A 72,089-nucleotide genomic window follows, 5' to 3' on the forward strand; every position below is an offset into this window, starting at 1 on the left:
CATGTTTGCATTGCATGTTTTAAAACTTTTGGGTTTGGTGAGTGCCGTTAGACCTGATCACGTTTCTTTTATAGGATGTTTGAAGAAGGCTACACCGATAAGGATGGGTGGACCCGCGGTCGTTACTTGGATAAGCCGGGATTCGTGCAGTTACTTTGGAAGACGCTACAAGAGTTGGGTTTTCATAATCCCCCGGAGTATTATTGGAGAAAAGAAGATACTGGCCACAAGCAATATTGCACGGTGTATGTGCATATCCCGGATGATGACACCCGACCTAATTGGCGTTTGGAGGAAGTGATGGAGTCGGGTTTTGAATTCAATGATACCATAGAAAGGGCAGCTATGACAGCTCTTACTGAGCTATGTGAGAACCACAAGGTGGAGGTAGGGTCGAGCTCCGCTCGATTCTATCCAATCAAGCATCAAGATGACAGGGTATGGAAGAGGAGGATTAAAGCTTTGAAGAACACATCCCGAGTGGAGCACGATGTGTTGGTGGCTGCTGCTTCTGATTATATGACAGCTATGTACAACTTGCATCAAGCTTGTATCCGAGAATATTATAATCAGAGGCAGAAGAACGAAGATGCTAGGATGGAAGTGATGGGTGCCCGGTATGACAAGGAGATGTACAAGAAGGCGGCAATGGCAAGGGAGCATGAGATGGAAAAAGCAATGCGAGAGCAGTCTAGAAGGATTGAAGATTATGAAGAAAAGCTTAGGGTGATGCAAGGGTTCATCGAAGCCAGTCGGAGCATGGCGGATAGAGCAAGGGAAGAAGCTGAATCCAATGTCCACAGGCTGGAGGCGGAAAGGTTCCAACAGCTAGACGAGATTCTGTCACTTCGTCTAGCCCTGGAAGAAATGCAGGCCCAGGCACCTGCACAGAATATTGTCAATGTCCCACCACCTCCCCCACCAGAAGAGCCTCAACCACCGAACCCGGAGGAAGCGGATCAACTAGTACCTGTGATAGAAATGGAAGAAGATCCGGTGCCACCAGCAGATCCTGAGATAGATCTTTATGCTCACGAGAATCTGGAAGGATTTGATGTGGACATGGAGGATGACCAGGGCGAAGTCCCTGCGGGAAATCAACAGTTTGCTTGGGCCAATGCCAATGCCGATGGACTAGATCCTCAGGGCTATGGTCCCATGTAGTAGTGGGGAGAAGAAGAACCCGAAGGCGGAGAAGAAGAAGAGGATCCTGAAGAAATGGAAGGAAACTCTGGAATTAGCACCTCTGATACTTCCCGCACTTGGAGTGACTACGGACCGGAGTCCGGAAGTGAAAATTCTGTCAATCAAGCCCCACCTGTTGCTCCCCCAGGACAAACCTTGATGACCGTGGACCAAGATGTCCTGCAGGAAGCCATGGCTCGACTAGGATTAAATGCCGAAGAACTGGGCATTTTCCCTTATGACGGTTGAAGTGAACTTGGTTTGAAAGTGCTGTAATATATTGTTGTAAAATATGTGTGTGGGACAAGTGGTACGAAGGGGTTTTTGTAAAAATTAACTCCTGGGCATGTAATATAAATAAGTATGTACATAAGTATGGTTTGTGTGTGAGCATGCTGTGATGTGTGACATGTTAGTGTGAAGAAAATTGTTGAGAAAATGCACCTTAGATATTAATATCTTGTTACTCTTGGCAGCATGACAGATCCCAGAGAACCCCGAGCTTCAGGTTCCGGAGGACAGGAAGAGGATTTACCCAGAGCACCCACGCTGGTTGACGCCATAGCCAGTCTGATGAATTCTGGGGCAGAACAAGCCCGATTACTCCAAATGATAGTACAGAACACTGGCAACGGTGGACGTAGGAGAGATCCGGAGCAGGGTGTGTCCTACACCCAATTTCTGGAAACCCGTCCCCCAGTATTCTTGAAGGCCAAGCATCCATTGGAGGCTAACGAGTGGCTTCAAGCCATGGAACAAAAATTTCGAGTAATCCCCCAATGTACTACCGCTCAGAAGGCCGAATTTGCAGGGCTCCAGCTTCAAGGTCCCGCAGCAACTTGGTGGACCAGTCATCTGGCCAGGCAGCCAGTGGGGAGGGAAGTTACATGGGAAGATTTTAAGGAAGCCTTTCGGACGCAGTTTATACCGGAAGGTGTCATGAGAATGAAACTGGAACAGTTCTTGGGACTACAACAAGGAACTCGCAGTATTCTGGCATATACCAGTGAGTTCGATCACCTAGCCCAATATGCACTAGAGCATGTCAACACTGAAACCAGAAAGAGGGATTGTTATCTTAGAGGACTTAACGCAAGAATGCAGGAGAAGCTATCCACCTGCATTTTCACCGATTATAGCTCCGCGGTGAGTACGGCTATTACCGCGGAAGAAAAGATGAAAATATTGGATGAAACCTTAAGAAAAGAAGAAGCATTGAAGAGGAAGAATGTCCCTTCTGGGAACTTTGGGAATGCTCCCCAAAGAATGAGGATGGTATATAGAGGTCCTCCCCGACCCATGTATCGTCCTTCATTCCAGCAACGGCCTTTCCAGTCTTGGAATGCTAGAGCTCCCAGTGCTGCCCCTCGTCCTGGAACTACACCACCTTTCGGGTTTCGTAACCCTACTCCTTCGGGAACCCCACAGGTTTGTTTCAACTGTGGGAAGCCAGGACATTTCGCCCGAGACTGTCGTTTTCCCAAAGTTGGGGGAAACGCAAATTTAAAGGCTCAGACCTCGGGCCAAGGCACTGGACAAAAGTTTGTCCGTCGCAAGTTCGTCAACACCAAGACGGGACAAGCTCACTATATGACTGTAGAAGAAATTCCAGAAGGAGAGCCAATCCTAGCAGGTATGTATCTTGTTAACAATTATCCTGCTATGGTTTTATTTGATTCCGGCGCATCACATACCTTTATAAGTAGAAGGTTTGTTACACAACATCAACAAGAAGTTCATACCTTAAATGTCAAATATGCTATTCAAGCTACTAGTGCCACACAGAATACAAATCAAGTAGCTCGCAATGTGATTTTAAACCTAGAAGGAAATAAGGTGGGAGCTTATCCTTTAATTCTGGAAGATCAAGGAATAGATCTTATTTTGGGAGTAAGTTGGATGAAAGAACATGAAGTTCAAATTAATATGGTTACTCGGGTCGTTAGCATGAAAGATGACCAAGGCCACCTTTTTGAGCTCCAGTTACCTGCTCATCCTTATTTGGACCAGATGGTCAAAAAGACTAGAGCAGTGACTCTAGAATCTATTCCTGTGATTAATGAGTTTCTAGATGTATTTCCAGAAGATTTGCCTGGGCTACCGCCTGATAGAGCGGTAGAATTCACTATTGAGTTAGAACCAGGCACCGCTCCTATCTCTAGAAGACCATATCGAATGCCACCTAAAGAGCTAGCAGAATTAAAAACACAACTCCAAGAATTGTTGGATAAGGGTTTCGTCCGACCTAGCACTTCACCATGGGGCTGCCCAGCTCTATTTGTTAAAAAGAAGGATGGCACATTAAGGCTATGTGTAGATTACCGCCCTTTGAATGCGGTAACCATCAAAAACAAGTATCCGCTGCCACGGATTGACTTATTATTCGACCAGTTGTCCGGAGCTAAGGTCTTTTCAAAAATCAACCTTTGGTCAGGATACCACCAGATTAAGATAAAACCCGAGGACATACCAAAAACAGCCTTTTCGACCCGATATGGACTATATGAGTATTTGGTTATGTCTTTCAGACTGACAAATGCCCCAGCGCATTTTATGTACCTCATGAATTCAGTATTCATGCCGGAGTTAGATAAATTTGTGGTCGTCTTTATAGACGATATCCTTGTCTTTTCTAAAAATGAGGAGGAACATGCGCAACACTTGCGCATTGTTCTAAATAGACTCCGGGAACACCAGTTGTATGCCAAGTTTAGTAAGTGTGAATTCTGGTTAAAGAAAGTTCCATTCCTTGGGCACATACTGTCCGAAAAAGGAATTGAAGTGGATCCCGGAAAAGTCAAGGATATACTGGATTGGAAATCACCAACTTCTGTTCATGAAGTAAGAAGTTTCTTGGGAATGGCTGGCTATTACCGTAGATTCATTCCCAATTTCTCAAAGGTTTCTAAGCCAATCACAGAGTTATTAAAGAAGGACACGAAATTTGAATGGAAACCTGAGTGCGAAGAAGCATTCCAAATCTTAAAGAAATTGCTGACTACAGCCCCAGTGCTAGCTCAACCTGACATAGAGAAACCTTTTGATGTATATTGCGATGCCTCAGGAACAGGCATTTGGTGTGTTCTGATGCAAGAAGACAGGGTTATTGCTTATGCTTCTCGTCAGTTGAAGCGTCATGAAGAGCATTACCCCACTCATGATTTAGAGCTTGCTGCCGTAGTGCATGCACTAAAGATATGGTGACACTATCTTTTAGGTAGTGAATGTCGTATCTTTACTGACCACAAAAGCTTGAAATACTTCTTTACTCAGATGGACTTGAACATGAGGCAAAGACGGTGGCTAGAACTGATTAAAGACTATAAACTAGAAATTCATTACCATCCTAGTAAGGCTAATGTGGTGGCCGACGCCTTGAGCAGAAAGGCCCAATGCCACTGCACTACCGTCCAGTCTAACTTGAAGACCTTGTGTGAAGAAATGGGAGAATTGAGTTTGGAAATAGTAAAACAAGGCACCCTCCAGAATATTATGGTTCAAGATACCCTAAAAGAAAGAATCATAACAGCCCAAAAAGAAGATCCATGGATTAAGACACTTTATCAGCAAAAAGCCGAGGGGAAGATTCCCGAATTTAATCAAGAAGAAGATGGAGGACTGTACTTCAAGAGCAGGATAGTGGTTCCTAAAGACGAAGATCTAAGGAAATTAATCTTAGAAGAAGCACATCTGTCCAAATTCTCCATTCATCCCGGAACAAATAAAATGTACCAAGATTTAAAGCAAAGATTTTGGTGGGCCAAAATGAAACCTGAAATTGCAAGATATGTATCAGAATGTGATACTTGCCAAAGAGTTAAACCCATACTACAAAAGTCGGCAGGTTTGTTACAACCTTCAGAAATCCCTGTCTGGAAATGGGAAGATATTTCTATGGATTTTATAGTAGGACTGCCTACCACTTCAAAAGGATATGATTCCATCTGGGTTATTGTCGACCGCCTTACTAAGTCAGCTCACTTTATTCCAGTCAAGACTACTTACCCGGTGTCGACATGTGCCAAACTCTATATAGCCCGGATTGTATCCTTGCACGGAGTGCCGAACACCATAATCTCCGATCGAGGTTCCCAGTTTGTTTCCAGGTTCTGGGAACGATTACAAAAGGACATGGGTACTACTCTCATTAGAAGTTCTGCTTATCATCCTCAAACTGGAGGACAGACAGAAAGGGTCAATCAAATTTTAGAAGACATGTTAAGAGCATGTGTCCTTACCTTCTCTAAGCTATGGGATGAATGTTTGCCCCTAGCTGAATTCTCCTATAATAATAGCTATCAAGCTAGCATTAAGATGGCACCTTTCGAAGCCTTGTATGGTCGAAGATGCCGAACTCCTCTAAATTGGTCAGGAGTAGGAGAAAGGACACACCTGGGGTCGGACTTGGTTATGGAAACCAAGGAGAAGGTCCAGAAAATTCGCAAGCATTTAGAAGTAGCCCAGTCCCGGCAAAAGAGTTATTCAGACAAAAGAAGACGGTCCTTGGAATTTTATGCCGGAGATTTTGTATACTTAAAGGTATCCCCAATGAAAGGCGTACAGCGCTTTGGAGTAAAGGGTAAGTTAGCCCCGAGATATATTGGTCCCTATGAAATTCTGGAACGAAAGGGTCCAGTGGCATATAAACTGTCATTGCCAGACCAACTTGCTTCTATACATGACGTATTTCATGTATCCCAGCTTAAGAAGTGCCTAAGAGTTCCAGAAGAAATTTTAGAAGATCCAGAAATTGAGCTCGAGCCAGATCTAACCTATGAAGAAAGACCTATTAAAATTCTGGATCAAAAGACACGAGATACCCGAACTCGGAGTATCACGTTTTATAAAGTACAATGGAAAAACCATACTCCGGATGAAGCTACTTGGGAGAAAGCTGAAGACCTAGAGTCTAAATATCCGGAATTATTTGAAACCGTCAGGGACTGAGGAACAAAAGCCACCACCCCACTATCCTTGTACAGAAAAAGAAAGAATAATTGACCTGACGCAGTTTCCTTTCCATTCCAAAAACCAAGGATTTAACCCAAGGAATCTCGGGACGAGATTCTGTTAAGGGGGAGAGGCTGTAATAATTGCCATTTGAGGTATTAAAGTAACTATGAGAAATCAGAAAGAAATCCAAAAGAAAAAGAAAAGAAATTGGCAAAAAGATCAAATTCGGTCAAATTTGACCGAAATTTGAATTTCAAATTTGAAATTCAGAAAAATTTGCCAAAAATGTGGAATACAAGTGTAAGAGTGTTTAGGACTGAAAGATCAAAAATTTGGGACCAAATTAGTGCCAATTATCTCAAAGGAATCAAAGAAAGAAAAAGAAAAGGGACGTGTACTGTTCATCGTCCGAAAATAGGATTCAGAGAAAACAGCTTCAAAGTTCATTTTGGAAATTGATTTCTGGAGAATTTTTCAAATAAGTGCACTAGAACATCTACACTATATTGAAGTATCAATCTTGGACTACAATATTCATGTGTTGTTGGCCAGGAACAGTAAAGGGAAGGAATTCAAACTCAAGCTCAAAGTCAGCACAAAATCACAGTTAACTGAAACTCTGAATTTGACTAAGTCTGAACAGCAGCAAGGCGTCAACTTGGAGCTCGAATTCAGAGCAATGTAGCTAAAAGGGGGTACTTGTTCATGAGAAAAATGGAACATTGGGACATTGTAGAACATATTTAAGAAGAAATTGGACTATGGGGAGAAGGATTGGACCACTAAATCAAGTCACCAAGTGAGATCAGTGACACTGTCGGTGACTGACGAAACTGAATGACAGTTTCAGTGCATTTCAGAAGAAACCGAGAAACAAATCCAAATTCAATCCTATTTGATGATTATCTCGGGATGAAGCCAAAATAAAAGATGGAGAGTTTGAGATTATCTCCAACTTTGGTTCAGACGCTAGAGGCCGTCAGATGGAAGATCGACCACCAGTCGGCTCTGAAGGTCACGGGCGTCAGAGGAACGGTGACAGAGCTCCAGACGTGTCGCCGCCGCCGTCGTCGGTCGACCGCCAGAGCGACTAGCTAGGCCACCTCCTCACCACGCAAGCCTACGGGTAGGCCACGGTGTCGTCCATGCGCGAGGTTAAACGCTTGAATGTTTACTGCTCCCGCGCCGCCGTTTCACCGTCTCCCCTTTTTACCGCCGCCCACTCTTCTCTGTCAAAGCACCGCCGCCGAGCAAAATTCCACCACCTCCCCGCAGCTCCCGTCGATTCCTCTCGCCCACTTCCCCACAGACACCCTAGCTACACCCCGAGCCAGTCGTAGTCCCACATCCATGCCGGAGTAGCCGTGCTCGCCGCCGCTTCTGTCCGCCGCCGTCGCGCCGCCCGCTCACGGTGAGAACCACCTTGCGCTGCTTCTCTTCTGTCTTGAGTAGTCGTAGTCGAGTCTCTAGTGTCCTAGGATGGAGTAGAGGTAGTTGTTTGAGTCGGTTAAGCTGTTATCGTGAGTAGCCACGGCCGGCCGAGGGAGTCGCCGCCCGTCGCCGTGGAGGGGAGGGCTCCAGCCATCTCCCGGGGAGCTGTTGCCGCGCACGGGGTCGTGTAGGTGTAGGAGTGGTGTTGCGACCTAGTCCCGCCGCTGGGAGGGCGCCGGCCGGCGAGCCGCGCCGCCCCCTGTCACGGGTGTGTTTTGGCGGGAGGTAGGAGAAGGCGCTGGGCGCTCGGGCCCGCGCGTCAGAGGAGAAAGAGGAGGGAGGAGGCAGGCCGGGGCGACGCGAGCGGTTGCTGGGCCGCGGCGCGTCGTAGAGGCCCAGTAGCGCGCGGGTCAGCTGAGCTCGGAAGGAGGCCGGAACGGCGCAGTCGCTGGTTGGACCGGCGCGTTGGAGGCCCAGTAGCAGCGCGCGCGCGGTCGGCGAGAATCGGAAAAAGAGGCCGGAGGCCCAGAGCAGTAGCGGGCCGGCATCGCGAAAAGAAAGGAAAAAGGAAGAGGGCCGTGGGCCGGTGTTGGACCGCAGAAAAAGTAAGAAAAAGAAAAATCGGCCCGCGGAGCCCGTCGGGAGGAAAGGATAAGGCCGGCGGGTAGAAGGAATAGGAAGAGTGGGGTCCGCGCCGTGGGGCCCAGTGGTTCGTGAGAGAGGGTAGAGAGTGGGTGAGTAAGAAAAGTATTCCGGGTGATTTTCTGGAAAAATTAGATTTCCTTTAGCGAAATAATTTGTTTAAATTCGTTTTACACCTTTTTAATCACAGAAATTTGTAGGAGTGTCCAAAATTAGTGAAACCAATTTTGTTAGGCTTATTTTATTTTCCTTTATGCAATAAAATTTTTACACCCTAGGAAAATAATAAAAATTCGGGTATTTATTTAATGCCTTCCTTTTTAAGGTAATTAAATAAATACTTAATATTTATAAAATGTATAAAATGTGAATAATTCTTTATCAATCACAAATAATTCTTAACCCATAGGAAATCAGATTTTCAAGTTAGGAAATAATTACCACTTTTTCTAAAAATAAAAGAAAAAGCTATAAGAGGGTTAAATAAGAAAAATAAAAGTGTAGATTAATCTTTTTAGATTTTTGTGTGTTGGCTTGCAACTTTATCATGAAGGAAAGTTGTATAGTCTATATTCAAAAAGTTTGCATTCTAACCCCTGCATGTATTTATGCCGTAGATCCCGAAGCACCGGAAGAAGATTTTTGGGAATTCTCAGAGGGACCTTCGGAATCTGAAGAAGTGTTTGAGTTTGTTCCCTATGAAGCAAATCCGTCAGCTTCTACTAATCTTTTTAACGAACAAGGCAAGCCCCGGTGCATTTATACCTATCTATTTTGGAGTCGTTATTTCATGTGACTAGTTGTAGGTTAATTGCTATATGTATGCACTAAGTCTAGGAGTTGATTGAAACCTATTCTTGTGTATGATCATGCCTTGATTTAAGGACATCTTTGCCACTTGTTCAAATCTTAGAAACTACCCAAGTCTAGAATTGCTTACTTGCTTACATGCTTGGTTTACCAACCTTAAGGAAACTCACATGGAGATCGGGCCAGACGTGGGGTCCCATGTGGGGTGCATCCCTGGGTCCGGGTAGTCGTATTCCAATCATTGACTTTGCTAATCGAGAGGTTGTTAATACGACCTGGACAGTCGTATAATGTTGGTGATCAGGATACTCTCCTGTAGGATGTAATTAGATCCGGATCGCCGCAATTCTCGGTTATGAATGCACTTGATCGCTGTTGAGCATCGTAGTATTAATTCAGAGTGTTTTTGGCATCACTGTGTGAAACATACTTACAACGGACAATACTACCAAACAACTCCACGAGGAGCGGTTTTTGGATTGGATGATTTTGGACAGTAGCATCCCACGAACCAAACACGCTATCTATACCCAACTATTGTCTTTGACCAGTATTACAAATAAAGTTTTGCTCCCGTAGTCCTCTCCATGAAAACTGTAAGAATCTGAAAGCGAACATTTAATAATTTTAATTAATTTCGTGACAATCCACCCAATTACCTCTGGTCCATATCCTTCCCCGTTCTGATGAGCATTTCACATTTTTGTTCTCCATCTTGTTGCGTTAGATTCATATCAACTTAAATTATGCATTAGAACAGATGTTGATCGTATTCTCTATTTTGTAATTTGTTGAAAATATTAATATGATTAAGTACTTATATACTTGCTTTTCTAATTAAAATCTAATTAGAGTTCAACTCCGCGTTTTCATAACTCATGTAAATTTGGTAAATGTTTATTTAAATAACTCTTCCAAATAAAAGTTAATTATAGATATACCTCGGCTTTTATAAATTAATCTTAGCTCAATTAATGCTTATTCAATTTGTTTTATAAAAAAAAGCTACACAAGTTATATCTTGAGTTTTCATAATTAAATGTTAATTTCACAAATGTAAACACAAATGTGTTTTTGAATTATATTTGGTTTGTTAAACCAGAATCATAAACCTATGCGCTTAAATGTTTACATATACTTAATTTTTAAATTAAATGTTTAATTTGCATAAATTGTACTTCACTGTTTATAAATAAAATTTGAGTAAGTTCTACACCGTATTTTCATATATATATATAACTTAATAAGGATGTTTCTCTAAAATATCTTTACATTATTTTCTTTATTAAAATATATCAAGCATGTAGGCCTTTCCCTTTCTTTTATAATTCAAATCTCTCGATAGCTTTACCTTTTCAATCTTAGTTCCGTGCGTTCGCATCGAGTCTTATCCTTTAGTACGTTCTTTTAAAGCTTTCTTTTGATTTGGTGTATTGCTCTTAGTTGTACTTGATTGTTTGCTTGTATGTTTGTGCTGGTGATTGTTTTGAGTAGAAGGATCGCTGTTTGAAAGATTTGAAGATGAAGAGCTGTAAGAAAGCAAGAGCTGAAGAGCGGTAAGATTAACTTTTCTTTGGAGAAAGGCAAGTGTTCCTAACCATCCTTGTATATCTATGCTTATTTTACAAGAATACCATGTATTAATTGGAACATGTAGCCACCATCCTTGAAAATCGTGCAACCACAAGGACTATATGGATCTGGTCTTGGCTAATTAATTAGAGACTCTAGAGACTCTAGTTTGGGGTAATCTTATCAAAAGGGCAAGAGGGGAGGCGTTGATGCGGTATAACCCGACTCTCAGTCTGATTACTTTGTAGAGAATCTATATTTATTTCTGCATAAATTGAGGGTTTGTTTTAATAAATTTTGTTCGAAACAATTTATCTATCGTCGATAGCATCCCGTTATATCCGATATTTCCGTTTATCACTAACCACCGATATTTTTTATTTATCGATAATGTACGTAAACCGTCCCAATTACTCTTATTCCTATTTGGCAACAATGTATTTTTCACGATTAACACTACTAATAATCATCTGTTGGGAACGATATGTAGAAGATGAAAGGTAGAGCTAGGGCAGCGAGTATTTTTCAAGAAGTACTGTAGAGAGCATGGAGGACTTGAGCAAGTGTAATAATCAGTGGACAACAAAAAATATGTTAATCCATCATTAAATCATTAAGCCACAATGTAGCACAAAATCGAAGTATTATTCACTCAAAATATATTCACCAGCACGTATGAGCCACGAATCAAAAGGCTGTGCATATACACAACACCAATCTTGGGCTCTTCCTGCTGCCGATCCATCATCCGAGCCTCTCAGCTGCAGCGTGGGCTCTGCGCAAAGGCGCTAACCGGGAACGACTGCGTGGACTTCTCAAGCTGGATGTTGAGCTGATCCCCGGCGCGTTGGACCTGGTTGAACCCCAGCCACGCGAATCCGGCCTGCACCCTCACGCCGGACACACGGCTGATGGATCCGGACTGGATGACCCCGGCTACACTACTGCCGTACCGAAAATGGAACCGCTTGCCGGCGACGGAGACGAAGAAGTTGCACTCGCGGGGGAGGGTAACCTCTAGGGCGCCGCCGTCGTGGAGCACGTACGACTGGACGCCTTGTGGGAGGAGGCCCCGTGGCAAGTTGTTCTGCTCCAGGACGTCGTACACTGTCGAGGCCGCCGCCGCAACTGTCCAGTTACTGGCTGAAGAAGTGGTTTCTAGGGAGGAAGCAGTAGCGTGGAGGATGGAAGCCAAGAGGACGACGAGGAGGAGATGCTGCTTGGCCATGGTGCTTCCTCTTGGATAGTAGTAAACAGTTACCACTTGTGTGTTTGGGCGCTGGGGTAATGACGGGAGAGGCACTGGAGTCGAGTATATATAGGAGTGCATACCCCTGAAGAATCTGATTTTAGTGACATTTATTTGTACGTAATTAATATTGCTCTAAAGACGTTCGCCTTCATGGTCAGGCGCCAGAGCGTTTTGCAGGAACCATTTTAGTATACAGTGATTATGAATCATAAAGCGAAATGCGTTGATGAAATGTTTCACACGTTCCAAGTTTTGCGAAATGCATTGATGAAATGTTGATTCGGAAAAATTAAGTCCAAATTAAATACCACATATTTGGATTTATTCTGGTGCATTGATTCTCTTATTCGCATGAAAGGATGGCTTTTGCGCATCCGGAGTGGAATATTAATACGGCCGAAACAAATGCAATTAAAATTTGATTCTCTCTGGAATGGCTAGCTGCTTGGTGACTAGTCGGCTGTATATACAATACAAGCGAGGCCATGCATCTTCGCATTACTAGATAACTCGGTATTAGTACCGGTTCGTAGAATGCATATCTCCCGAAAATGCATTCGGGATTAATCCGTCAAGATAAAAGGGGGGTCTTTTATCACGGGTCCTTCAACCGGGATATAAGACCATCCTTTAATCTCGGTTTGTAAAACCAACCGGGACTAACGAGGCTACCACGCTAGGTGGTGGACAGATCCCTACTGGGACTAAAGGTCGCCTCTTTAAGCACGGTTTGTAAAAGAAATCGGGACTAAAGTGCGTGCGTACAGCACCATGCAGGTATCTGCATGGCGCCTATAATTTCGTGCATATCTCATAGCACCATGCATACCTTTTTTATAATGAAATCAATTAACTGTTATTTAAAAGAATCAAATAATTATTTAAATGAATCAAACAAGTATTTATCCAAATACTATACAATTCTTAGCGTACTATATATATACAAATCTAATTAGTTAACATATTACATATATATATACAAACTAAATCAAACTATATATATCTGTAATGATCTTCCCATCAAGGTGCTGGGAGCGTCTAATTTTCGTCCATCATAATAAAAGTCTCCTTCTGAATTTACCACCTCGTTCACCAGGAATCCAATGAGACCTTCACATATTGCTGCTACTCTTTCCTTCTTCAAGAGTCCCAATTGAATATTCCACATCTGTAATTTGGATACATATATGTGAATTTTACACGAACAATTGTAGAAAATAAATAACTATTAATAGATTTATTTTACATACTTTAAATTTGTGCTCCGTGACCTTGCTGGTCTTGGGTCCCAATAAATTGTGCATGTGCTCACAGACATAGTAGCCACATAGATTATCATTCTCAGGTTCCTATCTTAAGCACTGTTGTGGGGAAAAATCATTAAGTTATTAAATATTCATGCTATAGAATGTACAAAATGTGCAGACTTCATACGTACCGGGAAGTCTGTTCTCCATGTAAGTTTTTCTATGAATTGACCTGATTTGACTGCCCTGATGAATTCTCTCCATGCTTTGCGGATTAAAATAATGAATGATATAGTGTTAGGTGAAAATTTAGGAAACAAAATTTTGTATAAAGATAGAGGTCCAGAATTATTACATGTCTAGCGTGTGTTGCACGTCTTGGTACACCTTCAGATCTCTCCTCAACGAATCGAAGACAGTGACATGACTTCGATCAATGTTAATAATAATGAGGATCCTGTGGGAGCTGCGTACGTAAATGTTCATATATATTAGAGGTAACTAACATTAATCAGGTAAGGAAAAAGAAAATAAATATACACAGTATACACACACTTACTTGAAGTTGTATGGAAGTAGTATGTGATCCTTTAATTTTTGTCTGTCTAAAGAATTGTATACTGCCAGCAACATTTTATCTGGAAAATCTCGTATCTGGGCTTGGTTCACTATGGATGGATCCATGAACCCAATATGGAGGTACGCTTCATGTCGGCACATCCGAATTCGCATCCTACATAAAATGGAAGACGAAGTTAATTAGTACGACAACGCATACACAAAAAAATGATATGAGCCAATATTTACATGTATATATAAACGGACACTTACAGAGTCCAGACGCTCATCAGAGAGATGTCTAGGGCACCATGATGGTACACTTCGTATATATCCTTGAATCGTAGCCACAGGACTGCCTCGCCTTCTCCGTGAAAATCTATTGGTTTTATCTTCAGGCCCAACATCTCCCTCTCATCGGCAGACAACTTCATGGACCATTGATGGAATTCGTACATCTTCGTTGATAGCTTCTTTAGCGAATCAGGGCTAACCATAGGCTTGCCTAGCTCAAAGGTCCATTTCGATTCACTTGGTGGTGCAGCTGGCAGCTCGACTTTTTTTCCTTTTTTTCTTCTCATCAACCTTTACTAATGCCCGTTCATAGTTCGATGGTAGTGGTTGACTCTTCTTGGCTTGTTCTTGCATCTTGATAAATTTATATAATTCTCTTCGATCTACTGGCGGTGGCTCCATCTCCCTTGCTTTTCTTAATTCCCTCTATTTCCTCAACCACTCACTAGCTTGCACGTGGATTTCGGTCCAGCGTTCCTCATGAGTCATTGCCTCCCAGCATTCCTCAGGAGTCACCTCAAGCTCATTTGTTTTCTTCTTACGCTTTCTTGGCTTGGGAGGCGGTAGTCGCCACTTCTTAAATGGTGCTCTTAGTCCCGGCGAAGGTGATCGTGGAGGGGTGTTGTTGTTGTCGTCGTCGCTCCAACCACCAGGATGTGGTGGAGATGGAGACCTTGATCATGGAGCAGGCTGCGGTGGAGATGATGGTCTGGATGTTTGAGGAGATGGTCGCTGTTGTGGATTTGTGAAGAGTGGTCTTGAGCTCTGAGGAGGTGCCTCCATGCTGGGGATGATGATGTAGTGTTTGCGCCATAGAATGACCCCGTGAACCACTTCTCCTAGTGTTGTTGACCCGTCGCCTGCTGGGAAGTCGAGCTCTAGGCCTTCCAATTGGCTATCAAAATGTACTATTCAAAATGTAATATAAAAAATGTAACATGCAAAATACAGTATACAACTATATTCCACAAACAACTAGAAGTAATTTACCAAATTTCTAAAATTAATTCGGGCCGGGGGACGGCCGGAGGTGGAGGTGGGCGCGTCGGCAATGAGGACGCGTGGCAATGACGTGGGAGGCGGCCAGCCGGCTTGCGACGAGGACGGCGGTCACGATGACAGGGACGGCTACGACGACGGGGAGGAGGTGGCACCGGTGTGCGATGAGGGGCACGCGCGGAGGTCACAGCGACGGGGATGGACGCGCCGCCGGTGGCGACGGGGACGGAGGAGGAGGCCGGCGATGATTGCGGGCGAAGATGATGGCGGCGGCAACGGAGACGGAGGAGGCCGGCGAATAGGATGGGCCGGTGGCAGCGATGGGGAGCGGTGATGGTAGAGGTAGGTGACGTGCGGGACGAGGATGACGAGTGAAAATTTCGCTAAGTGTTTGGCGGGAGGATTGTAGAAGACGCTATAACTTTTATACAGGACCCCCTTTTTATCGCGGTTTCTAACTTAAATCGGGATTAAAGCACATTTAATCTTAGTTTCTAATACAAACCGAGATAAAAGGTGAGGCCTTTTATCTCGGTTTATGATCAGCCGCGATAAAAGCCCCCCCCCTTTATTTCGGTTTATGATCAACCGGGATAAATAGGTACTTCCAAGCGGGAATCAAAAAGTCCCTTTTATCCCGGTTTTACTTTATAACTGGGATAAATGGGGGTCTTCTCCTGTTTTTCATCTCCCGACTGTTTCTTGGAAATTTATTCAATTTATGTTTTCAATGGATTTCAGGAAGCAAAAAATAAGATATTTACATATTTCAAACATGCAAACATATATTAAATTAGCAAGTTTGTTTACAATAAGTTTTAGCTAGTCATAAATTCTATACTATTTCTTTTTGCTTCTATTTGAAAATTTATTCTATTTATGTTTTCACTGGATTTCAAGAAGCGAAAAGTAAGAAATTTACATATTTCAAACATGCAAAAATATATTAAATTAGCAAGTTTGTTTAGAATAAGTTTTAACTGGTCATAAATTCTAGACTATTTCTTTTTGCTTCTATTTGGAAATTTATTCTCGCGCGGGTGGAACTTGCATCGGATCTCGCCGGGTTTCGCTGTATTTCATGAAGTAAAAATTAAAACTTTACATATTTCAGACATGCAAAAATATATTTAATTAGCAATTATATTTACAAAAAGTTTGAATGACTCATTAATTCTACACTAGTTATAGTACCTTCTTAAATAATTATTTTACTGCATCACTATCATCTATCTTTAATCCCAAAGGGCAAACAATACGTTTATCTTCATATGTTGTGGATGGCAATTCATTATTCTCGGGAAGAATCTTCATTATAATTTTCAACATTAGTATCGCAAACACAAATATTGCTGAAAGTTTATATAGAAATACATAAATTATTTAGCTCATATTTAATTTACAAATAACTAAACTATTAAAAAATTTAATATTTCCCACATAATTTACTTATTCTAAAAATAGCTAATTCCATACCTCTATCTGAAAAGTACTAAAATATGAAATTACACCTACAATCTATATGGCTAATTTATACATATACATCACATTGTAGCTCAAAAACATATATAAATATATAAATCCTCTACATGCTTAACAACAAACAAACTCATTTTTCTCCATCTCTAAAGTATAAAACAAAGCTTAATAACCCGTACGAACTCGTGAAAGAAGAAAAGTATGGGCGAAGTCGCCGACTTGAAAGTAAAGTACGAGGAAATAGTAGATTGTTGTATTGATTGATGTGTTGTTCACAGATCTCTAAAGATGGCTATTTATAGCCTGTTACAACCAATTTCCTAACCGACCTGGATCTATCTCTAATTTTAAACGAAAACAAATATTTACAAGTAGAACTCGTATCGGAGTTGGTTATTACACTCCTGCAGGCCAATCCCCCTTCATCTTCTCTTTTTGATCCACTTTAAGCCCATATTGGCCCAATTACTCCAGCCTTTCAATCGGCTGATCTCTACCAACTCTATCCATCAGAACACTATAGCGTCAATCAGCCGATCTCCAACTGTAGCACCAATCGGCCGATTCCCAATCGTGACCTTTTAACTTGCCGTATCGGCCAATCCTTTCCTCCTTAACGTCGATTCCTTACACGTCAAAATCTGGCATCAACAATAACAAATTGATTTTGTGCCAAATTCTTACTTTATGATTTGCTACAAAACATTTTATCTATGAAAGGATCGATCCATATTGTTAAAAATTATATTTAAAATAAATACATGATGTTTAATACATTGATAGCATTGAGGCTTTGATCAAGGAAGTTTATGAAAAAAATGTGCCAATTTGATAAAAGGCAATCAAATAATTGAAACCATGTTTAGTTGGTGATTTCGTTCTTGTTAGCTTCATTTAATTTCCATAAACCTTCTCAAGTAAGTTTTAAATGAACTGGAGATCGAATTGAAGGTTACGAATTAAAATCAAGCTAATAGAGCAGTACGTATCGTGGTTGATGTCGAACATTTTTGGTCGGTGTCTGCTAGGTGGATTACATTAAAAGAAAACCAGTGGCAGATCCAGGGGTTGGGGGGCTTTTGCCACCCAACAGGGTGCATCCTCATTGGAGCAGAGCTAGGGGATGAGAAAGACGAGGGGAGAAGAAGAAGAGAAGAGAGATGGGGTGGGGGGAAAGCAGAAAGAAGAGTTCATCCTCGTTGAGCTATGTCCTGGGTTCATTCCAGAAGAAAACTGAAGGATGGAGATAAACTTTATACTCGAATATAGTTTTTTATAAGATTTAGGCCCTGTTTGTTTGATTTTCTTAATAAGACTTTATACAAGTTGGATATGAATCTCCTGATAAAGATGACCTTGCCGATTAGGGAATGCAACTCAGTTTTATTCTGTGGGGACACGACCTTGTTGATAGCTGCTATGATTTTCCGGTTGACCTCTATCCCACGCTCATGAACCATGAATCCTAGAAATTGCCCGGCCGACACGCCGAATGCGCACTTGTTCAGGTTCATTTTCAAACCATGCTTCCTCGTGCACTCCAACACCTCTCGCAAATCGGCCAGATGTTCCTGATGTCCTTTTGACTTGACCACAACATCGTCGATGTAGATTTCCACCAGGACACCGATGAGTTTGTGGAAGATGTAATTCATGGCCCTTTGATATGTAGCGCCGGCGTTCTTTAATCCGAAAGTCATCACTACCACTCGAATAAACCGAGGTGGCCCGGACACTCGAAAGCCGTTTTCAAAATGTCCTCTTCGGCCATTAATATCTGATTATACCCAGCATTGCCATCCATAAAACTAATGACTTTATGTCCTGTGGCAGCATCTATCAACACGTCAGCTGTCGGCATTGGATATCCATCCATCGACGTAGCCTGATTAAGGTTTCTGAAATCAATGCACACGCACAGCTTTCCATTTTTCTTGTATACGGTACAATATTGGAGATCCACTCGGCATAACGGCACTGCTGAATAAATTTTGCTTCAATTAGCCTTGTAATTTTGGCCTTTATATCAGTTAGAATTTTAGGATTACGTCATCGTGCGGGTTGCTGATATGGCCGATATCCCGGCTTTATCGGTAACCGGTGTTCAGCAATGGACCAGTCTAAACCAGGCATCTCATGATATTCCCAGGCAAAATAATCCTTAAATTCTTTCAATAAATCTGTCAATTTACATTTATATTCTGGATCCAAGTTAGCACTAATGTACGTCGGCCTTGGTTTGGTGCCATCACCTAGATCTATCATCTCTAATGAATCGGCCGACGTAAACCCATGCCCCAGCTTCCCATCTTCTCGGACGAACTGATCCATCTATCTGAATCCTCGGAGCTAACTACTCGGATCGGCTGTAGGCCAAAATCGGACACTTTCAGAAAATCGGTGTCCCAAGTTCTTCCGGATATGCACTTGATGTGTTCGCGCTTCACTGTTGCGTGTCGGCTGCAACAACACTGTAGGCGGAATCGGCGGTGACTATCTCGATGTTGTCGCCGACCCATTGTACGAGGCATTGATGCATTGTAGACGGGACGCATCAATTTGCGTGTATCCAATCGCGACCGAGCAACATATTGTAGGACCCTTTGCCATTAATGATAAAGAAAGTAGTGGGAAGGGTCTTACTGCCGATGGTGAGGTCAACGCAAAGCGCCCCGCGGGCGGGAGACACGTTCCCTTCGAAGTCCTTGAGAATCATGTCCGTTTTGGTCAGATCCTCGTCACTTTTACCCAATTTTCGGAACATGGCGTACGGCATGATGTTGACTGCAACGCCTCCATCTACTAGTAGTCTGGTGATAGGTCGTCCATTGACGTACCCTTTGGGGAACAGCGCCTTAAGGTGTTGTCATTTTTCGTCTTCGGGTTTCTCAAAGGTGGCTGTCATTGGCTCCAAGCCAATTGTGCCATCTGTCCCTCCATCTCCGACGTGTCATACCAATTGGCGGGAGCCATGAACTCTATCAGCAAGATGAACACCATGCTGACGTCAGCTACCGATTCCTGGTTGCCGTCTTCTTCCTTGTCGTTTCTTTTGGGGCGCCAAACCCGAGGTCTATCATTTTTCTTATCCACCATCTGTTGCTGCTCTTCTTCCTGTTGTTCCTATTGGCGCAGATGTTGGATCCTTCGTTTTTGGGATTTGGTCAATCCATCAGGGCACCACCTGGGGTTCGCCGGTTTGGCCGGTGGTTTGGCACGCTCCCATTCTAGCTCCCGTCCTAGGGGATTTTCGTCTGACACGCGAGCATCGGCCATCTCTTCTAGTCGATCGTGTGCACTGACTCTGCCCCCTGGTCGGTCGTGCTGGTCGGTCCTGCCCCCCGGCCCATCGTATCGCTCACGTCTGTCCTTTGGCCGATCATATCAGTCACTTCTGCCCCCCAGCCGATCACGCACTGAAAGGCGCTGATCCTCTTGCTCGTGCCAGTTTCTGCTGATTGGCTCTGATCCTCTGTCCCTGGAGCGAGACCTTCTGAATGGACGATTGTTGCGATATGGACCGCTGCACTCTGGGCAATTATCGGCCGATGGCAACCTGAGGTTATTTTCCCAGCAATGGATGAAGAACGGGCATCGCTAATGATCTTCGTGTCGTCGCATCATTTCTTCGCGAAATCTTGAGCTTTGTTGTTGCTGTTGGTATTTGTTGAGCAAGAATTGGGAAGTGATGGGTTTGCACGGTCCATCCGATCCTTCGCCTTCATCGTCCATTCGTCGCTTTCCTTTGACATCTTCAACCGTATCCTGATTCCTGGGGTCCACAATGCCGCTCTTTGTAGCCGATTATGACGTCAGCACTTTGGTTTGAAGTGCGTTTCTTCCCGTATCAACCATGTTGGTGGGAAAAGGATGCTGATCAATCTTCATTGGCTTTGCTAGCTTCGTCAGGACTTCGAATTTGAGCCTGCCTTGCTTGGTGGCTGATTGTATCTGCTGTCGGAAGATCTTGCACTCGTTCATGTCGTGGGATGTGACGTTGTGCCATTTGCAATACTTCATCTTTTTTAGCTGCTCGGCCGATGGGATAGTATGATAGGGTGAGAGCTTGATCTGCCCTTCTTGGAGGAGTAGGTCGAAAATTTTGTCAGCCTTTGACGTGTCAAAACCGAACGCCTCTGGTTCCTTTTTCCCAAAAGGACATGATATCGGCTTCTTCCCCTTAACCCACTCTGCAAGGCCGATTTCCACCTCCTCTTCAGATTTAGATCCCTCCAGATATGCCACCTTCTTCTGAAAATTTCTTCGCTGATCAAAGGGGTGTACTTCCTGACCGGACAATCGGTGAACGATTTGACTCAGGCTTTCGAACTCCTGGAAGCATACTTCTCTTTGATGTGCGGTAGGAGACCTTGGAAGGCAATATCGGCCAGCTGCGCATCGGTCAGGACTAGGGTGTAGCACTTGTTTTGGACTTCTCTAAACCTCTGCACATAAGTGGACACTGGCTCATCGCTCCTTTGCCTGAGGCTGGTCAGATCTGAGAGCTTCATCTCATGCACTCCCGTGTAGAAGTACTTATGGAACTCCTTCTCCAAGTCAGCCCAAGTAACTATGGAGTTGGGTGGCAGCGTAGTGAACCACGAAAAAGCTGACCCGGACAGGGACGATGAGAATAGCCGCACGCGTAGAGCATCCTTTGTAGCCACTTCTCCACATTGGATGATGAATCTGTTCACGTGTTCCATAGTGCAGGTGTCATCGAGCCTCGAAAACTTGGTGAAGTCGGGAACTTTGTACCGATGGGGAAATGACAGTAGATCATAGGCGGGCGGGTATGGCGTTTTCTACGTGTAAGTCTGTACTTTTAGCTTTAAACCGAACTGTTCTTGGATCACCTCTGCTATCCTTGCCGTCCAGTCTACTTGCTGCTGATGAATTATTGGCTGGGGAGCCGGTATATGTTGGTGGATCGGCGGCGGGATGACCAGGTGATGAACAAAAGCGTGCGGCGGATTCTGTGGTAATGTGGCCGGCTGAGCGGTCAGCATCTGGTGGCGTAGCAAACCGGCCACCTCATTGTATAGTATCATCGGCGCCGCACCCCGGAGCGCCTTAGCAGTATCTGCCCCCGTGCCGATTTCTGACGTGGCAGGCTGATACTATGGAACCGTCGGCTGGACGGCCGATTGGAATGGTGCCTGGATCAGGGAGCTTTCGTAGCTGGCCGATTGATCTAGCACGGGTGCTGTCGACGGTGCCCCCCAAGGCACTGAGTTTTATGGCAATGATTGCGTAGATGAAATTTGAGGAGGCTGAGGTGGTGCTTGTGACTGGAAGCATGGCGCGCTGTTGTATCCTGGGTGCACTGGCGGCAAAGAAACACTGGGTCCTCCATGTTGGGTTTACATCGGCTGAGGAGCCGAGTGAGATGTGCTTGGAAAACTCCTGACTGGGGCCGTAATGGGTGGAGCGTATGCTGGCCCCTGATATCCTTGAGATACGCCATTGGCCAGGGAGCTGATGACGGCATTGTATACCGTGTTGGTTATCATCGCGGATTGGTTAATGAAAGCTTGGTAGACGGACTGCTGAACCATATCGGACATTTTGTCCAAATCCTTAGTGATGGTGATTTGACGGGGAGTTGGGAAAGGAGCTTTCTTGACGTTTTCCCCGCTCCTGGTACGACTGAAAGATTGTAGGCATGTTTTTCTCTATTGTTCCACTTGCTTTGCCAACTCTTCTTTCTGGTCATCCTTGAGGTTTGCTTTCGTCACTTCGATGACGCTGTCTTCAAAGATTTCGGTAGCTTTCGACATGGTAGAGGTTGAAATCATCCCACCGGGCGTGCCCAAAGTGTCTTGGCGCTAAAAAGTCAGCCGATTGACCCTTAGCGTTGGACACACGACCCGGGAGAATCTGCTTAACTCCTGTTCGGGTGATCGCCCTGGTGCGGTTCGCGCGGCATGCCAGCCAATCTGACCTGTTGATTGGCAAGGAGTAAAACGTGTCAAATTCCAGGAGTTGCGATCAGCTAAACTTTCGATCTCGAGGAGCGTATCAGCGAATCAGCTGATTTGCTATAAAAAGATAATCGGCTATGATACAGCCGACAACCACATAGCAATTATGAAGAAAACTACTAGAGTAATTCTAAATAACGCTACAAGAGCAATACTTGAAATAGATCTAATCGGCTATATATGAAAATAATAAATAAAGAATAACAATAATAAAGCCGATAGCTCAAACCTCAAGCTGGATAACTGGTGATAAAACTAGAACTACAGGTAAAACCTATAATCTAGTAAATATCGATAACTGGTGAATAAATCTAAATGAAATGACAGCGATGCGCCTGAAGTTAAAGCTTAGATATTACTCGATAAACAGAACTTACAGAATCGGCCGGAGATCGTGTCGATGCAGTCCTGCCAACCCGTACAAACTCGTGAAAGAAGAAAAGTATTGGCGAAATTGCCGACTTGAAAGTAAAGTACGAGGAAATAGTAGATTGTTGTATTGATTGATGTGTTGTTTACAGATCTCTAAAGAGGGCTATTTATAGCCTGTTACAACCAATTTCCTAACCGACCAGGATCTATCTCTAATTTTAAGCGAAAATGAATATTTACAAGTACAACTCGTATCGGAGTTGGTTATTACACTCCTGCGGGCCAATCCCCCTTCGTCTTCTCTTTCTGATGCACTTTAAGCCCATATTGGCCCAATTACTCCAGCCTTTCAATCGGCCGATCTCTACCAACTCTATCCATCAAAACACTGGAGCACCAATTGGCCGATCTCCAACTGTAGAACCAATCGGCCGATTCCCGATCATGACCTTTTAACTTGCCGTATCGGCCAATCCTTTCCTCCTTGACGCCGATTCCATACGTGTCAAAATCTGGTGTCAACAATAACAAATTGATTTTTTGCCAAATTATTACTTTATGATTTGCTACAAAACATCTTATCTATGAAAGGATCCATCCAGATTGTTAAAAATTATATTTAAAATAAATATATGATGTTTAGGACATTGATAGCATTGAGGCTTTGACCAAGGAAGTTTATGAAAGAAATGTGCCAATTTGATAAAAAGGCAATCAAATAATTGAAACCATTTTTAGTTGGTGATTTCGTTCTTGTTAGCTTCATTTAATTTCCATAAACCTTCTCAAGTAAGTTTTAATTGAACTGGAGATCGAATTGAAGGTTATGAATCAAAATCAAGCTAATAGAGCAGTACGTATCGTGGTTGATGTCGACCATTTTTGGTCGGTGTCTTCTAGGTGGCTTACATTAAAAGAAAACCAGTGGCGGATCCACGGGTTGGTGTGCTTCTGCAGCCCTACAGGGTGCATCCTCATTGGAGCATAGCTAGGGGATGAGAAAGACGAGGGGAGAAGAAGAAGAGAAGAGAGAAGGGGTGGCGGAAAAGCAGGAAGAAGAGTTCATCGTCGTTGAGCTATGTCATGGGTTCATTCTAGAAGAAAACTGTATAATGTTGAAGGATGGAGATAAACTTTATACTCAAATATAGTTCTTAACAAGATTTAGGCCTTGTTTGTTTGATTGTCTGGGGGCTTTTCAACCGCTAGCTTTTGGGATGTCCAAAACCAAACACCTCCAAAAGCTGGAACATGAAAAGCTCATGGCAGGAAGATTTTGGCTGATAGGTTTTGGAGCTACTGGGCTTTCAGAGGTCCCAATAGCCAAAGGACCAAAAGCGCCGAGAGGCTCAAACAAACAAACATCCCCTTATAACAAAAAATTGTTACCGCACAGAACATACATTACATGGACAAATGCTGGCACACAATTTTGCCTCTATAAGCACTATACCTTCTATAGAAGGAATCAGGAGATTTTGAGACTGACGAAGCCAAAACTAGCACCTCGCTATGGACAAACATGTTCTATAGCTAAGAATCACCGTTGTTCCCTAAAATGAAACCTAAAATATGTGCGAGTGCTCATGTCGAGCCCACAACTCAAACCAGGTGCCACGTTTCACACCTAATCTAGGTAACTAAGCTATGCTCTGTTTATAGCTATTATTATTACTATTGATTAACGTATACTACCTGATGGCAGAATTGTTTCGAATTTTCTGAGAAAGTTACTATGTTTTTTCTAGCACATCTCGTCAATAATGTGATCCTAAAAAACAAGTAATCTAACATGATTCCTTTATTTAATTTGCATTCATGTCTGGTTGGTGAAACAAAACCTGATTTTTTATGGAATATTAATTCGGTAACAATAATGAAACATGGCTAGCTGGTCACCATCATGCTATGGGCTAGTTTGGTAGGGCTGTACTTTTGACTGAAATGGTTCCAGCTGTGGATTCTTTGGTGGAGCAGTTTTTTTCGCACTAGCTTATCTAGTTCGAAAGACGTTACGTAAAATGGCTTCTCCTGATTATTTAAATGGATAAAATATGAAATGACCATAATAGCCATCTCTTTTTTCTCTTTTCTTCTTAGTTTTCTTTCCCATCTGTTTTCTCTCTCTCTCTTTATTTCCCATCCTCTCTTTCTTATCCATTCTATCCGACTCTTTCCCCTTCTCTTCTCCATCACTCCACCGCCTATGCCCGTGCCGCCATCGGTGTCTGCCCACCAGGCCCCATGTCGTCACCCACCACCCCAAGTGGCCCCCACCTCCTGCACCCCCGATCTTCTCGTTCTTGCCGTTGCCAGCTGCCCCTACCCTTGCCCCTGCCTCCCGTTGCTTGCTGTGTCGTGCCATCTTATGCCGCCCTTATCCTCCAGCCCTGCTACGTGATTGCCACCAGTACTCCTGGTTAGCCTGTCGCCGTCATCCGTTCTCACTTCCGTCTTTGCTTCTCTTGCTTTGCTCCACCTGCAGGTCCCTCCCATGGTAACGGATGGCAAAAATGGAAGGGTCGTGGGGTGGGCTCCGCCTCTGCCAATGGGCTCCTCTCAACGGGCTTTGGGAGGCTTATCCGCCGAAGCCGTCCACCCTGCTGCTGTTTGGTAGTAGTGCTTCGGGTGGAGTTGGTGGAGAAGCACCTCCCGCAGCAATGCAAAGGGGGCTATGTAAACACAACTCATCACCACCCATAATTCCTTAGAGTACTTTTGGCATCACTGCGTGAAACATACTTACAATGGACAATGCTGCCAAACAACTCCATGAGGAGCGGTTTTTGGATCGGATGATTTTTGACAGTAGCATACCACGAACCAAACACACTATTATCCTTTACTAGTATTACAAATAAAGTTTTGCTCCGGTACTCCTCTCCATGAAAACTATAAGAATCTCAAAGCAAACAATTAAAAATTTTAATTAATTTTGTGTCAATCCACCTGATTACCTCTGGTCCATATCCTTCCCCGTTCTGATCAGCATTTCACATTTTTGTTCTCCATCTTGTTGCGTTAGATTCATATCAATTAAATTACGCATTAGAAGCGATGTTGATCATATTCTCTATTTTGTAATTTGTCCAAAATATTAATATAATTAAGTACTTATATACTTGCTTTTCTAATTAAAATCTAATTAGAGTTCAACCCCGCATTTTCATAACTTATGTAAACTTGGTAAATGTTTATTTAAATAACTCTTCGAATTTAAAGTTAATTATAGGTATACCTCAACTTTTATAAATTAATCTTAGTTCAATTAATTCTTATTCAATTTGTTTTATGAATAAAAGCTACATAAGTTATATCTTGAGTTTTCATAATTAAATGTTAATTTCACAAATCTAAACACAAATGTGTTTTTGAATTAGATTTGGTTTGTTAAATCAGAATCATAAAGCTATGCGCTTAAATGTTTACATATACTTAATTTTCAAATTAAATGTTTAATTTGCATAAATTGTACTTCAATGTTTATAAATAAAATTTGAGTAAGTTCTACATCATATTTTCATATATAAATATAACTTGCTAAGGATGTTTCTCTAAAATATCTTTACATTATTTTCTTTATTAAAATATGTGAAGCATGTAGGCTTTTGCCTTTCTTTTATAATTCAAACCTCTCGATAGCTTTACCTTTTCAAACTTAGTTCCTTACGTTCGCATCGAGTCTTATCCTTTAGTGCGTTCTTTTAAAGCTTTCTTTTGATTTGGTGTATTGCTCTTAGTTGTACTTGATTGTTTGCTTGTATGTTTGTGCTGGTGATTATTTTGAGTAGAAGGATCGCTGTTTGAAAGATTTGAAGATGAAGAGCTTTAAGAGAGCAAGAGCTAAAGAGTGGTAAGATTAACTTTTCTTTGGAGAAAGACAAGTGTTCCTAACCATCCTTGTATCTATGCTTATTTTACAAGAATACCATGTATTAATTGGAACATGTAGCCACCATCCTTGAAAACCGTGCAACCACAAGGACTATATGGATCTGCTCTTATCTAATTTATTAGAGACTCTAGTTTGGGGTAATCTTATCAAAGGGCAAGAGGGGAGGCGTTGATGGGGTATAACCCGACTCTCAGTCTGATTAGTTTGTAGAGAATCTATATTTATTTCTGCATAAATTGAGGGTTTGTTTTAATAAATTTTGTCCGAAACAATTTATCTATCGACGATAGCATCCGTTATATCCGATATTTCCATTTATCACTAACCACCGATATTTTTTATTTATCGATAATGTACGTAAACCGTCACAATTACTCTTATTCCTATTTGGCAACAATATATTTTTCACAATTAATACTACTAATAAGTATCTGTTGGGAACGATGTGTAGAAGATGAAAGGTAGAGCTAGGGCAGCGAGTATTTTTCAAGAAGTACTCTAGAGAGCATGGAGGACTTGAGCAAGTGTAATAATCAGTGGACAACAAAAAATATGTTAATCCATCATTAAATCATTAAGCCACAATGTAGCACAAAATCGAAGTATTATTCACTCAAAATATATTCACCAGCACGTATGGGCCACGAATCAAAAGGCTGTGCATATACACAACACCAATCTTGGGCTCTTCCTGCTGCCGATCCATCATCCGAGCCTCTCTCAGCTGCAGCGTGGGCTCTGCGCAAAGGCGCTAACCGGGAACGACTGCGTGGACTTCTCAAGCTGGATGTTGAGCTGATCCCCGGCGCGTTGGACCTGGTTGAACCCCAGCCACGCGAATCCGGCCTGCACCCTCACGCCGGACACACGGCTGATGGATCCGGACTGGATGACCCCGGCTACACTACTGCCGTACCGAAAATGGAACCGCTTGCCGGCGACGGAGACGAAGAAGTTGCACTCGCGGGGGAGGGTAACCTCTAGGGCGCCGCCGTCGTGGAGCACGTACGACTGGACGCCTTGTGGGAGGAGGCCCCGTGGCAAGTTGTTCTGCTCCAGGACGTCGTACACTGTCGAGGCCGCCGCCGCAACTGTCCAGTTACTGGCTGAAGAAGTGGTTTCTAGGGAGGAAGCAGTAGCGTGGAGGATGGAAGCCAAGAGGACGACGAGGAGGAGATGCTGCTTGGCCATGGTGCTTCCTCTTGGATAGTAGTAAACAGTTACCACTTGTGTGTTTGGGCGCTGGGGTAATGACGGGAGAGGCACTGGAGTCGAGTATATATAGGAGTGCATACCCCTGAAGAATCTGATTTTAGTGACATTTATTTGTACGTAATTAATATTGCTCTAAAGACGTTCGCCTTCATGGTCAGGCGCCAGAGCGTTTTGCAGGAACCATTTTAGTATACAGTGATTATGAATCATAAAGCGAAATGCGTTGATGAAATGTTTCACACGTTCCAAGTTTTGCGAAATGCATTGATGAAATGTTGATTCGGAAAAATTAAGTCCAAATTAAATACCACATATTTGGATTCATTCTCTTATTCGCATGAAAGAATGGCCTTCGCGCAGAGACCCCGCTGCAACTGAGGATCCGATTGGTCAACAGCAGCTAGGAACCTACGGCCGTTCGATTCGTGTTGCAAGCATTTGTGCTGCTTGTCATGCATGTTTTTGTGCAAATCCTGCATACAACTTCCTATCATTTTGGAGTAAATAACAAATTGATTTTGTGCCAAATTATTACTGTATGATTTGCTACAAAACATTTTATCTATGAAAGGATCGATCCAGATTGTTAAAAATTATATTTAAAATAAATACATGATGTTTAAGACATTGATAGCATTGAGGCTTTGATCAAGGAAGTTTATAAAAAAAATGTGCCAATTTGATAAAAGGCAATCAAATAATTGAAACTATTTTTAGTTGGTGATTTCGTTCTTCTTAGCTTCGTTTAATTTCTATAAACCAAGTTTGGGCCGTTGCCAGCTGCCCGTACCCTTGCCCCTGCCTCCCGCTGCTTGCCGTGTCATGCCATCTTATGCCGCCCTTGTCCTCCAGCCCCGCTACGCGACTGCCACCGGTACTCTTGGTTAGCCTACCGCCGTCATCCGTTCTCACTTCCGTCTCCGCCTCTCTTACTTTGCTCCACCTGTAGGTCCCTCCAGGGTCGTGGGGACCAACATTTTTGGGCTCCGGCTCTGCACATGGGCTCCTCCTAGTGGGCTTTGGGAGGCTTATCCGCTGAAGCCGTCCACCCTCCTGCTGTTTGGTAGTAGCATCCCACGAACCAAACACGCTATCTATACACCACTATAGTCGTTGACCAGTATTACAAATAAAGTTTTGCTCCCGTAGTCCTCTCCATGAAAACTGTAAGAATCTCAAAATAAACAATTAATAATTTTAATTAATTTCATGTCAAACCACCTTATTACCTCTGGTCCATATCCTTCCCCGTTCTGATGAGCATTTCACATTTTTGTTCTCCATCTTGTTGCATTAGATTCATATCAACTTAAATTACGCATTAGAAGCGATGTTTATCATATTCTCTATTTTGTAATTTGTTCAAGATATTAATATGATTAAGTACTTATATACTTGCTTTTCTAATTAAAATCTAATTATAGTTCAACCCCGCATTTTCATAACTTATGTAAATTTGGTAACTGTTTATTTAAATAACTCTTCCAATTAAAAGTTAATTACAGATATACCTCAGCTTTTATAAATTAATCTTAGTTCAATTAATGCTTATTCAATTTGTTTTATAAATAAAAGCTACATAAGTTATATCTTGAGTTTTCATAATTAAATGTTAATTTCACAAATGTAAACACAAATGTGTTTTTGAATTATATTTGGTTTGTTAAACGAGAATCATAAAGCTATGCGCTTAAATGTTTACATATACTTAATTTTCAAATTAAATGTCTAATTTGCATAAATTGTACTTCAATGTTTATAAATAAAATTTGAGTAAGTTCTACATTGTACTTTCATATATAAATATAATTTGCTAAAGAAGTTTATAAAAAATGTGCCAATTTGATAACAGAAAATCAAATAATTGAAACCATGTTTAGTTGGTGATTTCGTTCTTCTTAGCTTTGTTTAATTTCAATAAACCTTCTCAAGTAAGTTTTAATTGAACTGGAGATCGAATCGAAGGTTAGGAATTAAAATGAAGCTAATAGTGCAGTACGTACCGTGGTTGGCGATGTGAAACATTTTTGGTCGGTGTCTTCTAGGTGGCTTACATTAAAAGAAAACCAGTGGCGGATCCAGGGGTTGGGGGCCTTCTAGCCACCTATAGGGTGCATCCTCGTTAAAGCAGAGCTAGGGGATGAGAAAGACGAGGGGAGAAGAAGAAGAGAAGAGAGAAGGGGTGGGGAAAAAGGAGGAAGAAGAGTTCATCCTCGTTGAGCTGTATCCTAGGTTCATCCCATAAGAAAATTGTATAATGTTGAAGGATGAAGATAAACTTTGTACTCGAATATAGTTCTTAATAAGATTTAGACCCTGTTTGTTTGATTTTCTGGGAGCTTTTCAACTGCTAACTTTTGGGATGTCCAAAACCAAACACCTCTAAAAGTTGGAAGCTGAAAAGCTCATGACAGGAAGATTTTGCCTTATAGGTTTTGGAGCCACTGGGCTTTTAGAGGTCCCAATAGCCAAAGGACCAAAAGCGCCGAGAGGCTCAAACAAACAAACAGCCCCTTATAATAAAAAATCTGTTACCGCACAGCACACACATTACATGGACAAATGCCAGGACACACTTTTGCCTCTATAAGCACTATACCTTCTATAGAAGGAATCAGGAGATTTTGAGATTGATGAAGCCAAAACCAACACCTCGCTATGGACAAACATGTTCTATAGCTTAGAATCACCGTTCTTCCCTAAAATGAAACCTAAAATATGTGCGAGTGCTCATGTCAAGCTCACAACTCAAACCAGGTGCCACGTTTCACACCTAATCTAGGTAACTAAGCTATGCTCTGTTTATAGCTATTATTATTACTGTTGATTAAAGTATACTGCCTGATGGCCAAATTTTTTCGAATTTTCTAAGAAATTTACTATGTTTTTTCTAGCACGTCTCCTGAAGAATGTGAGGCTAAAAAACAAGTAATCTAACATGATTTTGGGTGGAATATTAATTCGGTAATAATAATGAAACATGGCTAGCTGGTCACCACCATGCTATGGGTTAGTTTGGCAGGGCTGTACTTTTGGGTGAAATGGTTCCAGCTGTGGATTCTTTGGTGGAGCAGTTTTTTTTCGCACTAGCTTATCTAGTTTGTAAGACGTTCGGTAAAATGGCTTCTCCTGATTGTTTAAATGGATAAAATATGAAATGACCATAATACCCTTCTCTTTTTTTGTCTCTTCCTTTTAGTTTCCCTTCCCATCTTTTTTTCTATCTGTTTATTTCCCATCCTCTCTTTCTTATCCATCCTATCCGACTCTTTCGCCTTCTTTTCTCCATCACTCCACTCCCTACGCCCGTGCCGCCATCGGTGTCTGCCCGCTAGGGCCCATGTCGTCACCTACCGCCCCTAGTGGCCCCACCTCCTGCAGCCCCAGTCTTCTCGTTCGAGCCGTTGCCAGCTGCCCCTACCCTTGCCCCTGCGTCCTGCTGCTTGTCGTGTCGTGCCATCTTATGCCACCCTTGTCCTCCAGCCCCGCTACGCGACTTCCATCTTAAATTACGCATTAGAAGCGATGTTGATCATATTCTCTATTTTGTAATTTGTTCAAGATATTAATATGATTAAGTACTTATATACTTGCTTTTCTAATTAAAATGTAATTATAGTTCAACCCCGCGTTTTCATAACTTATGTAAATTTGGTAAATGTTTATTTAAATAACTCTTCGAATTAAAATTTAATTATAGATATGCCTCAGCTTTTATAAATTAATCTTTGTTCAATTAATGCTTATTCAATTTGTTTTATGAATAAAAGCTACATAAGTTATATCTTGAGTTTTCATAATTAAATGTTAATTTCACAAATGTAAACACAAATGTGTTTTTGAATTATATTTGGTTTGTTAAACCAGAATCATAAAGCTATGCACTTAAATGTTTACATATACTTAATTTTCAAATTAAATGTTTAATTTGCATAAATAGTACTTCAATGTTTATCAATAAAATTTGATTAAGTTCTACACCGTATTTTCATATATAAATATAACTTAATAAGGATGTTTCTCTAAATTATCTTTACATTATTTTCTTTATTAAACTATATGAAGCATGTAGGCTTTTCCCTTTCTTTTATAATTCAAATCTCTCGATAGCTTTACCTTTTCAATCTTTGTTCGTGGTGTTCGCATCGAGTCTTATCCTTTATTACGTTCTTTTAAAGCTTTCTTTTGATTTGGTGTATTGCTCTTAGTTGTACTTTTTTGTTTGCTTGTATGTTTCTGCTGGTGATTGTTTCGAGTAGAAGGATCATTGTTTGAAAGATTTGAAGATGAAGAGCTTTAAGAGAGCAAGATCCCAACAGCGGTAAGAGTAACTTTTCTTTGGAGAATGGCAAGTGTCCCTAACCATCCTTCTATCTATGCTTATTTTACAAGAATACCATGTATTAATTGGAACATGGATCCACCACCCTCGAAAACGGTGCAATCACAATGACTATATGGCTCGGGCCTTGCCTAATTAATTAGAGACTCTAGTTTGGGGTAATCTTATCAAAAGGGCAAGAGGGGAGAAGTTGATGGGGTATAGCCCGGCCCTCAGTCTGATAGTTTGTAGAGAATCTATATTTATTTCTGCATAAATTGAGGGTTTGTTTTAATAAATTTTGTCCGAAACAATTTATCTATCGTCGATAGCATCCCGTTATATCCGATATTTCCGTTTATCACTAACCACCGATATTTTTTATTTATCGATAATGTACGTAAACTGTCCCAATTACTTTTATTCCTATTTGGCAACATTGTATTTTTCACAATTAACACTACTAATAAGCATCTGTTGGGAACGATATGTAGAAGATGAAAGGTAGAGCTAGGGCAGCGAGTATTTTTCAAGAAGTACTGTAGAGAGCATGGAGGAATTGAGCAAGTGTAATAATCAGTGAACAACAAAAAATATCTTAATCCACCATTAAAGCATTAAGCCACAATGTAGCACAAAATCGAAGTATTATTCACTCAAAATATAAGAATCTCAAAGCAAACAATTAATAATTTTAATTAATTGTGTGTCAATCCACCCGATTACCTCTGGTCCATATCCTTCCCCGTTCTGATCAGCATTTCACATTTTTGTTCTCCATCTTGTTGCGTTAGATTCATATCAATTAAATTACGCATTAGAAGCGATGTTGATCATATTCTCTATTTTGTAATTTGTCCAAAATATTAATATGATTAAGTACTTATATACTTGCTTTTCTAATTAAAATCTAATTAGAGTTCAACCCCGCATTTTCATAACTTATGTAAACTTGGTAAATTTTTATTTAAATAACTCTTCCAATTAAAAGTTAATTATAGATATACCTCGGCTTTTATAAATTAATCTTAGTTCAATTAATTCTTATTCAATTTGTTTTAAGAATAAAAGCTACATAAGTTATATCTTGAGCTTTCATAATTAAATGTTAATTTCACAAATGTAAACACAAATGTGTTTTTGAAATATATTTGGTTTGTTGAACCAGAATCATAAAGCTATGCGCTTAAATGTTTACATATACTTAATTTTCAAATTAAATGTTTAATTTGCATAAATTGTACTTCAATGTTTATAAATAAAATTTGAGTAAGTTGTACATCGTATTTTCATATAAATATAACTTGCTAAGGATGTTTCTCTAAAATATCTTTACATTGTTTTCTTTATTAAAATATATGAAGCATGTAGGCTTTTGCCTTTCTTTTATAATTCAAATCTCTCGATAGCTTTACCTTTTCAAACTTAGTTCTGCGCGTTCGCATCGAGTCTTATCCTTTAGTATGTTCTTTTAAAGCTTTCTTTTAATTTGGTGTATTGCTCTTAGTTGTACTTGATTGTTTGCTTGTATGTTTGTGCTGGTGATTGTTTCGAGTAGAAGGATCGCAGTTTGAAAGATTTGAAGATGAAGAGCTTTAAGAAAGCAAGAGCTGAAGAGCGATAAGATTAACTTTTCTTTGGAGAAAGGCAAGTGTTCCTAACCATCCTTGTATCTATGCTTATTTTACAAGAATACCATGTATTAATTGGAACATGGAGCCACCATCCTTGAAAAACCGTGCAACCACAAGGACTATATGGATCTGGTCTTGGCTAATTAATTAGAGACTCTAGTTTGGGGTAATCTTATCAAAGGGCAAGAGGGGAGGCGTTGATGGGGTATAACCCGACTCTCAGTCTGATTAGTTTGTAGAGAATCTATATTTATTTCTGCATAAATTGAGGGTTTGTTTAATAAATTTTGTCCGAAACAATTTATCTATCGTCGATAGCATCCGTTATATCCGATATTTTCCGTTTATCACTAACCACCGATATTTTTTATTTATCGATAATGTACGTAAACCGTCCCAATTACTCTTATTCCTATTTGGCAACAATGTATTTTTCACAATTAACACTACTAATAAGCATCTGTTGGGAACGATGTGTAGAAGATGAAAGGTCGAACTAGGGCAACGAGTATTTTTCAAGAAGTACTGTAGAGAGCATGGAGGACTTGAGCAAGTGTAATAATCAGTGGACAACAAAAAATATGTTAATCCATCATTAAAGCATTAAGCCGCAATGTAGCACAAAATTGAAGTATTATTCACTCAAAATATATTCACCAGCACGTATGGGCCACGAATCAAAAGGCTGTGCATATACACAACACCAATCTTGGGCTCTTCCTGCTGCCGATCCATCATCCGAGCCTCTCTCAGCTGCAGCGTGGGCTCTGCGCAAAGGTGCTTACCGGGAACGACTGCGTGGACTTCTCAAGCTGGATGTTGAGCTGATCCCCGGCGCGTTGGACCTGGTTGAACCCCAGCCACGCGAATCCGGCCTGCACCCTCACGCCGGACACACGGCTGATGGATCCGGACTGGATGACCCCGGCTACACTACTACCGTACCGAAAATGGAACCGCTTGCCGGCGACGGAGACGAAGAAGTTGCACTCGCGGGGGAGGGTAACCTCTAGGGCGCCGCCATCGTGGAGCACGTACGACTGGACGCCTTGTGGGAGGAGGCCCCGTGGCAAGTTGTTCTGCTCCAGGACGTCGTACACTGTCGAGGCCGCCGCCGCAACTGTCCAGTTACTGGCTGAAGAAGTGGTTTCTAGGGAGGAAGCAGTAGCGTGCAGGATGGAAGCCACGAGGACGACGAGGAGGAGATGCTGCTTGGCCATGGTGCTTCCTCTTGGATAGTAGTAAACAGTTACCACAAGTGTGTTTGGGCGCTGGGGTAATTACGGGAGAGGCACTGGAGTCGAGTATATATAGGAGTGCATACCCCTGAAGAATCTGATTTTAGTGACATTTATTTGTACGTAATTAATATTTGCTCTAAAGACGTTCGCCTTCATGGTCAGGCGCCAGAGCGTTTTGCAGGAACCATTTTAGTATACAGTGATTATGAATCATAAAGCGAAATGTGTTGATGAAATGTTTCACACGTTCCAAGTTTTGCGAAATGCATTGATGAAATGTTGATTCGGAAAAATTAAGTCCAAATTAAATACCACATATTTGGATTTATTCTGTTGCATTGATTCTCTTATTCGCATGAAAGGATGGCTTTTGCGCATCCGGAGTGGAATATTAATACGGCCGAAACAAATGCAATTAAAATTTGATTCTCTCTGGAATGGCTAGCTGCTTGGTGACTAGTCGGCTGTATATACAATACAAGCAAGGCCATGCATCTTCGCATTACTAGATAAATCGGTATTAGTACCGGTTCGTAGAATGCATATCTCCCGAAAATGCATCCGGGATTAATCCGTTAAGATAAAAGGGGTCTTTTATCACGGGTCCTTCAATCGGGATATAAGACCATCCTTTAATCTCGGTTTGTAAAACCAACCGGGACTAACGGGGCTGCCACGCTAGGTGGTGGACAGATCCCTACTAGGACTAAAGGTCGCCTCTTTAATCACGGTTTGTAAAAGAAACCGGGACTAAAGTGCGTACAGCACCATGCAGGTATCTGCATGGCGCCTATAATTTCGTGCATATCTCACAGCACCATGCATAACTTTTTTATAATGAAATCAATTAAACTGTTATTTAAAAGAATCAAATAATTATTTAAATAAATCAAACAAGTATTTATACAAATACTATACAATTCTTAGCGTACTATATATATACAAATCTAATTAGTTTACGTATTACATATACATACAAACTAAATCAAACTATATATATCTGCAATGATCTTCCCATCAAGGTGCTGGGAGCGTCTAATTTTTGTCCATCATAATAAAAGTCTCCTTCTGAATTTACCACCTCGTCCACCAGGAATCCAATGAGACCTTCACTTATTGATGCTACTCTTTCCTTCTTCAAGAGTCCAAATTGAATATTCCACATCTGTAATTTGGATACATATATGTGAATTTTACACGAACAATTGTAGAAAATAAATAACTATTAATAGATTTATTTTACATACTTTAAATTTGTGCTTCGTGACCTTGCTGGTCTTGGGTCCCAATAAATTGTGCATGTGCTCACAGACATAGTAGCCACATAGATTATCATTCTCAGGTTCCTGTCTTAAGCACTGTTGTGGGGAAAAATCATTAAGTTATTAAATATTCATGCTATAGAATGTACAGAATGTGCAGACTTCATACGTACCGGGAAGTCTGTTCTCCATGAAAGTTTTTCTATGAATTGACCTGATTTGACTGCCCTGATGAATTCTCTCCATGCTTTGCGGATTAAAATAATGAATGATATAGTGTTAGGTGAAAATTTAGGAAACAAAATTTTGTATAGAGATAGAGGTCCAGAATTATTACATGTCTAGCGTGTGTTGCACGTCTTGGTACACCTTCAGATTTCTCCTCAACGAATCGAAGATAGTGACATGACTTCGATCAATGTTAATAATAATGAGGATCCAGTGGGAGCTGCGTACGTAAATGTTCATATATATTAGAGGTAACTAACATTAATCAGGTAAGAAAAAAGAAAATAAATATACACGGTATACACACACTTACTTGAAGTTGTATGGAAGTAGTATGTGATCCTTTAATTTTTGTCTGTCTAAAGAATTGTATACAGCCAGCAACGTTTTATCTGGAAAATCTCGTATCTGGGCTTGGTTCACTATGGATGGATCCATGAACCCAATATGGAGGTACGCTTCATGTCGGCACATCCGAATTCGCATCCTACATAAAATGGAAGACGAAGTTAATTAGTACGACGACGCATACACAAAAAAATGATATGAGCCAATATTTACATGTACATATAAACGGACACTTACAGAGTCCAGACGCTGATCAGAGAGATGTCTAGGGAACCATGATGGTACACTTCGTATATATCCTTGAATCATAGCCACAGGACTGCCTCGCCTTCACCGTGAAAATCTATCGGTTCTATCTTCAGGCCCAACATCTCCCTCTCATCGGCAGACAACTTCATGTACCATTGATGGAATTCGTACATCTTCGTTGATAGCTTCTTTAGCGAATCAGGGCTAACCATAGGCTTGCCTAGCTCAAAGGTCCATTTCGGTTCACTTGGTGGTGCAGCTGGCAGCTCGACTTTTTTTCCTTTTTTTCTTCTCATCAACCTTTACTAATGCCCGTTCATAGTTCGATGGTAGTGGTTGACTCTTCTTGGCTTGTTCTTGCGTCTTGATGAATTTATATAATTCTCTTCGATCTACTGGCGGTGGCTCCATCTCCCTTGCTTTTCTTAATTCCCTCTGTTCCCTCAACCACTCACTAGCTTGCACGTGGATTTTGGTCCAGCGTTCCTCATGAGTCATTGCCTCCCAGCGTTCGTCAGGAGTCACCTCAAGCTCATTTGTTTTCTTCTTACGCTGTCTTGGCTTGGGAGGCGGTAGTCGCCACTTCTTAAATGGTGCTTAGTCCCGGCGAAGGTGATCGTGGAGGGGTGTTGTTGTTGTCGTCGTCGCTCCAACCACCAGGATGTGGTGGAGATGGAGACCTTGATCGTGGAGCAGGCTGCGGTGGAGATGATGGTCTGGATGTTTGAGGAGATGGTCGCTGCTGTGGATTTGCGAAGAGTAGTCTTGAGCTCTGAGGAGGTGCCTCCACGCTGGGGATGATGATGTAGCGTTTGCGCCATAGAATGACCCCGTGAACCACTTCTCCTAGTGTTGTTGACCCGTCGCCTGCTGGGAAGTCGAGCTCTAGGCCTTCAAATTGGCTATCAGGGATTCTCTCTACGCCAACACTGGCATAGCCAGGTGGAAGCTCCATGCCATGGCATGTATGATTTTGCAGGATTGCCAATGCACTCCCGTATGCCACCTGGATAAATAAAAGAAATGAAGTTCTTAAACTTCAAATTGCCAAAGCACTCCTGAGGCTCCGGTGCATAAATATTATGTATATATACGTACCTTAATGCTGAGGTTGCCGATTGGTGTATGCAGCTCACATGTGGTGCGTTGCGTGATGGCATCCACAGGGAATAGTTGCTATTCCACAGGTAATCCTGGCGTATGTGGCTCAGGGGGCCCTGTGGATGCACAACTGCTCCCAAGATGTTGAGAAGGGCTGCCAACTGCGTCGGCCATTCATCTACTGCATCCCTCCTGCATTCTTACTTCTACAGATTGCAGTTTGGATTCTAGCATGCACCGCCACCTCTCATCCTCTTGCTCCTTTCTTCGGTTCTAGCTTGTGTACTTGTCCAAGTCGCCTCGGAATGCGAACTTCCACGGAACAAGCCCTAACCCTCGGGTACGTCTTGGGTGTTCGGGATTCCTGAGGGCCATTGTGAGCTCATCATTCTCTCGGCACACTATCAACGTCTCATCCTTAACATCTTTAATAATATTGTCAAGGTTTGTGGCCACTTCACGTAATAGGTCATCGAAGACCAGGATCCCATCATCTAGGTTTATCTCACCTCCATCAGCGTAATACCAATTTTTCAATCGTTCGGGCCAATCAATTGTTCCTGGTACGATACCCCGCTCAATCAGGTCTTTGTCCATCTGATTCCATTTGGAAATTACTTTGGCATAACCACCTCACCCTAAATTATGATGGTACTCCTTCCCCCTAGCATTGCCTGTGTTCTGGGCAACCTTGCTCTTACTGTCTTCGATGTTCTTGTATTGTACAAATGCCTCCAAGTGGTCCTTACATTGTGGATACATAGTAAAATCTGGAGTTCCGTCCTTCTTAATGTAGGTGGTATCCAACATCTTCTTGAATGTCTGGAATTGTGTAGCCATCTTCTTCAGTGTCCATGCTTTCACAATATTTTCAATATATCTGTCGGGAAATGTGAAATGTTTCTTAACTTCTTCCCACAGCATATTCTTTTCTAGTTCCAGGAGCGCGTATGGATTAGTCATTTTTCTCTTCCATTCCCTTATGCTGATGGGCACATTCTCCCTTACGATTGCCCCGATCTAACTCATGTACTATGTTGCCACTTTTTGGGGAGCAACCGGCCTGCCCTCTTCTGTGACTTCCGTGATGATAGCCTTTTTTGTTCCAGTCTTCACCTTGGAAGCACCTTGGGGCTTCAGACGACGGTTCGTCGATCCAGAGGGCTAACAGTTCAAGATTCATTAATTAATTAGTACATAGTAATAATGAATAACATCATATATTATATATAGACAGGGTTAAAATATGATCTATACCTCGTCGGAACCTTGTGCCACGGTAACGTTTTGCTAGGGCTCGGGCTTTTCATTGCCTTCGGCAGACAGGTTGAGAAACATGTCTACCTGACTACCCTCTTCATCAGTGTACGCTGTGGGAAGGTTGGTACTACTATCACCAGCAATAATCTGCTCCATTAGATACCTTCTAGCCTCGTCGCCTGCCATCGATCTCAACTACTTTGTACATGAAATCATATATAGAACAACCATGAAAAAAAATCATTTCAACAATTTTTTTTGAAATATTCAAAATGTACTATTCAAAATGTAATATAAAAAATGTAACATGCAAAATGCAGTATACAACTATATTCCACAAACAACTAGAAGTAATCTACCAAATTTCTAAAATTAATTCGGGCCGGGGGACGGCCGGAGTTCGAGGTGGGCGCGTCGGCAATGAGGACGCGCGACAATGACGTGGGAGGCGGCCAGCCGGCTTGCGACGAGGACGGCGGTCATGGCGACAGTGACGGCTACGATGACGGGGAGGAGGTGGCACCGGTGTGCGATGAGGGGCACGCGTGGAGGTCACAGCGACGGGGATGGACGCGCCGCCGGTGGCGACGGGGATGAAGGAGGAGGCCGGCGATGATTGTGGGCGAAGATGATGGCGGCGGCAACGGAGACGGAGGAGGCCGGCGAATAGGATGGGCCGGCAGCGGCGATGGGGAGCGGTGATGGCAGAGGCAGGTGACGGGCGGGACGAGGATAACGAGTGAAAATTTCGCTAAGTGTTTGGCGAGGGGATTGTAGAAGACGCTATAACTTTTATACAGGACCCCCCTTTTTATCGCGGTTTGTAACTGAAATCAGGATTAAAGCACATTTAATCTTGATTTCTAATACAAACCGAGATAAAAGGGGAAGGCCTTTTATCTCGGTTTATGATCAGCCGCGATAAAAGCCCCCCCCCCCTTTATTTCGGTTTATGATCAACCGGGATAAATAGGTACTTCCAAGCGGGAATCAAAAAGTCCCTTTTATCCCGGTTTTACTTTATAACTGGGATAAATGGGGGTCTTCTCCTGTTTTTCATCTCCCGACTGTTTCTTGGAAATTTATTCGATTTATGTTTTCAATGGATTTCAGGAAGCAAAAAAATAAGATATTTACATATTTCAAACATGCAAAAATATATTAAATTAGCAAGTTTGTTTACAATAAGTTTTAGCTAGTCATAAATTCTATACTATTTCTTTTTGCTTCTATTTGAAAATTTATTCTATTAATGTTTTCACTGGATTTCAAGAAGCTAAAAGTAAGAAATTTACATATTTCAAACATGCAAAAATATATTAAATTAGCAAGTTTGTTTAGAATAAGTTTTAACTAGTCATAAATTCTAGACTATTTCTTTTTGCTTCTATTTGGAAATTTATTCTCGACGGGTGGAACTTGTAGGCATCAGATCTCGCCGGGTTTCGCTGTATTTCATGAAGCAAAAATTAAAACTTTACATATTTCAGACATGCAAAAATATATTTAATTAGCAATTATATTTACAATAAGTTTGAATGACTCATTAATTCTACACTAGTTATAGTACCTTCTTAAATACTTATTTTACTGCATCATTATCATCTATCTTTAATCCCAAAGGGCAAACAATCCGTTTATCTTCATATGTTGTGGATGGCAATTCATTATTCTCGGGAATAATCTTCTTTATAATTTTCAATATCAGTATCGCAAACTCAAATATTGCTCAAAGTTTATATAGAAATACATAAATTATTTAGCTCATATTTAATTTACAAATAAGTAAACTATTAAAAAATTTAATATTTCCCACATAATTTACTTATTCTAAAAATGGCTAATTCCATACCTCTATATGAAAAGTACTAAAGTTTGAAATTACACCTACAATCTATATGGCTAATTTATACATATACATCACATTGTAGCTCAAAAACATATATAAATATATAAGTCCTCTACATGCTTAACAACAAACAAACTCGTTTTTCTCCATCTCTAAAGTATAAAACAAAGCTTAATAACCCGTATGAACTCGTGAAAGAAGAAAAGTATGGGCGAAGTCGCTGATTTGAAAGTAAAGTACGAGGAAATAGAAGATTGTTGTATTGATTGATGTGTTGTTTACAGATCTCTAAAGATGGCTATTTATAGCCTGTTACAACCAATTTCCTAACCGACCAGGATCTATCTCTAATTTTAAACCAAAACAAATATTTACAAGTACAACTCGTATCGGAGTTGGTTATTACACTCCTGCAGGCCAATCCCCCTTCATCTTCTCTTTTTGATCCACTTTAAGCCCATATTGGCCCAATTACTCCAGCCTTTCAATAGGCTGATCTCTACCAACTCTATCCATCAGAACACTGCAGCGCCAATCAGCCAATCTCCAACTGTAGCACCAATCGGCCAATTCCCAATCGTGACCTTTTAACTTGCCGTATCGGCCAATCCTTTCCTCCTTGACGCCGATTCCATACGCATCAAAATCTGGCGTCAACAATAACAAATTGATTTTGTGCCAAATTCTTACTTTATGATTTGCTACAAAACATTTTATCTATGAAAGGATCAATCCATATTGTTAAAAATTATATTTAAAATAAATACATGATGTTTAAGACATTGATAGCATTGAGGCTTTGATCAAGGAAGTTTATGAAAAAAATGTGCCAATTTGATAAAAGGCAATCAAATAATTGAAACCATTTTTAGTTGGTGATTCCGTTCTTGTTAGCTTCATTTAATTTCCATAAACCTTCTCAAGTAAGTTTTAATTGAACTGGAGATCGAATTGAAGGTTACGAATTAAAATCAAGCTAATAGAGTAGTACGTATCGTGGTTGATGTCGAACATTTTTGGTCGGTGTCTTCTAGGTGGATTACATTAAAAGAAAACCAGTGGCGGATCAAGGGGTTGGGGGGCTTCTGCCACCCTACAGGGTGCATCCTCATTGGAGCAGAGCTAGGGGATGAGAAAGACGAGGGGAGAAGAAGAAGAGAAGAGAGAAGGGGTGGGGGAAAAGCAGGAAGAAGAGTTCATCCTCGTTGAGCTATGTCCTGGGTTCGTTCCAGAAGAAAACTGAAGGATGGAGATAAACTTTATACTCGAATATAGTTTTTAATAAGATTTAGGCTCTATTTGTTTGATTTTCTTAATAAGACTTTATACAGGTTGGATATGAATCTCCTGATAAAGATGACCTTGCCGATTAGGGACTGCAACTCAGTTTTATTCTGTGGGGACACGACCTTGTTGATAGCCGCTATGATTTTCCGGTTGACCTCTATCCCACGCTCATGAACCATGAATCCCAGAAATTGCCCGGCCGACACGCCGAATGCGCACTTGTTTGGGTTCATTTTCAAATCATGCTTCCTCATGCACTCCAACACCTCTCGCAAATCGGCCAGATGTTCCTGATGTCCTTTTGACTTGACCACAACATCGTCGATGTAGATTTCCAATAGGACAGCGATTAGTTTGTAAAAAATGTAATTCATGGCCCTTTGATATGTAGCGCCGGCGTTCTTTAATCCGAAAGTCATCACTACCACTCGAATAAACCGAGGTGGCCCGGACACTCGAAAGCCGTTTTCAAAATGTCCTCTTCGGCCATTAATATCTGATTATACCCAGCATTGCCGTCCATAAAACTAATGACTTTATGTCCTGCGGCAGCATCTATCAACACGTCGGCTGTCGGCATTGGATATCCATCCATCGGCGTAGCCTGATTAAGGTTTCTGAAATCAATGGACACGCACAGCTTTCCGTTTTTCTTGTATACGGGTACAATATTGGAGATCCACTCGGCATAACAGCACTGCTGAATAAATTTTGCTTCAATTAGCCTTGTAATTTTGGCCTTTATATTAGTTAGAATTTTAGGATTACATCGTCGTGCGGGTTGCTGATATGGCCAATATCCCGGCTTTATGGGTAACCGGTGTTCAACAATGGACCGATCTAAACCAGGCATCTCATGATATTTCTAGGACAAAATAATCCTTAAATTCTTTCAATAAATCTGTCAATTTACATTTATATTCTGGATCCAAGTTAGCACTAATGTACGTCGGCCTTGGTTTGGTGCCATCACCTAGATCTATCATCTCTAATGAATCGGCCGACGTAAACCCGTGCCCCAGCTTCCCATCTTCTCGGACGAACTGATCCATCTATCTGAATCCTCGGAGCTAACTACTCGGATCGGCTGTAGGCCAAAATCGGACACTTTCAGAAAATCGGTGTCCCAAGTTCTTCCGGATATGCACTTGATGTGTTCGTAGCTTCACTGTTGCGTGTCGGCTGCAGCAACACTGTAGGCGGAATGGGCGGTGACTATCTCGATGTTGTCGCCGACCCATTGTACGAGGCATTGATGCATTGTAGACGGGACGCAGCAATTTGCGTGTATCCAATCGTGACCGAGCAACATATTGTAGGACCCTTTGCCATTAATGATAAAGAAAGTAGTGGGAAGGGTCTTACTGCCGATGGTGAGGTCGACGCAAAGCGTCCCGCGGGCGGGAGACACCTTCCCTTCGAAGTCCTTGAGAATCATGTCCGTTTTGGTCAGATCCTCGTCACTTTTACCCAATTTTTGGAACATGGCGTACGGCATGATGTTGACTGCAACGCCTCCATCTACTAGTAGCCTGGTGATAGGTCGTCCATTGACATGCCCTTTGAGGAACAGCGCCTTAAGGTGTTGTCATTTTTCGTCTTCGGGTTTCTCAAAGATGGCTGTCATTGGCTCCAAGCCAATTGTGCCATCTGTCCCTCCATCTCCGACGTGTCATACCGATTGGCGGGAGCCATGAACTCCATCAGCAAGATGAACACCATGCTGACGTCAGCTGCCGATTCCTGGTTGCCGTCTTCTTCCTTGTCGTTTCTTTTGGGGCGCCAAACCCGAGGTCTATCATTTTTCTTATCCACCATCTGTTGCTGCTCTTCTTCCTGTTGTTCCTATTGGCGCAGATGTTGGATCCTTCGTTTTTGGGATTTAGTCAATCCATCAGGGCACCACCTGGGGTTCGCCGGTTTGGCCGGCGGTTTGGCGCGCTGCCATTCTAGCTCCCGTCCTAGGGGATTTTCGTCTGACATGCGAGCATCGGCCATCTCTTCTAGTCGATCGTGTGCACTGACTCTGCCCCCTGGTCGGTCGTGCTGGTCGGTCCTGCCCCCCAGCCCATCGTATCGCTCACGTCTGTCCTTTGGCCGATCATATCAGTCACTTCTGCCCCCCAGCCGATCACGCACTGAAAGGCGCTGATCCTCTTGCTCGCGCCAGTTTCTGCTGATTGGCTCTGATCCTCTGTCCCTGGAGCGAGACCTTCTGAATGGACGATTGTTGTGATATGGACCGCTGCACTCTGGGCAGTTATCGGCCGATGGCAACCTGAGGTTATTTTCCCAGCAATGGATGAAGAACGGGCATCGCTAATGATCTTCGTGTCGTCGCATCATTTCTTCGCGAAATCTTGAGCTTTCTTGTTGCCGCTGGTATTTGTTGAGCAAGAATTGGGAAGTGATGGGTTTGCACGGTCCGTCCGATCCTTCGCCTTCATCGTCCATTCGTCGCTTTCCTTTGACATCTTCAACCGTATCCTGATTCCTGGGGTCCACAATGCCGCTCTTTGTAGCCGATTATGACGTCAGCACTTTGGTTTGAAGTGCGTTTCTTCCCGTATCAACCATGTTGGTGGGAAAAGGATGCTGATCAATCTTCATTGGCTTTGCTAGCTTCGTTAGGACTTCGAATTTGAGCCTGCCTTGCTTGGTGGCTGATTGTATCTGCTGTCGGAAGATCTTGCACTCGTTCATGTCGTGGGATGTGATGTTGTGCCATTTGCAATACTTCATCTTTTTCAGCTGCTCGGCCGATGGGATAGTATGATAGGGTGAGAGCTTGATCTGCCCTTCTTGGAGGAGTAGGTCGAAAATTTTGTCAGCCTTTGACGTGTCAAAACCGAACGCCTCTGGTTCCTTTTTCCCAAAAGGACATGATATCGGCTTCTTCCCCTTAACCCACTCTGCAAGGCCGATTTCCACCTCCTCTTCAGATTTAGATCCCTCCAGATATGCCACCTTCTTCTGAAAATTTCTTCGCTGATCAAAGGGGTGTACTTCCTGACCGGACAATCGGTGAACGATTTGACTCAGACTTTCGAACTCCTGGAAGCATACTTCTCTTTGATGTGCGGTAGGAGACCTTGGAAGGCAATATCGGCCAGCTGCGCATCGGTCAGGACTAGGGTGTAGCACTTGTTTTGGACTTCTCTAAACCTCTGCACATAAGTGGACACTGGCTCATCGCTCCTTTGCCTGAGGCTGGTCAGATCTGAGAGCTTCATCTCATGCACTCCCGCGTAGAAGTACTTATGGAACTGCTTCTCCAAGTCAGCCCAAGTAACTATGGAGTTGGGTGGCAGCGTAGTGAACCACGAAAAAGCTGACCCGGACAGGGACGATGAGAATAGCCGCACGCGTAGAGCATCCTTTGTAGCCACTTCTCCACATTGGATGATGAATCTGTTCACGTGTTCCATAGTGCAGGTGTCATCGAGCCTCGAAAACTTGGTGAAGTCGGGAACTTTGTACCGATGGGGAAATGACAGTAGATCATAGGCGGGCGGGTATGGCGTTTTGTACGTGTAAGTCTGTACTTTTAGCTTTAAACCGAACTGTTCTTGGATCACCTCTGCTATCCTTGCTGTCCAGTCTACTTGCTGCTGATGAATTATTGGCTGGGGAGCCGGTATATGTTGGTGGATCGGCGGCGGGATGACCAGGTGATGAACAAAAGCGTGCGGCGGATTCTGTGGTAATGTGGCCGGCTGAGCGGTCGGCATCTGGTGGCGTAGCAAACCGGCCACCTCATTGTATAGTATCATCGGCGCCGCACCCCGGAGCGCCTTAGCAGTATCTGCCCCCGTGCCGATTTCTGACGTGGCAGGCTGATACTATGGAACCGTCGGCTGGACGGCCGATTGGAATGGTGCCTGGATCAGGGAGCTTTCGTAGCTGGCCGATTGATCTTCTTAGCTTCGTTTAATTTCCATAAACCTTCTCAAGTAAGTTTTAATTGAACTGGAGATCGAATTGAAGGTTACGAATTAAAATCAAGCTAATAGAGCAATATGTATCGTGGTTGATGTCGAACATTTTTGGTCGGTGTCTTCTAGGTGGCTTACATTAAAAGAAAACCAGTGGCGGATCCACGGGTTGGTGTGCTTCTGCAGCCCTACAGGGTGCATCCTCATTGGAGCAGAGCTAGGGGATGAGAAAGACGAGGGGAGAAGAAGAAGAGAAGAGAGAAGGGGTGGGGGGAAAGCAGGAAGAAGAGTTCATCCTCGTGGAGCTATGTCTTGGGTTCGTTCTAGAAGAAAACTGTCTAATATTGAAGGATGGAGATAAACTTTATACTTGAATATAGTTCTTAATAAGATTTAGGCCCTGTTTGTTTGATTTTCTGGGGCTTTTCAACCGCTAGCTTTTGGGATGTCCTAAACCAAACACCTCTAAAAGCTGGAACATGAAAAGCTCATGGCAGGAAGATTTTGGCTGATAGGTTTTGGAGCTACTGGGCTTTCAGAGGTCCCAATAGCCAAAGGACCAAAAGCGCCGAGAGGCTCAAACAAACAAACATCCCCTTATAACAAAAAATTGTTACCGCACAGAACATACATTACATGGACAAATGCTGGCACACAATTTTGCCTCTATAAGCACTATACCTTCTATAGAAGGAATCAGGAGATTTTGAGACTGACGAAGCCAAAACTAGCACCTCGCTATGGACAAACATGTTCTATAGCTAAGAATCACCGTTGTTCCCTAAAATGAAACCTAAAATATGTGCGAGTGCTCATGTCGAGCCCACAACTGAAACCAGGTGCCACGTTTCACACCTAATCTAGGTAACTAAGCTATGCTCTGTTTATAGCTATTATTATTACTATTGATTAACGTATACTGCCTGATGGCAGAATTGTTTCGAATTTTCTGAGAAAGTTACTATGTTTTTTCTAGCACATCTCGTCAATAATGTGATCCTAAAAAACAAGTAATCTAACATGATTCCTTTATTTAATTTGCATTCATGTCTGGTTGGTGAAACAAAACCTGATTTTTTATGGAATATTAATTCGGTAACAATAATGAAACATGGCTAGCTGGTCACCATCATGCTATGGGCTAGTTTGGTAGGGCTGTACTTTTGACTGAAATGGTTCCAGCTGTGGATTCTTTGGTGGAGCAGTTTTTTTCGCACTAGCTTATCTAGTTCGAAAGACGTTACGTAAAATGGCTTCTCCTGATTATTTAAATGGATAAAATATGAAATGACCATAATAGCCATCTCTTTTTTCTCTTTTCTTCTTAGTTTTCTTTCCCATCTGTTTTCTCTCTCTCTCTTTATTTCCCATCCTCTCTTTCTTATCCATTCTATCCGACTCTTTCCCCTTCTCTTCTCCATCACTCCACCGCCTATGCCCGTGCCGCCATCGGTGTCTGCCCACCAGGCCCCATGTCGTCACCCACCACCCCAAGTGGCCCCCACCTCCTGCACCCCCGATCTTCTCGTTCTTGCCGTTGCCAGCTGCCCCTACCCTTGCCCCTGCCTCCCGTTGCTTGCTGTGTCGTGCCATCTTATGCCGCCCTTATCCTCCAGCCCTGCTACGTGATTGCCACCAGTACTCCTGGTTAGCCTGTCGCCGTCATCCGTTCTCACTTCCGTCTTTGCTTCTCTTGCTTTGCTCCACCTGCAGGTCCCTCCCATGGTAACGGATGGCAAAAATGGAAGGGTCGTGGGGTGAGCTCCGCCTCTGCCAATGGGCTCCTCTCAACGGGCTTTGGGAGGCTTATCCGCCGAAGCCGTCCACCCTGCTGCTGTTTGGTAGTAGTGCTTCGGGTGGAGTTGGTGGAGAAGCACCTCCCGCAGCAATGCAAAGGGGGCTATGTAAACACAACTCATCACCACCCATAATTCCTTAGAGTACTTTTGGCATCACTGCGTGAAACATACTTACAATGGACAATGCTGCCAAACAACTCCATGAGGAGCGGTTTTTGGATCGGATGATTTTTGACAGTAGCATACCACGAACCAAACACACTATTATCCTTTACTAGTATTACAAATAAAGTTTTGCTCCGGTACTCCTCTCCATGAAAACTATAAGAATCTCAAAGCAAACAATTAAAAATTTTAATTAATTTTGTGTCAATCCACCTGATTACCTCTGGTCCATATCCTTCCCCGTTCTGATCAGCATTTCACATTTTTGTTCTCCATCTTGTTGCGTTAGATTCATATCAATTAAATTACGCATTAGAAGCGATGTTGATCATATTCTCTATTTTGTAATTTGTCCAAAATATTAATATAATTAAGTACTTATATACTTGCTTTTCTAATTAAAATCTAATTAGAGTTCAACCCCGCATTTTCATAACTTATGTAAACTTGGTAAATGTTTATTTAAATAACTCTTCGAATTTAAAGTTAATTATAGGTATACCTCAACTTTTATAAATTAATCTTAGTTCAATTAATTCTTATTCAATTTGTTTTATGAATAAAAGCTACATAAGTTATATCTTGAGTTTTCATAATTAAATGTTAATTTCACAAATCTAAACACAAATGTGTTTTTGAATTAGATTTGGTTTGTTAAATCAGAATCATAAAGCTATGCGCTTAAATGTTTACATATACTTAATTTTCAAATTAAATGTTTAATTTGCATAAATTGTACTTCAATGTTTATAAATAAAATTTGAGTAAGTTCTACATCATATTTTCATATATAAATATAACTTGCTAAGGATGTTTCTCTAAAATATCTTTACATTATTTTCTTTATTAAAATATGTGAAGCATGTAGGCTTTTGCCTTTCTTTTATAATTCAAACCTCTCGATAGCTTTACCTTTTCAAACTTAGTTCCTTACGTTCGCATCGAGTCTTATCCTTTAGTGCGTTCTTTTAAAGCTTTCTTTTGATTTGGTGTATTGCTCTTAGTTGTACTTGATTGTTTGCTTGTATGTTTGTGCTGGTGATTATTTTGAGTAGAAGGATCGCTGTTTGAAAGATTTGAAGATGAAGAGCTTTAAGAGAGCAAGAGCTAAAGAGTGGTAAGATTAACTTTTCTTTGGAGAAAGACAAGTGTTCCTAACCATCCTTGTATCTATGCTTATTTTACAAGAATACCATGTATTAATTGGAACATGTAGCCACCATCCTTGAAAACCGTGCAACCACAAGGACTATATGGATCTGCTCTTATCTAATTTATTAGAGACTCTAGTTTGGGGTAATCTTATCAAAGGGCAAGAGGGGAGGCGTTGATGGGGTATAACCCGACTCTCAGTCTGATTAGTTTGTAGAGAATCTATATTTATTTCTGCATAAATTGAGGGTTTGTTTTAATAAATTTTGTCCGAAACAATTTATCTATCGACGATAGCATCCGTTATATCCGATATTTCCATTTATCACTAACCACCGATATTTTTTATTTATCGATAATGTACGTAAACCGTCACAATTACTCTTATTCCTATTTGGCAACAATATATTTTTCACAATTAATACTACTAATAAGTATCTGTTGGGAACGATGTGTAGAAGATGAAAGGTAGAGCTAGGGCAGCGAGTATTTTTCAAGAAGTACTCTAGAGAGCATGGAGGACTTGAGCAAGTGTAATAATCAGTGGACAACAAAAAATATGTTAATCCATCATTAAATCATTAAGCCACAATGTAGCACAAAATCGAAGTATTATTCACTCAAAATATATTCACCAGCACGTATGGGCCACGAATCAAAAGGCTGTGCATATACACAACACCAATCTTGGGCTCTTCCTGCTGCCGATCCATCATCCGAGCCTCTCTCAGCTGCAGCGTGGGCTCTGCGCAAAGGCGCTAACCGGGAACGACTGCGTGGACTTCTCAAGCTGGATGTTGAGCTGATCCCCGGCGCGTTGGACCTGGTTGAACCCCAGCCACGCGAATCCGGCCTGCACCCTCACGCCGGACACACGGCTGATGGATCCGGACTGGATGACCCCGGCTACACTACTGCCGTACCGAAAATGGAACCGCTTGCCGGCGACGGAGACGAAGAAGTTGCACTCGCGGGGGAGGGTAACCTCTAGGGCGCCGCCGTCGTGGAGCACGTACGACTGGACGCCTTGTGGGAGGAGGCCCCGTGGCAAGTTGTTCTGCTCCAGGACGTCGTACACTGTCGAGGCCGCCGCCGCAACTGTCCAGTTACTGGCTGAAGAAGTGGTTTCTAGGGAGGAAGCAGTAGCGTGGAGGATGGAAGCCAAGAGGACGACGAGGAGGAGATGCTGCTTGGCCATGGTGCTTCCTCTTGGATAGTAGTAAACAGTTACCACTTGTGTGTTTGGGCGCTGGGGTAATGACGGGAGAGGCACTGGAGTCGAGTATATATAGGAGTGCATACCCCTGAAGAATCTGATTTTAGTGACATTTATTTGTACGTAATTAATATTGCTCTAAAGACGTTCGCCTTCATGGTCAGGCGCCAGAGCGTTTTGCAGGAACCATTTTAGTATACAGTGATTATGAATCATAAAGCGAAATGCGTTGATGAAATGTTTCACACGTTCCAAGTTTTGCGAAATGCATTGATGAAATGTTGATTCGGAAAAATTAAGTCCAAATTAAATACCACATATTTGGATTCATTCTCTTATTCGCATGAAAGAATGGCCTTCGCGCAGAGACCCCGCTGCAACTGAGGATCCGATTGGTCAACAGCAGCTAGGAACCTACGGCCGTTCGATTCGTGTTGCAAGCATTTGTGCTGCTTGTCATGCATGTTTTTGTGCAAATCCTGCATACAACTTCCTATCATTTTGGAGTAAATAACAAATTGATTTTGTGCCAAATTATTACTGTATGATTTGCTACAAAACATTTTATCTATGAAAGGATCGATCCAGATTGTTAAAAATTATATTTAAAATAAATACATGATGTTTAAGACATTGATAGCATTGAGGCTTTGATCAAGGAAGTTTATAAAAAAAATGTGCCAATTTGATAAAAGGCAATCAAATAATTGAAACTATTTTTAGTTGGTGATTTCGTTCTTCTTAGCTTCGTTTAATTTCTATAAACCAAGTTTGGGCCGTTGCCAGCTGCCCGTACCCTTGCCCCTGCCTCCCGCTGCTTGCCGTGTCATGCCATCTTATGCCGCCCTTGTCCTCCAGCCCCGCTACGCGACTGCCACCGGTACTCTTGGTTAGCCTACCGCCGTCATCCGTTCTCACTTCCGTCTCCGCCTCTCTTACTTTGCTCCACCTGTAGGTCCCTCCAGGGTCGTGGGGACCAACATTTTTGGGCTCCGGCTCTGCACATGGGCTCCTCCTAGTGGGCTTTGGGAGGCTTATCCGCTGAAGCCGTCCACCCTCCTGCTGTTTGGTAGTAGCATCCCACGAACCAAACACGCTATCTATACACCACTATAGTCGTTGACCAGTATTACAAATAAAGTTTTGCTCCCGTAGTCCTCTCCATGAAAACTGTAAGAATCTCAAAATAAACAATTAATAATTTTAATTAATTTCATGTCAAACCACCTTATTACCTCTGGTCCATATCCTTCCCCGTTCTGATGAGCATTTCACATTTTTGTTCTCCATCTTGTTGCATTAGATTCATATCAACTTAAATTACGCATTAGAAGCGATGTTTATCATATTCTCTATTTTGTAATTTGTTCAAGATATTAATATGATTAAGTACTTATATACTTGCTTTTCTAATTAAAATCTAATTATAGTTCAACCCCGCATTTTCATAACTTATGTAAATTTGGTAACTGTTTATTTAAATAACTCTTCCAATTAAAAGTTAATTACAGATATACCTCAGCTTTTATAAATTAATCTTAGTTCAATTAATGCTTATTCAATTTGTTTTATAAATAAAAGCTACATAAGTTATATCTTGAGTTTTCATAATTAAATGTTAATTTCACAAATGTAAACACAAATGTGTTTTTGAATTATATTTGGTTTGTTAAACGAGAATCATAAAGCTATGCGCTTAAATGTTTACATATACTTAATTTTCAAATTAAATGTCTAATTTGCATAAATTGTACTTCAATGTTTATAAATAAAATTTGAGTAAGTTCTACATTGTACTTTCATATATAAATATAATTTGCTAAAGAAGTTTATAAAAAATGTGCCAATTTGATAACAGAAAATCAAATAATTGAAACCATGTTTAGTTGGTGATTTCGTTCTTCTTAGCTTTGTTTAATTTCAATAAACCTTCTCAAGTAAGTTTTAATTGAACTGGAGATCGAATCGAAGGTTAGGAATTAAAATGAAGCTAATAGTGCAGTACGTACCGTGGTTGGCGATGTGAAACATTTTTGGTCGGTGTCTTCTAGGTGGCTTACATTAAAAGAAAACCAGTGGCGGATCCAGGGGTTGGGGGCCTTCTAGCCACCTATAGGGTGCATCCTCGTTAAAGCAGAGCTAGGGGATGAGAAAGACGAGGGGAGAAGAAGAAGAGAAGAGAGAAGGGGTGGGGAAAAAGGAGGAAGAAGAGTTCATCCTCGTTGAGCTGTATCCTAGGTTCATCCCATAAGAAAATTGTATAATGTTGAAGGATGAAGATAAACTTTGTACTCGAATATAGTTCTTAATAAGATTTAGACCCTGTTTGTTTGATTTTCTGGGAGCTTTTCAACTGCTAACTTTTGGGATGTCCAAAACCAAACACCTCTAAAAGTTGGAAGCTGAAAAGCTCATGACAGGAAGATTTTGCCTTATAGGTTTTGGAGCCACTGGGCTTTTAGAGGTCCCAATAGCCAAAGGACCAAAAGCGCCGAGAGGCTCAAACAAACAAACAGCCCCTTATAATAAAAAATCTGTTACCGCACAGCACACACATTACATGGACAAATGCCAGGACACACTTTTGCCTCTATAAGCACTATACCTTCTATAGAAGGAATCAGGAGATTTTGAGATTGATGAAGCCAAAACCAACACCTCGCTATGGACAAACATGTTCTATAGCTGAGAATCACCGTTCTTCCCTAAAATGAAACCTAAAATATGTGCGAGTGCTCATGTCAAGCTCACAACTCAAACCAGGTGCCACGTTTCACACCTAATCTAGGTAACTAAGCTATGCTCTGTTTATAGCTATTATTATTACTGTTGATTAAAGTATACTGCCTGATGGCCAAATTTTTTCGAATTTTCTAAGAAATTTACTATGTTTTTTCTAGCACGTCTCCTGAAGAATGTGAGGCTAAAAAACAAGTAATCTAACATGATTTTGGGTGGAATATTAATTCGGTAATAATAATGAAACATGGCTAGCTGGTCACCACCATGCTATGGGTTAGTTTGGCAGGGCTGTACTTTTGGGTGAAATGGTTCCAGCTGTGGATTCTTTGGTGGAGCAGTTTTTTTTCGCACTAGCTTATCTAGTTTGTAAGACGTTCGGTAAAATGGCTTCTCCTGATTGTTTAAATGGATAAAATATGAAATGACCATAATACCCTTCTCTTTTTTTGTCTCTTCCTTTTAGTTTCCCTTCCCATCTTTTTTTCTATCTGTTTATTTCCCATCCTCTCTTTCTTATCCATCCTATCCGACTCTTTCGCCTTCTTTTCTCCATCACTCCACTCCCTACGCCCGTGCCGCCATCGGTGTCTGCCCGCTAGGGCCCATGTCGTCACCTACCGCCCCTAGTGGCCCCACCTCCTGCAGCCCCAGTCTTCTCGTTCGAGCCGTTGCCAGCTGCCCCTACCCTTGCCCCTGCGTCCTGCTGCTTGTCGTGTCGTGCCATCTTATGCCACCCTTGTCCTCCAGCCCCGCTACGCGACTTCCATCTTAAATTACGCATTAGAAGCGATGTTGATCATATTCTCTATTTTGTAATTTGTTCAAGATATTAATATGATTAAGTACTTATATACTTGCTTTTCTAATTAAAATGTAATTATAGTTCAACCCCGCGTTTTCATAACTTATGTAAATTTGGTAAATGTTTATTTAAATAACTCTTCGAATTAAAATTTAATTATAGATATGCCTCAGCTTTTATAAATTAATCTTTGTTCAATTAATGCTTATTCAATTTGTTTTATGAATAAAAGCTACATAAGTTATATCTTGAGTTTTCATAATTAAATGTTAATTTCACAAATGTAAACACAAATGTGTTTTTGAATTATATTTGGTTTGTTAAACCAGAATCATAAAGCTATGCACTTAAATGTTTACATATACTTAATTTTCAAATTAAATGTTTAATTTGCATAAATAGTACTTCAATGTTTATCAATAAAATTTGATTAAGTTCTACACCGTATTTTCATATATAAATATAACTTAATAAGGATGTTTCTCTAAATTATCTTTACATTATTTTCTTTATTAAAATATATGAAGCATGTAGGCTTTTCCCTTTCTTTTATAATTCAAATCTCTCGATAGCTTTACCTTTTCAATCTTTGTTCGTGGTGTTCGCATCGAGTCTTATCCTTTATTACGTTCTTTTAAAGCTTTCTTTTGATTTGGTGTATTGCTCTTAGTTGTACTTTTTTGTTTGCTTGTATGTTTCTGCTGGTGATTGTTTCGAGTAGAAGGATCATTGTTTGAAAGATTTGAAGATGAAGAGCTTTAAGAGAGCAAGATCCCAACAGCGGTAAGAGTAACTTTTCTTTGGAGAATGGCAAGTGTCCCTAACCATCCTTCTATCTATGCTTATTTTACAAGAATACCATGTATTAATTGGAACATGGATCCACCACCCTCGAAAACGGTGCAATCACAATGACTATATGGCTCGGGCCTTGCCTAATTAATTAGAGACTCTAGTTTGGGGTAATCTTATCAAAAGGGCAAGAGGGGAGAAGTTGATGGGGTATAGCCCGGCCCTCAGTCTGATAGTTTGTAGAGAATCTATATTTATTTCTGCATAAATTGAGGGTTTGTTTTAATAAATTTTGTCCGAAACAATTTATCTATCGTCGATAGCATCCCGTTATATCCGATATTTCCGTTTATCACTAACCACCGATATTTTTTATTTATCGATAATGTACGTAAACTGTCCCAATTACTTTTATTCCTATTTGGCAACATTGTATTTTTCACAATTAACACTACTAATAAGCATCTGTTGGGAACGATATGTAGAAGATGAAAGGTAGAGCTAGGGCAGCGAGTATTTTTCAAGAAGTACTGTAGAGAGCATGGAGGAATTGAGCAAGTGTAATAATCAGTGAACAACAAAAAATATCTTAATCCACCATTAAAGCATTAAGCCACAATGTAGCACAAAATCGAAGTATTATTCACTCAAAATATAAGAATCTCAAAGCAAACAATTAATAATTTTAATTAATTGTGTGTCAATCCACCCGATTACCTCTGGTCCATATCCTTCCCCGTTCTGATCAGCATTTCACATTTTTGTTCTCCATCTTGTTGCGTTAGATTCATATCAATTAAATTACGCATTAGAAGCGATGTTGATCATATTCTCTATTTTGTAATTTGTCCAAAATATTAATATGATTAAGTACTTATATACTTGCTTTTCTAATTAAAATCTAATTAGAGTTCAACCCCGCATTTTCATAACTTATGTAAACTTGGTAAATTTTTATTTAAATAACTCTTCCAATTAAAAGTTAATTATAGATATACCTCGGCTTTTATAAATTAATCTTAGTTCAATTAATTCTTATTCAATTTGTTTTAAGAATAAAAGCTACATAAGTTATATCTTGAGCTTTCATAATTAAATGTTAATTTCACAAATGTAAACACAAATGTGTTTTTGAAATATATTTGGTTTGTTGAACCAGAATCATAAAGCTATGCGCTTAAATGTTTACATATACTTAATTTTCAAATTAAATGTTTAATTTGCATAAATTGTACTTCAATGTTTATAAATAAAATTTGAGTAAGTTGTACATCGTATTTTCATATAAATATAACTTGCTAAGGATGTTTCTCTAAAATATCTTTACATTGTTTTCTTTATTAAAATATATGAAGCATGTAGGCTTTTGCCTTTCTTTTATAATTCAAATCTCTCGATAGCTTTACCTTTTCAAACTTAGTTCTGCGCGTTCGCATCGAGTCTTATCCTTTAGTATGTTCTTTTAAAGCTTTCTTTTAATTTGGTGTATTGCTCTTAGTTGTACTTGATTGTTTGCTTGTATGTTTGTGCTGGTGATTGTTTCGAGTAGAAGGATCGCAGTTTGAAAGATTTGAAGATGAAGAGCTTTAAGAAAGCAAGAGCTGAAGAGCGATAAGATTAACTTTTCTTTGGAGAAAGGCAAGTGTTCCTAACCATCCTTGTATCTATGCTTATTTTACAAGAATACCATGTATTAATTGGAACATGGAGCCACCATCCTTGAAAAACCGTGCAACCACAAGGACTATATGGATCTGGTCTTGGCTAATTAATTAGAGACTCTAGTTTGGGGTAATCTTATCAAAGGGCAAGAGGGGAGGCGTTGATGGGGTATAACCCGACTCTCAGTCTGATTAGTTTGTAGAGAATCTATATTTATTTCTGCATAAATTGAGGGTTTGTTTAATAAATTTTGTCCGAAACAATTTATCTATCGTCGATAGCATCCGTTATATCCGATATTTTCCGTTTATCACTAACCACCGATATTTTTTATTTATCGATAATGTACGTAAACCGTCCCAATTACTCTTATTCCTATTTGGCAACAATGTATTTTTCACAATTAACACTACTAATAAGCATCTGTTGGGAACGATGTGTAGAAGATGAAAGGTCGAACTAGGGCAACGAGTATTTTTCAAGAAGTACTGTAGAGAGCATGGAGGACTTGAGCAAGTGTAATAATCAGTGGACAACAAAAAATATGTTAATCCATCATTAAAGCATTAAGCCGCAATGTAGCACAAAATTGAAGTATTATTCACTCAAAATATATTCACCAGCACGTATGGGCCACGAATCAAAAGGCTGTGCATATACACAACACCAATCTTGGGCTCTTCCTGCTGCCGATCCATCATCCGAGCCTCTCTCAGCTGCAGCGTGGGCTCTGCGCAAAGGTGCTTACCGGGAACGACTGCGTGGACTTCTCAAGCTGGATGTTGAGCTGATCCCCGGCGCGTTGGACCTGGTTGAACCCCAGCCACGCGAATCCGGCCTGCACCCTCACGCCGGACACACGGCTGATGGATCCGGACTGGATGACCCCGGCTACACTACTACCGTACCGAAAATGGAACCGCTTGCCGGCGACGGAGACGAAGAAGTTGCACTCGCGGGGGAGGGTAACCTCTAGGGCGCCGCCATCGTGGAGCACGTACGACTGGACGCCTTGTGGGAGGAGGCCCCGTGGCAAGTTGTTCTGCTCCAGGACGTCGTACACTGTCGAGGCCGCCGCCGCAACTGTCCAGTTACTGGCTGAAGAAGTGGTTTCTAGGGAGGAAGCAGTAGCGTGCAGGATGGAAGCCACGAGGACGACGAGGAGGAGATGCTGCTTGGCCATGGTGCTTCCTCTTGGATAGTAGTAAACAGTTACCACAAGTGTGTTTGGGCGCTGGGGTAATTACGGGAGAGGCACTGGAGTCGAGTATATATAGGAGTGCATACCCCTGAAGAATCTGATTTTAGTGACATTTATTTGTACGTAATTAATATTTGCTCTAAAGACGTTCGCCTTCATGGTCAGGCGCCAGAGCGTTTTGCAGGAACCATTTTAGTATACAGTGATTATGAATCATAAAGCGAAATGTGTTGATGAAATGTTTCACACGTTCCAAGTTTTGCGAAATGCATTGATGAAATGTTGATTCGGAAAAATTAAGTCCAAATTAAATACCACATATTTGGATTTATTCTGTTGCATTGATTCTCTTATTCGCATGAAAGGATGGCTTTTGCGCATCCGGAGTGGAATATTAATACGGCCGAAACAAATGCAATTAAAATTTGATTCTCTCTGGAATGGCTAGCTGCTTGGTGACTAGTCGGCTGTATATACAATACAAGCAAGGCCATGCATCTTCGCATTACTAGATAAATCGGTATTAGTACCGGTTCGTAGAATGCATATCTCCCGAAAATGCATCCGGGATTAATCCGTTAAGATAAAAGGGGTCTTTTATCACGGGTCCTTCAATCGGGATATAAGACCATCCTTTAATCTCGGTTTGTAAAACCAACCGGGACTAACGGGGCTGCCACGCTAGGTGGTGGACAGATCCCTACTAGGACTAAAGGTCGCCTCTTTAATCACGGTTTGTAAAAGAAACCGAGACTAAAGTGCGTACAGCACCATGCAGGTATCTGCATGGCGCCTATAATTTCGTGCATATCTCACAGCACCATGCATAACTTTTTTATAATGAAATCAATTAAACTGTTATTTAAAAGAATCAAATAATTATTTAAATAAATCAAACAAGTATTTATACAAATACTATACAATTCTTAGCGTACTATATATATACAAATCTAATTAGTTTACGTATTACATATACATACAAACTAAATCAAACTATATATATCTGCAATGATCTTCCCATCAAGGTGCTGGGAGCGTCTAATTTTTGTCCATCATAATAAAAGTCTCCTTCTGAATTTACCACCTCGTCCACCAGGAATCCAATGAGACCTTCACTTATTGATGCTACTCTTTCCTTCTTCAAGAGTCCAAATTGAATATTCCACATCTGTAATTTGGATACATATATGTGAATTTTACACGAACAATTGTAGAAAATAAATAACTATTAATAGATTTATTTTACATACTTTAAATTTGTGCTTCGTGACCTTGCTGGTCTTGGGTCCCAATAAATTGTGCATGTGCTCACAGACATAGTAGCCACATAGATTATCATTCTCAGGTTCCTGTCTTAAGCACTGTTGTGGGGAAAAATCATTAAGTTATTAAATATTCATGCTATAGAATGTACAGAATGTGCAGACTTCATACGTACCGGGAAGTCTGTTCTCCATGAAAGTTTTTCTATGAATTGACCTGATTTGACTGCCCTGATGAATTCTCTCCATGCTTTGCGGATTAAAATAATGAATGATATAGTGTTAGGTGAAAATTTAGGAAACAAAATTTTGTATAGAGATAGAGGTCCAGAATTATTACATGTCTAGCGTGTGTTGCACGTCTTGGTACACCTTCAGATTTCTCCTCAACGAATCGAAGATAGTGACATGACTTCGATCAATGTTAATAATAATGAGGATCCAGTGGGAGCTGCGTACGTAAATGTTCATATATATTAGAGGTAACTAACATTAATCAGGTAAGAAAAAAGAAAATAAATATACACGGTATACACACACTTACTTGAAGTTGTATGGAAGTAGTATGTGATCCTTTAATTTTTGTCTGTCTAAAGAATTGTATACAGCCAGCAACGTTTTATCTGGAAAATCTCGTATCTGGGCTTGGTTCACTATGGATGGATCCATGAACCCAATATGGAGGTACGCTTCATGTCGGCACATCCGAATTCGCATCCTACATAAAATGGAAGACGAAGTTAATTAGTACGACGACGCATACACAAAAAAATGATATGAGCCAATATTTACATGTACATATAAACGGACACTTACAGAGTCCAGACGCTGATCAGAGAGATGTCTAGGGAACCATGATGGTACACTTCGTATATATCCTTGAATCATAGCCACAGGACTGCCTCGCCTTCACCGTGAAAATCTATCGGTTCTATCTTCAGGCCCAACATCTCCCTCTCATCGGCAGACAACTTCATGTACCATTGATGGAATTCGTACATCTTCGTTGATAGCTTCTTTAGCGAATCAGGGCTAACCATAGGCTTGCCTAGCTCAAAGGTCCATTTCGGTTCACTTGGTGGTGCAGCTGGCAGCTCGACTTTTTTTCCTTTTTTTCTTCTCATCAACCTTTACTAATGCCCGTTCATAGTTCGATGGTAGTGGTTGACTCTTCTTGGCTTGTTCTTGCGTCTTGATGAATTTATATAATTCTCTTCGATCTACTGGCGGTGGCTCCATCTCCCTTGCTTTTCTTAATTCCCTCTGTTCCCTCAACCACTCACTAGCTTGCACGTGGATTTTGGTCCAGCGTTCCTCATGAGTCATTGCCTCCCAGCGTTCGTCAGGAGTCACCTCAAGCTCATTTGTTTTCTTCTTACGCTGTCTTGGCTTGGGAGGCGGTAGTCGCCACTTCTTAAATGGTGCTTAGTCCCGGCGAAGGTGATCGTGGAGGGGTGTTGTTGTTGTCGTCGTCGCTCCAACCACCAGGATGTGGTGGAGATGGAGACCTTGATCGTGGAGCAGGCTGCGGTGGAGATGATGGTCTGGATGTTTGAGGAGATGGTCGCTGCTGTGGATTTGCGAAGAGTAGTCTTGAGCTCTGAGGAGGTGCCTCCACGCTGGGGATGATGATGTAGCGTTTGCGCCATAGAATGACCCCGTGAACCACTTCTCCTAGTGTTGTTGACCCGTCGCCTGCTGGGAAGTCGAGCTCTAGGCCTTCAAATTGGCTATCAGGGATTCTCTCTACGCCAACACTGGCATAGCCAGGTGGAAGCTCCATGCCATGGCATGTATGATTTTGCAGGATTGCCAATGCACTCCCGTATGCCACCTGGATAAATAAAAGAAATGAAGTTCTTAAACTTCAAATTGCCAAAGCACTCCTGAGGCTCCGGTGCATAAATATTATGTATATATACGTACCTTAATGCTGAGGTTGCCGATTGGTGTATGCAGCTCACATGTGGTGCGTTGCGTGATGGCATCCACAGGGAATAGTTGCTATTCCACAGGTAATCCTGGCGTATGTGGCTCAGGGGGCCCTGTGGATGCACAACTGCTCCCAAGATGTTGAGAAGGGCTGCCAACTGCGTCGGCCATTCATCTACTGCATCCCTCCTGCATTCTTACTTCTACAGATTGCAGTTTGGATTCTAGCATGCACCGCCACCTCTCATCCTCTTGCTCCTTTCTTCGGTTCTAGCTTGTGTACTTGTCCAAGTCGCCTCGGAATGCGAACTTCCACGGAACAAGCCCTAACCCTCGGGTACGTCTTGGGTGTTCGGGATTCCTGAGGGCCATTGTGAGCTCATCATTCTCTCGGCACACTATCAACGTCTCATCCTTAACATCTTTAATAATATTGTCAAGGTTTGTGGCCACTTCACGTAATAGGTCATCGAAGACCAGGATCCCATCATCTAGGTTTATCTCACCTCCATCAGCGTAATACCAATTTTTCAATCGTTCGGGCCAATCAATTGTTCCTGGTACGATACCCCGCTCAATCAGGTCTTTGTCCATCTGATTCCATTTGGAAATTACTTTGGCATAACCACCTCACCCTAAATTATGATGGTACTCCTTCCCCCTAGCATTGCCTGTGTTCTGGGCAACCTTGCTCTTACTGTCTTCGATGTTCTTGTATTGTACAAATGCCTCCAAGTGGTCCTTACATTGTGGATACATAGTAAAATCTGGAGTTCCGTCCTTCTTAATGTAGGTGGTATCCAACATCTTCTTGAATGTCTGGAATTGTGTAGCCATCTTCTTCAGTGTCCATGCTTTCACAATATTTTCAATATATCTGTCGGGAAATGTGAAATGTTTCTTAACTTCTTCCCACAGCATATTCTTTTCTAGTTCCAGGAGCGCGTATGGATTAGTCATTTTTCTCTTCCATTCCCTTATGCTGATGGGCACATTCTCCCTTACGATTGCCCCGATCTAACTCATGTACTATGTTGCCACTTTTTGGGGAGCAACCGGCCTGCCCTCTTCTGTGACTTCCGTGATGATAGCCTTTTTTGTTCCAGTCTTCACCTTGGAAGCACCTTGGGGCTTCAGACGACGGTTCGTCGATCCAGAGGGCTAACAGTTCAAGATTCATTAATTAATTAGTACATAGTAATAATGAATAACATCATATATTATATATAGACAGGGTTAAAATATGATCTATACCTCGTCGGAACCTTGTGCCACGGTAACGTTTTGCTAGGGCTCGGGCTTTTCATTGCCTTCGGCAGACAGGTTGAGAAACATGTCTACCTGACTACCCTCTTCATCAGTGTACGCTGTGGGAAGGTTGGTACTACTATCACCAGCAATAATCTGCTCCATTAGATACCTTCTAGCCTCGTCGCCTGCCATCGATCTCAACTACTTTGTACATGAAATCATATATAGAACAACCATGAAAAAAAATCATTTCAACAATTTTTTTTGAAATATTCAAAATGTACTATTCAAAATGTAATATAAAAAATGTAACATGCAAAATGCAGTATACAACTATATTCCACAAACAACTAGAAGTAATCTACCAAATTTCTAAAATTAATTCGGGCCGGGGGACGGCCGGAGTTCGAGGTGGGCGCGTCGGCAATGAGGACGCGCGACAATGACGTGGGAGGCGGCCAGCCGGCTTGCGACGAGGACGGCGGTCATGGCGACAGTGACGGCTACGATGACGGGGAGGAGGTGGCACCGGTGTGCGATGAGGGGCACGCGTGGAGGTCACAGCGACGGGGATGGACGCGCCGCCGGTGGCGACGGGGATGAAGGAGGAGGCCGGCGATGATTGTGGGCGAAGATGATGGCGGCGGCAACGGAGACGGAGGAGGCCGGCGAATAGGATGGGCCGGCAGCGGCGATGGGGAGCGGTGATGGCAGAGGCAGGTGACGGGCGGGACGAGGATAACGAGTGAAAATTTCGCTAAGTGTTTGGCGAGGGGATTGTAGAAGACGCTATAACTTTTATACAGGACCCCCCTTTTTATCGCGGTTTGTAACTGAAATCAGGATTAAAGCACATTTAATCTTGATTTCTAATACAAACCGAGATAAAAGGGGAAGGCCTTTTATCTCGGTTTATGATCAGCCGCGATAAAAGCCCCCCCCCCCTTTATTTCGGTTTATGATCAACCGGGATAAATAGGTACTTCCAAGCGGGAATCAAAAAGTCCCTTTTATCCCGGTTTTACTTTATAACTGGGATAAATGGGGGTCTTCTCCTGTTTTTCATCTCCCGACTGTTTCTTGGAAATTTATTCGATTTATGTTTTCAATGGATTTCAGGAAGCAAAAAAATAAGATATTTACATATTTCAAACATGCAAAAATATATTAAATTAGCAAGTTTGTTTACAATAAGTTTTAGCTAGTCATAAATTCTATACTATTTCTTTTTGCTTCTATTTGAAAATTTATTCTATTAATGTTTTCACTGGATTTCAAGAAGCTAAAAGTAAGAAATTTACATATTTCAAACATGCAAAAATATATTAAATTAGCAAGTTTGTTTAGAATAAGTTTTAACTAGTCATAAATTCTAGACTATTTCTTTTTGCTTCTATTTGGAAATTTATTCTCGACGGGTGGAACTTGTAGGCATCAGATCTCGCCGGGTTTCGCTGTATTTCATGAAGCAAAAATTAAAACTTTACATATTTCAGACATGCAAAAATATATTTAATTAGCAATTATATTTACAATAAGTTTGAATGACTCATTAATTCTACACTAGTTATAGTACCTTCTTAAATACTTATTTTACTGCATCATTATCATCTATCTTTAATCCCAAAGGGCAAACAATCCGTTTATCTTCATATGTTGTGGATGGCAATTCATTATTCTCGGGAATAATCTTCTTTATAATTTTCAATATCAGTATCGCAAACTCAAATATTGCTCAAAGTTTATATAGAAATACATAAATTATTTAGCTCATATTTAATTTACAAATAAGTAAACTATTAAAAAATTTAATATTTCCCACATAATTTACTTATTCTAAAAATGGCTAATTCCATACCTCTATATGAAAAGTACTAAAGTTTGAAATTACACCTACAATCTATATGGCTAATTTATACATATACATCACATTGTAGCTCAAAAACATATATAAATATATAAGTCCTCTACATGCTTAACAACAAACAAACTCGTTTTTCTCCATCTCTAAAGTATAAAACAAAGCTTAATAACCCGTATGAACTCGTGAAAGAAGAAAAGTATGGGCGAAGTCGCTGATTTGAAAGTAAAGTACGAGGAAATAGAAGATTGTTGTATTGATTGATGTGTTGTTTACAGATCTCTAAAGATGGCTATTTATAGCCTGTTACAACCAATTTCCTAACCGACCAGGATCTATCTCTAATTTTAAACCAAAACAAATATTTACAAGTACAACTCGTATCGGAGTTGGTTATTACACTCCTGCAGGCCAATCCCCCTTCATCTTCTCTTTTTGATCCACTTTAAGCCCATATTGGCCCAATTACTCCAGCCTTTCAATAGGCTGATCTCTACCAACTCTATCCATCAGAACACTGCAGCGCCAATCAGCCAATCTCCAACTGTAGCACCAATCGGCCAATTCCCAATCGTGACCTTTTAACTTGCCGTATCGGCCAATCCTTTCCTCCTTGACGCCGATTCCATACGCATCAAAATCTGGCGTCAACAATAACAAATTGATTTTGTGCCAAATTCTTACTTTATGATTTGCTACAAAACATTTTATCTATGAAAGGATCAATCCATATTGTTAAAAATTATATTTAAAATAAATACATGATGTTTAAGACATTGATAGCATTGAGGCTTTGATCAAGGAAGTTTATGAAAAAAATGTGCCAATTTGATAAAAGGCAATCAAATAATTGAAACCATTTTTAGTTGGTGATTCCGTTCTTGTTAGCTTCATTTAATTTCCATAAACCTTCTCAAGTAAGTTTTAATTGAACTGGAGATCGAATTGAAGGTTACGAATTAAAATCAAGCTAATAGAGTAGTACGTATCGTGGTTGATGTCGAACATTTTTGGTCGGTGTCTTCTAGGTGGATTACATTAAAAGAAAACCAGTGGCGGATCAAGGGGTTGGGGGGCTTCTGCCACCCTACAGGGTGCATCCTCATTGGAGCAGAGCTAGGGGATGAGAAAGACGAGGGGAGAAGAAGAAGAGAAGAGAGAAGGGGTGGGGGAAAAGCAGGAAGAAGAGTTCATCCTCGTTGAGCTATGTCCTGGGTTCGTTCCAGAAGAAAACTGAAGGATGGAGATAAACTTTATACTCGAATATAGTTTTTAATAAGATTTAGGCTCTATTTGTTTGATTTTCTTAATAAGACTTTATACAGGTTGGATATGAATCTCCTGATAAAGATGACCTTGCCGATTAGGGACTGCAACTCAGTTTTATTCTGTGGGGACACGACCTTGTTGATAGCCGCTATGATTTTCCGGTTGACCTCTATCCCACGCTCATGAACCATGAATCCCAGAAATTGCCCGGCCGACACGCCGAATGCGCACTTGTTTGGGTTCATTTTCAAATCATGCTTCCTCATGCACTCCAACACCTCTCGCAAATCGGCCAGATGTTCCTGATGTCCTTTTGACTTGACCACAACATCGTCGATGTAGATTTCCAATAGGACAGCGATTAGTTTGTAAAAAATGTAATTCATGGCCCTTTGATATGTAGCGCCGGCGTTCTTTAATCCGAAAGTCATCACTACCACTCGAATAAACCGAGGTGGCCCGGACACTCGAAAGCCGTTTTCAAAATGTCCTCTTCGGCCATTAATATCTGATTATACCCAGCATTGCCGTCCATAAAACTAATGACTTTATGTCCTGCGGCAGCATCTATCAACACGTCGGCTGTCGGCATTGGATATCCATCCATCGGCGTAGCCTGATTAAGGTTTCTGAAATCAATGGACACGCACAGCTTTCCGTTTTTCTTGTATACGGGTACAATATTGGAGATCCACTCGGCATAACAGCACTGCTGAATAAATTTTGCTTCAATTAGCCTTGTAATTTTGGCCTTTATATTAGTTAGAATTTTAGGATTACATCGTCGTGCGGGTTGCTGATATGGCCAATATCCCGGCTTTATGGGTAACCGGTGTTCAACAATGGACCGATCTAAACCAGGCATCTCATGATATTTCTAGGACAAAATAATCCTTAAATTCTTTCAATAAATCTGTCAATTTACATTTATATTCTGGATCCAAGTTAGCACTAATGTACGTCGGCCTTGGTTTGGTGCCATCACCTAGATCTATCATCTCTAATGAATCGGCCGACGTAAACCCGTGCCCCAGCTTCCCATCTTCTCGGACGAACTGATCCATCTATCTGAATCCTCGGAGCTAACTACTCGGATCGGCTGTAGGCCAAAATCGGACACTTTCAGAAAATCGGTGTCCCAAGTTCTTCCGGATATGCACTTGATGTGTTCGTAGCTTCACTGTTGCGTGTCGGCTGCAGCAACACTGTAGGCGGAATGGGCGGTGACTATCTCGATGTTGTCGCCGACCCATTGTACGAGGCATTGATGCATTGTAGACGGGACGCAGCAATTTGCGTGTATCCAATCGTGACCGAGCAACATATTGTAGGACCCTTTGCCATTAATGATAAAGAAAGTAGTGGGAAGGGTCTTACTGCCGATGGTGAGGTCGACGCAAAGCGTCCCGCGGGCGGGAGACACCTTCCCTTCGAAGTCCTTGAGAATCATGTCCGTTTTGGTCAGATCCTCGTCACTTTTACCCAATTTTTGGAACATGGCGTACGGCATGATGTTGACTGCAACGCCTCCATCTACTAGTAGCCTGGTGATAGGTCGTCCATTGACATGCCCTTTGAGGAACAGCGCCTTAAGGTGTTGTCATTTTTCGTCTTCGGGTTTCTCAAAGATGGCTGTCATTGGCTCCAAGCCAATTGTGCCATCTGTCCCTCCATCTCCGACGTGTCATACCGATTGGCGGGAGCCATGAACTCCATCAGCAAGATGAACACCATGCTGACGTCAGCTGCCGATTCCTGGTTGCCGTCTTCTTCCTTGTCGTTTCTTTTGGGGCGCCAAACCCGAGGTCTATCATTTTTCTTATCCACCATCTGTTGCTGCTCTTCTTCCTGTTGTTCCTATTGGCGCAGATGTTGGATCCTTCGTTTTTGGGATTTAGTCAATCCATCAGGGCACCACCTGGGGTTCGCCGGTTTGGCCGGCGGTTTGGCGCGCTGCCATTCTAGCTCCCGTCCTAGGGGATTTTCGTCTGACATGCGAGCATCGGCCATCTCTTCTAGTCGATCGTGTGCACTGACTCTGCCCCCTGGTCGGTCGTGCTGGTCGGTCCTGCCCCCCAGCCCATCGTATCGCTCACGTCTGTCCTTTGGCCGATCATATCAGTCACTTCTGCCCCCCAGCCGATCACGCACTGAAAGGCGCTGATCCTCTTGCTCGCGCCAGTTTCTGCTGATTGGCTCTGATCCTCTGTCCCTGGAGCGAGACCTTCTGAATGGACGATTGTTGTGATATGGACCGCTGCACTCTGGGCAGTTATCGGCCGATGGCAACCTGAGGTTATTTTCCCAGCAATGGATGAAGAACGGGCATCGCTAATGATCTTCGTGTCGTCGCATCATTTCTTCGCGAAATCTTGAGCTTTCTTGTTGCCGCTGGTATTTGTTGAGCAAGAATTGGGAAGTGATGGGTTTGCACGGTCCGTCCGATCCTTCGCCTTCATCGTCCATTCGTCGCTTTCCTTTGACATCTTCAACCGTATCCTGATTCCTGGGGTCCACAATGCCGCTCTTTGTAGCCGATTATGACGTCAGCACTTTGGTTTGAAGTGCGTTTCTTCCCGTATCAACCATGTTGGTGGGAAAAGGATGCTGATCAATCTTCATTGGCTTTGCTAGCTTCGTTAGGACTTCGAATTTGAGCCTGCCTTGCTTGGTGGCTGATTGTATCTGCTGTCGGAAGATCTTGCACTCGTTCATGTCGTGGGATGTGATGTTGTGCCATTTGCAATACTTCATCTTTTTCAGCTGCTCGGCCGATGGGATAGTATGATAGGGTGAGAGCTTGATCTGCCCTTCTTGGAGGAGTAGGTCGAAAATTTTGTCAGCCTTTGACGTGTCAAAACCGAACGCCTCTGGTTCCTTTTTCCCAAAAGGACATGATATCGGCTTCTTCCCCTTAACCCACTCTGCAAGGCCGATTTCCACCTCCTCTTCAGATTTAGATCCCTCCAGATATGCCACCTTCTTCTGAAAATTTCTTCGCTGATCAAAGGGGTGTACTTCCTGACCGGACAATCGGTGAACGATTTGACTCAGACTTTCGAACTCCTGGAAGCATACTTCTCTTTGATGTGCGGTAGGAGACCTTGGAAGGCAATATCGGCCAGCTGCGCATCGGTCAGGACTAGGGTGTAGCACTTGTTTTGGACTTCTCTAAACCTCTGCACATAAGTGGACACTGGCTCATCGCTCCTTTGCCTGAGGCTGGTCAGATCTGAGAGCTTCATCTCATGCACTCCCGCGTAGAAGTACTTATGGAACTGCTTCTCCAAGTCAGCCCAAGTAACTATGGAGTTGGGTGGCAGCGTAGTGAACCACGAAAAAGCTGACCCGGACAGGGACGATGAGAATAGCCGCACGCGTAGAGCATCCTTTGTAGCCACTTCTCCACATTGGATGATGAATCTGTTCACGTGTTCCATAGTGCAGGTGTCATCGAGCCTCGAAAACTTGGTGAAGTCGGGAACTTTGTACCGATGGGGAAATGACAGTAGATCATAGGCGGGCGGGTATGGCGTTTTGTACGTGTAAGTCTGTACTTTTAGCTTTAAACCGAACTGTTCTTGGATCACCTCTGCTATCCTTGCTGTCCAGTCTACTTGCTGCTGATGAATTATTGGCTGGGGAGCCGGTATATGTTGGTGGATCGGCGGCGGGATGACCAGGTGATGAACAAAAGCGTGCGGCGGATTCTGTGGTAATGTGGCCGGCTGAGCGGTCGGCATCTGGTGGCGTAGCAAACCGGCCACCTCATTGTATAGTATCATCGGCGCCGCACCCCGGAGCGCCTTAGCAGTATCTGCCCCCGTGCCGATTTCTGACGTGGCAGGCTGATACTATGGAACCGTCGGCTGGACGGCCGATTGGAATGGTGCCTGGATCAGGGAGCTTTCGTAGCTGGCCGATTGATCTTCTTAGCTTCGTTTAATTTCCATAAACCTTCTCAAGTAAGTTTTAATTGAACTGGAGATCGAATTGAAGGTTACGAATTAAAATCAAGCTAATAGAGCAATATGTATCGTGGTTGATGTCGAACATTTTTGGTCGGTGTCTTCTAGGTGGCTTACATTAAAAGAAAACCAGTGGCGGATCCACGGGTTGGTGTGCTTCTGCAGCCCTACAGGGTGCATCCTCATTGGAGCAGAGCTAGGGGATGAGAAAGACGAGGGGAGAAGAAGAAGAGAAGAGAGAAGGGGTGGGGGGAAAGCAGGAAGAAGAGTTCATCCTCGTGGAGCTATGTCTTGGGTTCGTTCTAGAAGAAAACTGTCTAATATTGAAGGATGGAGATAAACTTTATACTTGAATATAGTTCTTAATAAGATTTAGGCCCTGTTTGTTTGATTTTCTGGGGCTTTTCAACCGCTAGCTTTTGGGATGTCCTAAACCAAACACCTCTAAAAGCTGGAACATGAAAAGCTCATGGCAGGAAGATTTTGGCTGATAGGTTTTGGAGCTACTGGGCTTTCAGAGGTCCCAATAGCCAAAGGACCAAAAGCGCCAAGAGGCTCAAACAAACAAACATCCCCTTATAACAAAAAATTGTTACCGCACAGAACATACATTACATGGACAAATGCTGGCACACAATTTTGCCTCTATAAGCACTATACCTTCTATAGAAGGAATCAGGAGATTTTGAGACTGACGAAGCCAAAACTAGCACCTCGCTATGGACAAACATGTTCTATAGCTAAGAATCACCGTTGTTCCCTAAAATGAAACCTAAAATATGTGCGAGTGCTCATGTCGAGCCCACAACTGAAACCAGGTGCCACGTTTCACACCTAATCTAGGTAACTAAGCTATGCTCTGTTTATAGCTATTATTATTACTATTGATTAACGTATACTGCCTGATGGCAGAATTGTTTCGAATTTTCTGAGAAAGTTACTATGTTTTTTCTAGCACATCTCCTCAATAATGTGATCCTAAAAAACAAGTAATCTAAAATGATTCCTTTATTTAATTTGCATTCATGTCTGGTTGGTGAAACAAAACCTGATTTTTTATGGAATATTAATTCGGTAATAATAATGAAACATGGCTAGCTGGTCACCATCATGCTATGGGCTAGTTTGGTAGGGCTGTACTTTTGGGTGAAATGGTTCCAGCTGTGGATTCTTTGGTGGAGCAGTTTTTTTTTCGCACTAGCTTATCTAGTTCGAAAGACGTTCCGTAAAATGGCTTCTCCTGATTATTTAAATGGATAAAATGTGAAATGACCATAATAGCCATCTCTTTTTTCTCTTTTCTTCTTAGTTTTCTTTCCTATCTTTTTTCTCTCTCTCTTTATTTCCCATCCTCTCTTTCTTATCCATTCTATCCGACTCTTTCCCCTTCTCTTCTCCATCACTCCACCGCCTATGCCCGTGCCGCCATCGGTGTCTGCCCACCAGGCCCCATGTCGTCACCCACCACCCCAAGCAGCCCCCACCTCCTGCACCCCCGATCTTCTCGTTCTTGCCGTTGCCAGCTGCCCCTACCCCTGCCCCTGCCTCCCGTTGCTTGCTGTGTCGTGCCATCTTATGCCACCCTTATCCTCCAGCTTTGCTACGTGATTGCCACCGGTACTCCTGGTTAGCCTGTCGCCGTCATCCGTTCTCACTTCCGTCTCCGCTTCTCTTGCTTTGCTCCACCTGCAGGTCCCTCCCATGGTAATGGATGGCAAAAATGGAAGGGCCGTGGGGTGGGCTCCAGCTCTGCCCATGGGCTCCTCTCAACGGGCTTTGGGAGGCTTATCCGCTGAAGCCGTCCACCCTGCTGCTGTTTGGTAGTAGTGCTTCGGGTGGAGTTGGTGGAGAAGCACCTCCCGCAGCAATGCAAAGGGGGCTATGTAAACACAACTCATCACCACCCATAATTCCTCAGAGTACTTTTGGCATCACTGCGTGAAACATACTTACAATGGACAATGCTGCCAAACAACTCCATGAGGAGCGGTTTTTGGATTGGATGATTTTTGACAGTAGCATACCACGAACCAAACACACTATTATCCTTTACCAGTATTACAAATAAAGTTTTGCTCCGGTACTCCTCTCCATGAAAACTATAAGAATCTCAAAGCAAACAACTAAAAATTTTAATTAATTTCATGTCAATCCACCTTATTACCTCAGGTCCATATCCTTCCCCGTTCTGATGAGCATTTCACATTTTTGTTCTCCATCTTGTTGCGTTAGATTCATATCAATTAAATTACGCATTAGAAGCGATGTTGATCATATTCTCTATTTTGTAATTTGTCCAAAATATTAATATGATTAAGTACTTATATACTTGCTTTTCTAATTAAAATCTAATTAGAGTTCAACCCCGCATTTTCATAACTTATGTAAACTTGGTAAATGTTTATTTAAATA

General features: G+C 41.9%; 5 protein-coding genes across 5 annotated transcripts; all 5 read right to left on the reverse strand.

Moving 5' to 3' along the window:
* Window positions 1–11,295: 11,295 nt before the first annotated feature.
* Window positions 11,296–11,872, reverse strand: LOC117863650 (uncharacterized). Its single transcript, XM_034747456.2, has one exon. It carries the CDS (start codon window positions 11,819–11,821, stop codon window positions 11,351–11,353), a length of 471 nt encoding a protein of 156 aa, XP_034603347.1. The 5' UTR covers window positions 11,822–11,872; the 3' UTR covers window positions 11,296–11,350.
* Window positions 11,873–27,200: 15,328 nt separating this feature from the next.
* Window positions 27,201–27,899, reverse strand: LOC117863651 (uncharacterized). Its single transcript, XM_034747457.2, has one exon. It carries the CDS (start codon window positions 27,862–27,864, stop codon window positions 27,394–27,396), a length of 471 nt encoding a protein of 156 aa, XP_034603348.1. The 5' UTR covers window positions 27,865–27,899; the 3' UTR covers window positions 27,201–27,393.
* Window positions 27,900–34,592: 6,693 nt separating this feature from the next.
* Window positions 34,593–35,063, reverse strand: LOC117863652 (uncharacterized). The gene has a single exon (XM_034747458.1). The coding sequence runs from the start codon at window positions 35,061–35,063 to the stop codon at window positions 34,593–34,595; it is 471 nt and encodes a 156-aa protein (XP_034603349.1).
* Window positions 35,064–50,446: 15,383 nt separating this feature from the next.
* Window positions 50,447–50,917, reverse strand: LOC117841361 (uncharacterized). The gene has a single exon (XM_034721720.1). The coding sequence runs from the start codon at window positions 50,915–50,917 to the stop codon at window positions 50,447–50,449; it is 471 nt and encodes a 156-aa protein (XP_034577611.1).
* Window positions 50,918–57,645: 6,728 nt separating this feature from the next.
* LOC117841362 (uncharacterized) lies at window positions 57,646–58,116 on the reverse strand. Its single transcript, XM_034721721.1, has one exon. It carries the CDS (start codon window positions 58,114–58,116, stop codon window positions 57,646–57,648), a length of 471 nt encoding a protein of 156 aa, XP_034577612.1.
* Between the last annotated feature and the right edge of the window lie 13,973 nt (window positions 58,117–72,089).

This window comes from Setaria viridis, chromosome 7 (genome assembly GCF_005286985.2).
Source record: "Setaria viridis chromosome 7, Setaria_viridis_v4.0, whole genome shotgun sequence".
Taxonomy (NCBI): domain Eukaryota; kingdom Viridiplantae; phylum Streptophyta; class Magnoliopsida; order Poales; family Poaceae; genus Setaria; species Setaria viridis.

What these genes read in the sequence shown, in the direction of transcription:
- LOC117863650 (XM_034747456.2), bottom strand. Translation starts at nt 11,821, where the DNA reads ATGGCCAAGCAGCATCTCCTCCTCGTCGTCCTCTTGGCTTCCATCCTC.
- LOC117863652 (XM_034747458.1), bottom strand. Translation starts at nt 35,063, where the DNA reads ATGGCCAAGCAGCATCTCCTCCTCGTCGTCCTCGTGGCTTCCATCCTG.
- LOC117841361 (XM_034721720.1), bottom strand. Translation starts at nt 50,917, where the DNA reads ATGGCCAAGCAGCATCTCCTCCTCGTCGTCCTCTTGGCTTCCATCCTC.
- LOC117863651 (XM_034747457.2), bottom strand. Translation starts at nt 27,864, where the DNA reads ATGGCCAAGCAGCATCTCCTCCTCGTCGTCCTCTTGGCTTCCATCCTC.
- LOC117841362 (XM_034721721.1), bottom strand. Translation starts at nt 58,116, where the DNA reads ATGGCCAAGCAGCATCTCCTCCTCGTCGTCCTCGTGGCTTCCATCCTG.